The 72,089-nt window shown below is 38.2% G+C and overlaps 1 non-coding gene across 1 annotated transcript; it reads right to left on the reverse strand.

Moving 5' to 3' along the window:
• Positions 1–30,818: 30,818 nt before the first annotated feature.
• LOC112428620 (U1 spliceosomal RNA) lies at positions 30,819–30,977 on the reverse strand. The gene has a single exon (XR_003020657.2). It is a non-coding gene; the product is annotated as a U1 spliceosomal RNA (small nuclear RNA).
• Positions 30,978–72,089: the final 41,112 nt, after the last annotated feature.

Raw genomic sequence — 72,089 nt, forward strand, 5'->3', positions numbered from 1 at the left:
AGCTGATTCCTCTGGGTTTCTTAATCAGCTACTGTGGCTGGCAAAGTCTTCTTAAGAAGCCCCGGAAAACCCAAATCTCAATAGAGAATCACATTTTCACTCTACACTTCCTTTATCCTTACAGGAATTAGCATGAGTTTAAAACAGAAATGCACACTCAAGACAAACAAAATGCACTGTGACTTGAGCATATGCAGAATGTCAGCAAGGGAGCCAGCATGGGAGGAGACATCCTCCCATTTTGTGAGACAGCTGTGGCTCACCTTTCCCTCTATGAAAAGCCAGACCCTGTGGCTTTTCTGCAGGATTACTAGAACCTCAATGAGCCCGTGATAGATCTGACTTTCAGAATACTTTAGCAGGCTCTGTGCCTCAGACACACCATGCTCATCTCCTGTCCCCGCTGACATGTTTATTTCAGATGGCAGCCAAGTTCATGGAGGGTCTGGCTAAGAATATCCGGGACTCTGCCTCCTTCACTCTTCTTTTCATGAGTTTTTTCAGAGATCCAGAAAGTTTGTTAGAACAGCTCCTTGTTTTCTGGCAAGCAAATTATGCCAAATCCTCTTAATAAAATGAGAGTTCACACTGTGGTCAGCAGCCTCCAAGGTGGCCCCAGAGAGCCTCACCTCTCAGAACTCACATTCTCGTGCACTCGCTTTCCTTTAGGTTTGAACTGGACTTACTGACTTGCCTCTAATTCGTAATACGTGACAGAAATTATAAGGTGTCATTGCTGAGATTATGTTACAAAGACTGTGGCTTTATCTAGGGGCATGCCCCCACTCTTTCCCTCTTACTCCCTTTGATAGAGGCCAATCCCCATGTGTGAGCTGCCCTTGCAGAAGTCCATGTGGTAAGGAACTAAGTGACGCCTTTGGTCAATAGCCATTGAAGGACTGAGGCCCTCCATCCAGCAGCACATGAGGACCCGAATGCTTCCACAAACCCCTGAGTCCAGCAGCACATGAGGAGCTGAATGCTTCTCACAATACCTTGAGTGAGCTTGGAAGCGGATCTGCCCCAAGTCCGGCTCTCGCATGACATCACAGTGCCCACCAGCACTGTGATTGCCACCTTGTGAGATACCCTGGGTCAGATGCCCTGAAACCAGCTGTGCCTAGATTTCTGACCCACAGAAACTGCAAGATGACAAATGTTTGTTATTTTAAGCCCCTGAGTGTTAGAACAATTTGTTACACAGCAATAGAAAATGAATACACTATTCTTAGCATATATTCCCAAGGTCTAACTTGACAAAGCAAAAGAACCTCCTTCAAATAAGTTCTTCCCCAACCCCAGAGAACAACTCTGAATACGAACGAGCATATCTCCGTCATCAGGTCTAGTGTGCCTGTTTTCTGAGGCAGGTATAATACAACAGTAAAGAGGCCAGACTTCTGGGTTTAAAGACTCACTCCACTAACTTCTTCACTTTAAGTGAGTTATGTAGCATTTCTGTGCTTCATATATATAATAGGAATGATAATCATACCCTTTACATTGAATTATGTCAGCATTATATTAGTTTATGTTTGTATTCTCAGCATGTAACACAGTTTCCATTATATAGTAAAGGTAAAATACATTTTCTCATGAGTGAATAGGTATGACTTAATCTTTTTATCCATCTAACTATACTGCAACCTATTTGAGGCCATGGATCACGCCTCATGTTGTTATTTATTTCATCACATCCCAACATGCTATGTACAGAAAGGTAGCTCAGGAAATATTTTTGACTACTTTGACACAGAATAATATTGATCCATTAAAAGTTAATTTGTTGCATATTCTTATTTGAATTCTTTTTGCTGTGGATACATACATAATTTATCCTTCCCAATTCTACCATCCACTTGAATTTTTGGTAATCTGTAGATTTTATAAAGTGTCTAATTTTCTACTCAATTTCCTTCAACCAACATGAATTAAATGTGTTTCTTCTTTTTTCTTGCAATGAAATCAATCAAGATCCAGATGTACTTAGTTTACAGCTAAGACTTTGAGTATTGACAGTGAACATGAAAACTCTTTAGATGAGAGAATTTATAAGAGCTGCAGTTCTGATACTTCTCTGTAAGAAACATCATTAGGGAAGCCAGTAATTCATCAGCAGAGAATCCCCAGGGAAGCAGAGCAAGGATGGCTTTGTGCACCACGATTTTCACTGCCAAATTTCAAACAGGGCTGTCCTAAACCTTGCCTGCTGCTTCATGTACTCACCACACTGATTGGTAATCACTGACCTACTTAGCTGTATGTTTCCTCATGCAGCTGGCACCCAGATGGGTAGCATCTTGTTACCTGAGAATTTGCTAAAAATGAAAATAACTGCGTTCTACCACAGACATAGTGAATCAACAACTCAGGCTTTGGCCAGAACTTTATGTTTCAACAAAATCTCCAGTTGATTCTGATGTAACCTAAAGTTTAAGAACCACATTGCTATTGAGCCTAAATTCTTTGAAGGCAGTGCTCATGGATTATTTAAACTGATATTTCTAATGTCCAGTGCTTGACCTAAAGTAAGAATTCCAAACATGTTTATGAAAGAGTGAAGAGGATCAAAGTTTTTGCTTTTGAACCTTTTGAGTTTCTGTATGACTCCTTCGGGTCATCTAGAAAGATGGGATTATGAGCTGTCAGGGTCCATATAACAACATAAAGTAAATGTCCAGGAAAGACCCGTGACTGAAAAAGTCATGCTACTCACCCTTCAAGTCCCACTCGAAGTCGTACCTGCTTTGCAGATCTTTCTAACCTAAGCCCCATGTCCTATGATCCTCCTGTCTGCGTCCATTCTTTATCATTTAAGTGACCATATCCTAACTGAATATTGACCATCATTACTCATTTTTATACCTTCGATAGCTAGCACACTTTTTAGAACAGTGTTAATGCAGAACAAATCTTTCCTCATTAATAAGGATTTGTGGCATGCGTATGTTAATGTTGAATTAAATCGGTGTTGAAATTATTAGCAAAGCTATTACTATCAGACTTAGTCCTGAAGACAAGTCAGGTCTTGGTAATTTTACACCTTACATTATTTTCAAACAGATCAGGGTACAGTCCAGGAGCCAGGTTTTCTTGGGCACTTCCTTCTTTTAATGTTGTTGTTTGTTCTCTCCCTGCTATCTCTTGACCAGGGAAATGTCTTCAATGTCATTTCTTTTGAGATCTTGCTCAAAATTGTCATTGGAGATGTTAGTTGTCAATGAATGCAAAAAGTTGATGTTTTAGCTTTTTTTTTTTTTTTTTTTGATATGTTGGCTTTAGAAAGTCAAAATTCTAAGACTAAAAGACCTTCAAGAGAGAAATTAATAAAAATCACCATTTCTTTCTTTCACTAATAAACACTTACTTAGCATCAACTGCTAGGCATTATCTTAGGTGTCTGGGATATCTTACTGAATAAACAATGACGTCTGCCCTGAAGGAGCTAAAATTCAGTTCTGCGTGTAGGGGGAGACACTGGAGGAGGCAGACAATGAACACAAATACAGAAATAAGTATGTAAAATGTCCTATTAGAAGGTGGTGTGTGCTATGGGGAAAACAGAGCAAAGGGAGTTGGGCAATGATGCTGAAATGATGGCTGGTAAGTGGATTTGCAGGTCAAAGCTGGGGATTGTTCCCAGAAGACTCTCAACATCCATTATTTTACCTTTTCCATGTTCACCTCTTTTATTATTCTATCAAGCCTCAAAGCTTCAAATGTAATTTACATGCAAATGACTCTACAATTTTATACTTCCAGTCTAGAGCTCCTCCACATACCACTGATGTACACATCCAACTGCCTTCTTGGCATCTTTATTTGGGTATCTAACAGGCATCTCCAACTTTATTTTCAAGAGTATCTTCTATTCCAACACCACCCCCTCACCCCCATAGACAAATTATGTTGTCCCACAGTTTTTCCATCTCCATTAATGGAAACTCCAACCTTTAAGTTGCTCAAGCCAAAATCCTTGGAGTCTTCCTTAACACCCCTCTCTTCTAATAATCTCTTATCAGACAGCAAATCCTGTCACCTCTACCTTCAGAAATCCACCCAGCATCTAATCCTCATCACTGCCCTGTGGTCTAGGCCCGCATCCATTCTTGGATTATCTTGGATAATGTTTGCATGATCACAATTGTCTCCTGAGATTAATTTACTTTTATTCACAGCACAGTCTGTTCATAACATAGCAACAAAAGTGAGCCAGTTACTTCCACATGAGGCCATGTCCTGCCCCTGATGCAGCCTCTCCATCGTGGGCTCCCCATCTCCCTACTCTCAAAAGCCAAATGCTTCACTCCAGCCCATGATGCCCTCCAGAATCTGGTTCCCATGGTCTCCAAGGAGATTCCATCCCTTTCTACTTTCCACCTCACTCGTCTTGGTACTGGTGGAAGGTATCCAAGTTACCAGTGGTGAATCCATATGGGCGTGCAGCAACCTCAATTCTTGCCTCCTCAGAAGAAAGAATTTAACTGAGGGGCACAAGGCAGAAAAAGAGATGGAGGCAAGTTTCAGAGCAGGAGTGGAAGTTTATTTAAAAAGGCTTTAGAACAGGAAAGAAAGAAAAGTGCATTTGGAAGGGACCCAAGCAGGCATCTGAATGTCAAGTGTAATGTTGAACCTTTGATTCTAGGACTTTATAGGCTGGTCCCTTTCTCATGATTCTCCCCTTAACGTGGGCTGCCTGCATGTGCAGTGCCCTCCTTACCCTTGGGAGATGAGCATGCACCGTGCGTTTGGGAAGTTGTGCGTGAATTCATCTTCGGCTTTCTTCCCTTTTCCAGTAGAGTGCCCCGGAAGGTCATACTCCGCCATTTTGTCTTTTAATGCGCCAGTCCGGGAAGTTGTCTCTCCCTGGCAACTGCACTCAATTAACACTTCAGTGCAACAGGTGTGCACTATCAAGATATGGCCTCTCCCTGGCGCCAGCTGCCAATTTAACACTTTTAGAGAGGCAACGTGATAATTGCCAAACCAACACCAGACATTCCTAGTGGGTGGGGGAAGAGCCCTATCCTGCCCCACTCATGCCTAACTACCTGTAACAGTCTTTCTCTCAACACTAGTTTCTTCTTCGTAGTCTTTCAACATTCCAGGCACAACCCACTTCCTACCTCAAGGTTTTTACACTTGCTGTCCCCTCTACCAGGTATATTTTCCCCATGATACCCAAATGTCTCATTTCCTTACCTATTCCTGGCCTTCCCTTTCATGTTGCCCTTATTAAACATGAGACCTCCTCTGAGCACCCTAAAGAACTGTAACTTTCACCTCCCAATACCGTCTGCCTTAATTTTCTCCATATCACTTATTGTCATCTGACATATGGCACATTTACTTACTAATTTATTGGTTATCACATCATTGCCAGAATGTAAGCTACATAAGGGCAGCCCTTTTGTCTAAATTATTTACTGCTGAGCCTCAGTGGCTACAAGAGCACATGAGTATTCCCTTCACCTCTGGTGCTCCAATCATTTGTCCTGGAACTCATACAGCATTAGGAAGTGAAAAGCATGTAGTTTCTATCATTTAATCTCCATGACTACCCTGTGAAGTAGGTACCCATGTTACCCCTGGGAAAACTGAGGCTTAGAAAAGTCCAGTGACTTGTCCAAGGTGACATATCTTCTACCCGTTAGACCTAAAATTTGGATTAATATTCCAAATCTTATGTTAAGGGACGTGGCCTTATAGTTACCATGGTTTCTAGTTTCTGTATTTGGTGCCTTGACGACCTTAGAGAAAGTGTCCTACCCAGGGCTAACTAATTCCTAGAAAGAGTGAACAGCTTACTTGGAAGCCTGCCTTTCATATGCAAACCAACAACCTCATGTGTTGGGGTCTTACACTCTAGGTCATTATCCCCTGTAAAATTATTTAAACTAGTCAATCCTAAACCAGCTGACCTTGCCTCACTTTTTCGTTCTAAAGGAAACCAGAATAAGTGCTCTTACCTGAATTTTCCCCTTGACCCATCTGCTTCCTGACCTACAGTGTGCTCCCCCAAGTGGCACTGACTGTCATGTTCTACTTCTTCCTCTTGGGAACAAACTGTATTTTCAGTGGCAGTAGTCTTCTGATCTGTTGGCCTCACCATACTTGAAGAATAATAAACCTACATTTTAAACCATGCCTGGGTGATAAAGGATCTGGAAATCTTGTCCTAATGGGAAGCTTAAAATAACTGAGAGGAAAGAGGCTATATCTCAAGTATATACTTAATCCTTTCCTGGAAATAGAGTATGTAAGGGAAGATCTTGGAAGCCCATTGATAGAGATATTAGAAATTCAGATAGTAAAAGGGGCTGAGAAGTGATATAGGCATGGAAAACAAGGGCATCCTTTACAAGGTCACAGGCATATGAGAGAAGGTGAAAGGAAATCACATTTATCAAGCGCCCAGTGTACGTTGCCATGTATTGTACTAAAAAGTTACCCATTATGTTAGTCAATTTCCATAAAAACCCTGAGAAGCAAGTATTATCATTGTCATTTTATAGAAACTGAAACTAAGACTTAAATAATTTAGGAAACTTGCTCAAGTTTATAAAGCTAGGCAGAGGCCACTAGGAATATATTTGATTTCAACATCAATGCTTTTCCTTTCACCCTACTGAGGTCCAAGGCCTACAGCTGAACAAGAGGTCAGCTGGTATTATTAACAACATTAATCTAAGTTTTGCTTTCTTCTGATTTTCTTTTTTTTTTTTTTAATAAAAAATGTGCTTCTATCCATTCTTTTATCTCTGAGTTTCCTGGGATTCTCTTATCTTCAAGAAATCCAAAACTTATCTCTTTGCCTCAGTCATTTCTATATAAACACCTTATCATTGCTTTTCTCTCTGTTAATAGACCTAAGCTTCCACACCACACTGTGGAATTGATAGCCATAGTTAGCTGGGAACTGTCTTAAAAGAAAGTTTCTTTTGACAAATTAGATTGCAGTGATTCATTAGGTCCTCCTGTGAAGCTGCTGCCACCACCCTCCTTCCTGACGTAGATAAAACTCAGTAGTTTAATGTAAAACTGCTTCCTGTGTTCAGCCTCCTTATCGGCAGTCTAGAAAAATAATTTCACTTTAAGACTTCTGCCTGCTCTGTTTAATAATGTAAATGTATTTAGCAGGGGGATGGGTCTTCCAAAGCCAGGTAAATTCATACAGACATAAACACAATAAGGTTTCAAGTACAAGAAAACAGGAAGGATTTGTATATTCAGGGCATGAGAACAATCTAATATTCTCTACATATGAGTCTTTTGATCAGTCTAGTTTCATTGTTTAGGAATAGCTGCATCTTCATGGAGGTATGACCCTAGGCAATGTATTCAGCCTCACTTTCCTCATCTATTAAGAGAGAATTATAACAATTACCTCATATAGCTCTTGTTAGGGATGAATAGAATACCGTAATGTACCCAGCACTATGCCTTCCTACAGTGGTCATCCATAACTGAAAACAGAGTGAACCATGAAACTGGTCTGTCCATCTTCAAGTCCTGACTCCAGCATTCATCATTGTGTGACTTTGGGCAAGTTCCTGATCTCTTTGTGCTTTTCATGCTTCAGTTTCCCTATAGATAAAATGAGGGGAGACATAGTGAAAACCTTATAAGACCATTATTATGATTAAAAGAGTGAATATATGTAAAGCATTTGGAGATCTACATGACCCACTATCTAATTTTTTTATATTTTAAATTGAGACATAATTGATATAACATAAAATTCATCATTTTAAAGTGTAAAATTCAGTGATCTTTAATGTCTTCACAATTATCATACAACTGCCACTACTATCTAATTCCAGAATATCTTCACTTTCTTAAAAGAACTCCTGTGCCTGTCACTCCAAATTTTTCTCTCTCTCCAGTCCCTGAGAACCAATTATCTACTTTTTGTTTCTTTAGATTTGCCTCTTCTGGATATTTCACATTAATGAAATTATACAGTATGTGGCCTTTTGTGTCTGTCACTTAGCATAAAGTTTCTAAGGTTCATCTATGTTGCAGCATGAGATACTTATTCATTTTAATGGCTGAATAATATTCCATTGTATACATATGCCACATTAATTATCCGTTTATATCAGTTGATTAAAATGCAGGCTGTTTCTACCTTTGAGCTATTCTTTTTTTCTCCATTAAATGGTGTTTGTATTACTGTAGAAAATCAACTGACCGTAGATACATGGGTTTATTTCTGAACTCTCTATTCTATTATATTAATCTATATATCTATTCTGCCACAAGTCCTACAACTTTGTTCTTATTTTTCAAATTTGTTTTGAATAATCAAAGTTTCTTAAATTTCCATAAGAACTTAAGGTTCAGCTTGTCCATTTCTGCAAACAAGGCAGTTAGAATTCTCATAAGGATTGCAATGAATCTGTGTGAGTCAATTTGGGGAGTATTGTCATATTAACGATATGAAGTATTTCAGTCCATGAACACAGGATGTCTTTCTATTTATTTAGGCTTTAAGTTTTTTACAATATTTTGTATTTATTAATATGTAACTCTGACCTTTTGGTTAAATGTGTTGCTTAATATTATATTCCTTTTGAGGTTATTTTAAGTAGAATCGTTTTCTTATTTTCATTTGTGAATTATTCACTGCTAGTGTAGAGAATTACAATTGCTATTTGCATATTGCTGTTGTGTCCTGAAATTTCTGTAAACTTCTTTATTAGCTCTAGTACTTTTGTGTGTGTGTGTGTGTGTGTGTGTGTGTGTGTGTCTGCTTATCATTTAGGGTTTTATTTTTAAATTTTAGATTTGGGGGTACATGCGCAGATTTGTTACACGGGGTTTATTATGTGGGACGGAGGTTTGAGCTTCTAATGCTTCTATAAGCCAAGTAGTGAACATAGTACCCAACAGGTAGTTTTCCAACCTGTTGCTCCCTCCCTACCACACCATGTAGAATCCCTAGTATTCATTTTTCCCATCTTTGTATCCATGTGTACCCAGTGTTCAGCTCCCATTTATAAGTGAGACCACGTGGCATCTGCTTTTCTGTTCCTGCATTAGTTCACTTAGGATAATTGCTTCCAGCTGCATTCATGTTGCTGTAAAGGACATGGTTTCATTCTTTATAATAGCTATGTAGTATTACATGATGTATATGTATCACATTTTCTTTATCCAATTCACCATCGAGGGGCACCGAGGTTGTTTCCATATCTTTGCTATTTTCGACAGTGTTGTGATAAACATACAAGTGCAGGCGTCTTTATGATTTATTTTCCTTTAGGCATATACTTAGTAATGTGATTTAAAATGATTTATTTTCCTTTAGGCATATACCTAGTAACATGATTGCTGGGTCAAATGGTAATTCCATTTTAGGTCTTTGGGAAATCTCCACACTGCTTTCCACAGACCTAATTTTTCACAAAATTAGAAAAATCGATTCTAAAATTCATTTGGAACAAAAAAGAGCACAAATAGCCAAAGCAATCCTAAACAAAAAGCACAAAGCTGGAGGCATCACATTGGCTGACTTCTAAGTTTATTATAAGGCTACAGTAATCAAAATAACATGATACTATTACCAAAAATAGACACATAGACCAGTGGAACAGAACAGAGAACCTAGAAATAAACCCACATACCTAAAACCATCTGATCCTCAACAAAATTAATAAAAATAAGCAATGGAGAAAGGAGTCCCTGTTCACTAAATGGTGCTGGGATAACTGAGAAATCCCCAAACTGCTTTCCACAGAACTAATTTGCATTTCCACCAACAGTGGTTAAGTGTTCCCTTTCCTTCACAATCTTGCCAGCATCTGGGTTTTTTTGACGTTTTAATAATGGCCATTCTGACTGGTATAAGTTGATATCTCATTGCGGTTTTAGTTTGCATTTCTCTGATAATTAATAATCTTTAGCATTTCTTATATGTTTGTTGTCTGCTTTTATGTGTTCTTTTGAGGAGTGTCTGTTTATGACTTTTGGCTACCTTTTAATGGGATTGTTTTTGTCTTGATTCATTTAAGTTCCTTATAGATTCTGGATATTAGTTCTTTTTCAGATGCATAGTTTGCAAATATTTTCTTCCATTCTTCAGGCTATCTGTTGATAGTTTGTTTTGTTGTGTAGAAGCTCTTCAGTTTAATTAGGTCCCTATTATCAACTTTTATTTTGGTTGAATTTGCTTTTGAGGACTTAGTCATAAATTATTTGCCTAAGCCAATGTCTACAAGAGGATTTCCTAGATCTACTTGTAGAATTTTTATAGTTTCAGGTCTTGCATTAAAATCTTTAATTCATCTTGAGTTAATTTTTGCATATGGTGAGAGGTAGAGGTCCAGTTTCATTCCTCTGCCTGTGGCTCACCAGTTATCCCAGCACCATTTATTACGTAGGGAATACTTTCCCTATTGCTTATTTTTGTAGATTTTGTTGAAGAACAGATCAGGTGTGTGGGTTTATTTCTAAGTTCTCTATTCTGTTCCACTGGTCTATGTATCTATTTTTTGTACTTGTACCATGTTATTTTGATTATTATAGCCTTATATAATAAACTTAGAATTCAGCCAATGTGATGCCTCTAGCTTCATTCTTTCTGTTTAGGATTCCCTTGGGTGTTTGGGCTTTTCTTTGGTTCCAAATAAAATTTAGAATAGGTTTTTCTAATGCTGTGAAAAATGATAATAGTCATTTGATAAGAATAGATTGAATCTGTAGATTGCTTTGGGCAATATGGACATTTTAACTATATTGATTCTTCCATTTCATGAGCATGGAATGCTTTTCCATTTGTTTGTGTTGTCTACGATTTCTTTCATCAGTTTTGTAGTTCTTCATGTAGAGATCTTTCACTTCACCTCCCTGGTTGGATGAATTCCTAGATATTTTATTTTTTGTGGCTGTTGCAAATGAAATCGCATTCTTGGTTTGGTTCTCAGCTTGCATGTCATTGCTATGTAGAAATGTTACTAATTTTTGTACAGTGATTTTGTATCCTGAGATTATGCTGAAGTTGTTTATCAGGTCTAGCAGCCTTTTTGTGGAATCTTTAGGGTTTTTGAGGAATACAATCTTATTATTACTGAAGAAAGATAATTTGACTTCCTCTTTTCCTATTTGGATGCCTTTCATTTCTGATTTATCTGGCTAGGACTTACAGTATTATTTCAAATGGGAGTGGTGAGAGTAGACATCCTCATTTTGTTCCAGTCTTAGGGCATGTGGCTCCAATTTTTACCTGTTCAGTATGATGTTGACTGTGAGTAAAGATAATTGGACGTCCTCTTTTCCTATTTGGATGCCTTTCATTTCTGATTTCTCTGGCTAAGACTTCCAGTATTATGTTGAATGGGAATGGTGAGAGTAGACATCCTCATTTTGTTCCAGTTCTTAGGGGGTATGGTTCCAACTTTTACCTATTGGATATGATGTTGGCTGTGGGTTTGTCATACATGGCACCTATTATTTTGAGCATGTTCATTCAATACCTAGTTTGTTGATGGATTTTTGTCATGAAGGCATGTTGGATTTTATCAAATTATTTATCTTTATCTGTGGAGATGATCATATGGCTTCTGTTTTTAATTCTGTCTGTGCTAGGTCACATTTATTAATTTGTGTTTGTTGAACCATCCTTGCATCCCAGGAATAAAGCCTACTTGATTATAGTCTATTAAATTTTTGATGTACTGCAAGATTCGTTTTGCCCGTATTTTGTATTTGCCTATAATGTTTTCTTTCCTCATTGTGTCTCTGCCAGATTTTGGTATTAGGATGATACCGGTTTCATAGAATGAGTTAGGGAAGATTCCTTGTTCCTCTAATTTTTTTTGAATACTTTCAGGAAAACTGCTACCAGCTCGACTTTTGTAGCTCTTCTTTGTATTTCTAGTAAAATTTGGCTGTGAATCCGTCTGGTCTGGAGCTTTTCTTGTTTGGAAGGTTTTGTATTATTGATTCAATTTTATTACTCATTATTGGTCTGTTTGGAATTTGTTTCTTCCTGATTCAATCTTGTGAGATTGTTTCCAGGAATTTATCCATTTTCTATGGATTTTCTAGTTTGTGTGCATAAATTTTCATAATAGTCTCTAAGGATCATTTGTATTTCTGTGGGATTAACTGTGATGTCACCTTTGTCATTTCTGATTGTGTTCATTTGGATCTTCTCTCTACTTTTTTGGTTAATCAGGCTAGTGATCTTTCAATCTTCTTTACTCTTTCAAACAACCAACTTTTAGTTTCATTGACTCTTTGTACGACTTAGCGGGGTTAATTTTATTTAGTTCTGCTCTAATTTAGGTTGTTTCTTTTCTTCTGCTAGCTTTGGATTCAGTTTGTTCTTACATTTTTAGGTTTTTTTAGGTGCAAAATCGGGTTGTTAATTTGAGATCCCTCTATCTTCTTTTATAGTCTTGACTGTGTAGTTGCTTTATAGGATGAATAGGCTGTGTGCTTGCATGTGCTTTTGGGGTAGCAAGAATTGTTCTTTAGTTTCCATGTTTAGAACTCCCTTAAGCATATCTCTTAGGGCTGGTCTTTTGATGACAAATTCCCTTAGCAATTGTTTGTCTAGGAAACAGTTCACTTCTCCTTTGTTTATGTAGCTTAGTTCAGCAAGATATGAAATTATTGGCTGGCACTTCTTTTCTTTAAGAATGCTAAAATTATGCCATAATCTCTACTGGCTTGTAAAATATCTGCTGAGAAATATGGTAATAGGTAATTTGGCTTTTCCCTACTACCTTTAAGAATTTTCCTTTTTAAAAAAATAATTTCAATTTTTATTGTGGATTAAAGGGTTCATGTTCAGGTTTGATACCTGAGTATATTGAATGACATACAGGTTTGGGGGTCCCAGTGATCTCATCACTCTGGCAGTAACCAACAGATTGTTCTTCACCCCATTCCCCACTCCCTTCTTCCCTCCCCTGTTTAGTGGTCCCCAGTGTCTATTGTTCCCATCTTCACATTCATGTGTATTCCACTTTTAGCTCCCCCTTTTAGTGAGAACACGCAGTGTGTGCTTTTCTGTTCTTGCATTATTTCACTTGGATAATGGCCTCCGGCTCCATTCATATTGCTGCAAAGAACATAATTTGGTCTTTTTTATGGCTACATAGTATTCAAGGGTATATATGTATCACATTTTTTAAATCCAAACCACTATTGATGGACACCTAGGTTGATTCTATGCCTCTGCTATAGTGAACAGGACTGCAGTAAACATATGGGCTCATGTGACTTTTTGATAGAATGATTCACCGGAATCACTGTGATTCACCAGTTATCCCTATTTGTTGAATAGGGAGTCCTTTCTTCAGTGCTTATTTTTGTTGATTTTGTTGAAGATCAGATGGTTGTAGGTATGTGGGTTTATTTCTAGGTTCTCTATGCTGTTCCATTGGTCTATGTGTATATTTTTTTTGTAATGGTACCATGCTATTTTGATTACTTTAGAAGCTTACTTTAGTAGCTTTAGTAGCTTACTTTACTTTTGGAAGCTTGTCTTAGTAGCATTAGAATGAACTTAGAAGTCAGCCAATGTGATGCCTCCAGCTTTCTTTAGTAGCTTTAAGGTTTACTTTAATAGCTTTAGAATAAACTTAGAAGTCAGCCAATGTTATGCCTCCAGCTTTCTTTTTTTGTTGTTGTTGTTGTTTAGGATTTCTTTGACTATTTGGGCTCTTCTTTGGTTCCAAATAAATTTTAAAATAGATTTTTTCTAATTCTGTGAAAAATGGCATTGGTATTTTGAGAGTGATAGCATTAAGTCTATAGATTGCTTTGGAAAGTATGGTTATTTTATAAAAAGTATATTGATTCTTCTAATCCATGAGCATGGAATATTTTTTCATTTGTTTGTGTTGTCTATGATTTCTTTCAGCAGTTTTGTAGTTCTTCATGTAGAGATCTTTCATCTCTTTGTCATATGAATTGTAGATATTTCATTTTCTTGAGATTGTGTTCTTGATTTTGTTCTCAGCTAGAACACTACTGGTGTATAGAAATGTTACCAATTGTTGTACATCAATTTTATATCCTGAAACTTTACTGAATTTGTTTTTCAGTTCCAGGAGTCTTTGGGTGGAGTCATTAGGGTTTTCTACGGATAGAATTATACCATCAGCAAAGAGCAATAGTTGGACTTCAATATTTTTGCATTGACCTTGGATAGTATAATGACTATGTGTCTTGGGGATGGTCTTTTTATATAATATATCACAGGAGTTCTCTGAGTTTCTTTTATCTGCATGGTGACCTGTCCAATAAAATTGAGCAAATTTTTCTAAATTAGATCCCCCCAAATTTTTTCAAGTTACTTACTTTCTTTTCTCTTCTCCCAGGAATGCCATTAAGTCATACATGTGGTTACTTTACATAATCCCATATTTCTTGAAGTTATTGTTCATTTTTTAAAAATATTTTTTTCTTTATTTTTGCTGACTGATTCAAGTGACTTGTTTTAAGCTCTGAAATTCTTTCCTCTGCTTAATCTAGTTCGTTTTTAAGGCTTTTCACTGTATTTTGAAATTCTGCAGCAAATTTTTCAATTCCAAAAGTTCTGTTTGTTTCTTTCTTAATATAGCTATGTCATCTTTCAAATCTTGGATCATTTTTCTGACTTCTTTGTGTTGGATTTTAACTTTCTCTTGGATCTCATTGAGTTTCTTTCCCATCCATATTTGAATAGTGTATCTGTCATTTCAGACATTTCATTCTGATTAGGAGCCATTGCTTGGGAGCTAGTGAGATCCTTTGGAGTTGATGAAATGCTCTGGCTTTTTGTATTGTCAGAGTTCTTATGCTTCTGGTTTCTTCTCATCTGAGAAAGCCAATACTTTTTTTTTTTTTTTTTTTTTTTTTTCTATCTTTTGGATGGTACCTCTTGATATTTTATTGGTTTTTCCCTCCAGGAGTAATAACTGTGTTGTATGTTGTGTATGGTCAGTTGGATTTGTCTCTGGCTGCTTTCAGGGTATTAAGGGTCTGTACAAGTTTTTCGGTTGCAGGTAGGTTTGTGCAGTGGCTTTCTCAGACACCACTTTTTGTAGCAATGTAATTTTGTTTGGTGGTGTGAGTCAGGCTGAAGTCCAGTAGGTGGCACTTAAGAATAGGAACCAGCACATAGGGGCAGGAGTGGAAGCAACAGAGAAGCATGAAAAGTGCCTTTTCCCAGTGCATGAACATTCATCTTCAGTGAGGTGGAGGCACTAGAGAAGGCCAAGAAATGATCTCTTTTAGTCCATCTTCCCTGGTCCAAAATGGGAAGAGCCACAGCTGAGTCCACAAAGGTGCACCAAAGAGGGAGGCAGGATGGAGAGATGACTGCCCCCCACCTCCATTACTGGGCTTTGATGGTGACACCTTCAGAAGCTGGCACCATGTTCACATTTTCTTTGACTCAAGAGAACTTTGGCAGGCGGCACTCCCCATTCAGGGGTGGATTGTGCCAAGGGTTAGATCTCCAGGGAAGTGAGCTCCACCTCCTTTCCACTCTTTGGAGCTGGCAGAGCACTCTCCCCAAGATGAGCAAGAGAGCAGGCTGGGGTACCCAGCAATGACATTTGGAGACTGGTCTAGGTCACAAAGTTGTCCCTAGCTGCAAGTCTTGCTGCCTTCAGCTTCCACGATTATCTTCCCCCTCCAGTTCAGTGATGGGAGAGCGCCTAACTGCAGCACCTATTGCTTAGGTACTCTCCACACGCAGTGCTCAATTCTGGCTGTGGAACCATTCCCTCATTCAAGAGCAAGCACTCTAGTTTCTGTCTTGAGACTAAAATACCTGCTGTAGCTGCTGCTGCCAGGTCACCAAATGCTGTCTATATACTCTAAAAATGGTGTCAGTTGTGGGCTTGTGACTGGGGAGGGTGAGGTCCCATTCTAGTGAGTAGGCAAGAAGCTTTGGGGAGTGTGGTCCACTGAAATCTTGGTCTCACAGCAGCCTGGAGCAGGGCATTGAGTATTGTCCTAGGTATGCATAGGAGAACCTGGCTTCCCTGTCCCTCTTTGGCTGGGTGGCAGCTAGAATGCATCAGCCCAAAATCAAGACAAGGGTGGAATTTTGAACTGGGAGCAGAAAGGGTAGATCATGACCTAAGCAAGCAATGTGAACAAAAAGCTGTGGAGAATGTGGTCTGATCATGTTTCAGTCTCAGAGCAGCCTGCTGCAGAGCACTGGGTATGACAATATATATGCATGGGATAGCCTGGATTTTCTGTCAGTCCTTGGTCAGAGACTGGCTGTAACCTTGTCAGCCTGAGCTCAGGTCAAAGGCAGGGCTCAGCCCACCACTAAGCACTCAAAATGGTGCCTTGGGTTGGAATCAGAGAGGATGGGACACCATCCAGACAAGCAGCATGAGCAAGACTCTGGGGAAGTGTGATCTACTTATATCTCAGTCTCAACAGTAGCTTGTAGCAGGGCAGCAAGCACCCACCCAGGGGTGTATGGGTGCACCTATTCACCCCTCTCCCTCCTTGGAGCAGCACAGTGGTTGCAACCATGGTCTATGGGTCCACAGCATCTTGGTTCTGAAAATGGCTCCTGCCTGAGGCTGCTCCAGACTCAGATAACTGTGGGATACTGTTTAGGAACCCTCTCTGGAGCAACATCTCTGCCAATTCTAGGCAGCTCCATATATCAGGCATGAGGACCTAGTGGGTGGATGGTTTCTCCCATGCCAAGTTTGTTAAAGTTCATTTCAGAGGTCTGGGTATTTCTCTGTTACTGTTTCCCCACATGAAGGAGTTTCTCCCAACTCTCAGTAAGTTCCTAGCTGGACAATCTGCCTCAAACTCTCTTCTTACTTATTTCTGGTGCTTTCCATCTCTTCTCTGATGAATCCAAACATTCTCTCCTAGAAGATATGTTTGAAATTTGAGTATCTACTTCCATTCTGGCTCTTCCCCATGGTGAAAGCACATAGTACCTGCATTTTGTGGGTCATCTTGATCCTTCTTTGCTTTAGCCTTTTCTATGTATAAGATCATGACATATCTAATAGTTTCATTTCTTCCTTTCCAGTATGTATGTATTTGGCTTCTTTTCCTTGTCTAGTTGCCATGTGATATGGCTTGGATCTATGTCTTCACCAAATGTCATGTTGAATTGTAATCCCTAATGTTGGAAGTGGGGCCTGATGGGAGGGAGGTGGTTGGATAATTGAAGTGGATTTCTCATGAATGGTTTAGCACCATCTGCTTGGTGCTGTTCTTGTGATAGTGAGTGAGTTCTCAAGAGATATGGTTGTTTAAAAGTATGCAGCACCTCCACCGTCACTCTCTCTCGCTCCTGCTTCCACCATGTAAGACCTCTCACTCCCCATTTGCATTCCTTCATGACTGGAAGATTCCTGAAGCCTTCCCAGAAGCAGAAGCTGCTATTTTTCCTGTACGGCCTGCAGAACTATGAGCCAATCAAGCCTCTTTTTAAAGATATATTAGCCAGTCTCAGGTATAGCACTGTGAGAACAGACTAATACACTAGGGTTAGAACTTGCAGCACAACAATAAATAGAATGATACCCTTGTATTATTCCTGATCTTATGGGGAAAATGTTCAGACTTTCACCACTATGTATGACGTTAACTGGATTTTCCATAGATACCTTTGTCAGGTTGAGGAAGTTTCCTTCTATCTCTATTACAATCAGAAAACATTCTTTGTATAATTTTAATCATTTTGAATGTATTAGGATGTCTGTTGTGGCCTAAAATATGATCTGTTCTACAGAATATTCATTTGTACTTGTGAAATGTGTATTAGGCTGCTGTTGGATGAAGTATTCCATAGCTAGCTGTTAGGTCTACTTGGTTTATAGTGTTGTTCAATTTTCTATTTTCTTACTGATCTTTTTAATTGTTCTATGCAGTAGTGAAATTGCAGTATTTCAGTCTTTATTATTTAATCGTCTATTTTCCCCTTAATTCTGTCAAGCTTTTCTACCTCTATTGTGAAGCTCTATTATTAGATGTATATGTATTTATAATGTTTCTATTTTGATGGATCAACCTTTTTATCAATACATAATGTCCTTCTTTGTCACTAGTAACAACTTCTGCTTTAAAGTCTTGTTTGCTTCATATTATTGTAGCCACTCTAGATTTCTCTGGTTACTGTTTGCACGGTATATATTTTTTTCATCCTTCAAGTTCAACTTATTTGTGTCTTTAAAACTAAAGTGAGTTTCTTCAAGACAGTATATAGTTGATTATGGCTTTTTTATTCTTAATTTTTGTATTTTAATTGGTTAAAAGTTAACCCTAAAGTTAACTGCTAATATCCTACTGTTGACCAGAAGCCTTACCAATAACATACACAGTCAACTAACACATATTTTGTATGAAATGTGTACTATATACAGTATCATTACAATAAAGTAAGCTAGAGAAAACATCTTCATCTTCTTCATATTGCATAACCTGAGAAGGAAAAGGAGGAGTTTGTCTTGCTGTCTCAGGGGTGGCAGAGGCAGAAGAAAATCCATGTATAAGTGGACATGCACAATTTAAAGCCATGTTGTTCAAGGGTCAACTAAACCTATTTCTACCATTTTGCTATTTTTTTCCGCATGTCCTGTCTTTTTTGTTCCTCACTTCTTGTATTACTGCCTTCTTGTATGTTAAACAGATATTTTCTAGTGTATCACTTTAATTCCTTTGTCATTTCATTTACTATATTTTTTGAATGTTCTTAGTGGTTGCTCTGGTATTAAATTTAACTTAATTTATAATTAAGTTGAATAATTAAATAAGATCCAGGTACAAGTAACTCAGAGGTCACCAACCAATTTCAACTTGAGGAGTTTACCAGGACATGTCGTCATCAAATTATCAAAAGAAATTCCAACTGGTTTTCAGTAGCTTTTTCAACAGAAGTACTGCAGGCCAGAAGAAAACGGTCAATGTAATGAAGAAACAGTCAATGTAATGAAGGAAAAAAGCTGCCTACCAGAAATACTTTACATGGCAAACCTGACCTTCAGAATTGGGAAAGAAATAAAAACTTTCTTAGACAAGCAAATGTTAAGGTAGTTCATCACCACTAGGCCTTCTTTATAGAAACTACTAAAGGGAGTTCTTGAAGTTGAAATTAAAGGCTGTTAATTAATAAAGTAAAAATAAATTGAAAGTTAAAAACTCAGTGGAATAAGTAATGTATAGTCATACTCAGAATTCTCTATTACTATAAGAATGGTATATAAAGCAATTATATTTCTACTATGAAAGTTAGAAGGCAAAACTATCAAAAATAACTCTAGCTACAATAAATTTTTAAGGAATACAAATTACAAAAAAAAAAAAAAAAGCAAGTTTTGGCATCAAAATAAAAATGTAAAGGAGAGGAAGTGAAAGTGTAGTTTTCGTATGCAGTTGAAGTTGCTATCACCTTAAAGTAACCTGTCATAAGAAGCAGATGTCTTATGTAAGTCTCATGGTAGCCACACACACAAAGAAAAACCTATAGTAGTAGCACAAAGCGTAAAAAGAAAGATCAAAACATATCACAACAGAAAACCATCGAACCTCAGAGGAAGACAGAAAGAGAAGAAGAAATTAACAAATGACCTACAAAACAATCAGAAAACAAATTACAAAGCAGCAGAAGCAAGTACTTACCTATTAATAATTACCTTGAATGTGAATGGATTAATCTTTCCAATCAAAATACCTAGAGTAGATGAATATATTTTAAAAATAGGAGCCAACCATGTGCTCCCTACAGAAGACTCACTTTACTAGTAAGGATACACACAGACTGAAAGTGAGGGTGTATAAAAAGATATTCCATGCAAATGAAAACTGAAGGAGAGCAGCAGTAGCTGTATTTATATTAGACAAAATAGTCTCCCATTTAAGAAAAGCCCAAGACCTGAAGTCTTCACTGCTGAATTGTAACAAACATCTTAATATTAATACTAATTCTTCTCAAACCCTTCCAAAATATGAAGTAGAAGGAATACTTTCAAACCCTTTTTAGAAAGCTAGCATTATCCTGATGCCAAAAGCTGGACAAGAACACTTGTCCTTGAAGTAGAAAGTATAAAATTACAGACCAACATTCTTGATGAACATAAATGCAAAATATTCTCAAATAAAATTAGCAAACTGAATTCAACAATCCATTAAAAGAAACATTCACCATGATCAAGTAGTGCTTATCCCTGGGATGCAAGGATGGTTTAACATATGCAAATCAATACAAGTAACACACCACATCAACAAAATGAAGGATAAAATCATATGATCATCTCAATAAATGCAGTAAAAAAGATTTTGCAAATTTCAACATTCATTCATAATAAAAACCTTAACAGATTAGGTATAAAGAAAATGTAACTCAGTACAATAAAGACCATCTATTACAAAGTCACAGCTGATATCATTCTAAACAGTGGGAAATTAAAACCTTTTTCTCTAAGATCAAGAACAAGACAAAAATGTCCATTATTCACCACTTCTTTTCAACATGGTACTGGAAGTCTTATCAAGAGCAATTAGGCATAAGAAAAAAAACAAAAGTCATCCTAATAGGAAAGGAGGAAATAAATTTGTCTCCATATGCTGACAGCGATCATATATATACACATATGTGTGTGTATATGTGTGTGTGTGTGTATATATATATATATATCTTAAAGCCTTCACTAAAAAACCGTTAGAACTGATAAACTGAATTCAATAAAGTTGCAGGATACATCAGCACACAAAAATCAATAACATTTCTACATACTAAAATTAAGAAAACAATTCCATTTACAATAGCAACAAAAATGCTAAATACTTATGTGTAAATTTAACCAAGGTGGTAAAAGATGTGTATACTGAAAAATATGAATCATTGATGAAAGTGAAGGAAATATTTTTAATGGAAAGATATCCCATGTTCAAAAGTTGGAAGAACTGATATTATTAAAATGTCCATATGACCCAAACTAATGAACAGATTCAATGCAATATCTATCAAAATTCCAATGTCATTTTTCACATATCTAGAAAAAAGCACTCCTTCAATTAATACGGAACCATGAAATACCATGAATAGCAAAACAATCTTGAACAAAAAGAACAAAGCAGGAGGCATCACACTCCCTGATTTCAAAGCATATCACGAAGTGATTGTAATTATAACAGGATGGTACTGACATAAAAACAGACACATTGACAATGGAATGTGGTTTTATGGTTAGTTGATTTTTGACAAGGTACCAAGAACACACACTGGAAAAGGGGCAGTCTCTTTCAGTAAATGGTTTTTGGGAAAATTAGTTACCCACATGCAAAAGAAGGAAATCAGACCTTGTTTTCACAACATACACAAAAATCAACTGAAAATGAATTAAAAATTTAAATATAAGATCTCAATGTGGAAAACTATTCAAAGAAAACACAGAAGAAAAGCTCCATGAAATCTGTCTGGGCAACAATTTTTTTTTTTTTTAATATGACCCAGAAAGCACAGGCAACTAATGCAAAAATAGCCAAATAGGATGGTATCAAACTAAAAACCTTTGCACAGCAAAGGAAAGAATTAACAAACTGAAGAGACAACCTACAGAATGGGAGAAAATATTTGTAAGTGATACATCTGATAAGGCGTTAATATTAGAAACATGTAAGAACTCAGCTAATTAACTCAATAACAATAAGACAACTCAGTTAAAAAAGGCAAAGAGCCTAAACAGACATTTCTCAAAAGTCATACATACAAATGGCCAATGGGTACTTGAAAACTGTTCAGCGTCACTAGTCATTACAGAAATAGAAATTAAAACCACAATGAGTTATCACATTATACCTGCTAGAATGACTTTTGTCGGAAAGATGAAAGATAGCGAGTCTTGGTAAGGGCGTAGAGAAAAGAGAATTCTTGTACCTTGTTGGTGGGAATGTAAATTGGTACTACAGAATATGATATGGAGGTTTCTCGAAAAACTGAAAATAGACTTACCATATGATCCAGTAATTCTACTTCTGGGTGTATATCGAAAGAAAATGAAATCAATATGTGGAATGTATATCTGCACTCCCATGTTCATAGCAGCATTTTTCACAATAGCCAAGATATGGAATAATCCTAAGAGTCCACTAACAGAAAAATGGATCTTTAAAATGTGGCATATACACACAGTTTGATACTATTCAGCATTTTAAAGGTGGGAAATTCTGTCATCTGTGACAACAAACTGTTGCTTCCATTTGTTAATTGTTTCCTTTGCTGTGCAAAGGTTTTTAGTTTGATGTCATCCTATTTGGTTATTTTTGCATTTGTTGCCTGTGTTTTCTGGGTCGTATTAAAAAAATCTGGAGGACATAATAATAAATGAACAAAGCCAAGCACAGAATACAAATACTGCATAATCTCACTTATATGTGGAATGTAAAAAAAGTGGAACTCATAAAAATAGAAAGTAGAAAGATGCTTACGAAGGCTGGGTGAGTGGAGGAAGGGAGAAGATGGGGAGGTGCTGATCAAAGGGTAAAAAGTTTCATATAGACAAGAGAAATAGGTTTTGAGATCTATTGCACAGCAGGGTAACTATAGTCAGTAATAATGTGTATTTAAAAATAAGAGAGTAAATGTCAAATGACTCACAGTAAAACATGATAGGTAAGTGAAGTGACAGATATGTTGAACAACTTGATGTAGTACTTCTACATTGTATACCTGTATTCAAACATTTTATTGTAACCCAAAATGTACCCAATTGTGATATGCCCATCAAAAAATAATATTAATAATAATAAAGTGAATCTCTTTAGTATTATAACATGACAACTCTGGTATTCAGATCACCTCTCCTCCCCAGAGTGTACTGTTGCTGCATATAGTGCTTGTTATTTGTTTAGTGATATGGTTTGGCTCTTTGTCCTCGTGCAGATCTCATCTTGTAGCTCCCATAATTCCCATGTGTTGTAGGAGGAATCTGGTGGGAGACAATTTAATCATGGGGACAAGTCTGTCCTGTACTGTTTTCATGAGTGAATAAGTCTCAACGACATCTAATAGAAACAAGAGTTTGCCTGCACAAGCTCTCTCTTTGCCCACTGCCATTCATGTAAGATGTGACTTGCTCCTCCTTGCCTTCCACCATGATTGTGAAGCCTCCCCAGCCACGTGGAACCGTGAATCCCACTAAACCTCTTTCATTTGTAGCTTGCTTAGTCTTGGGTATGTCTTTATCGGCAGTGTGAAAACGGACTAATACATTTAGTTGCTTTTTATAATTAATTCTCTACATTAAGAGAGAATTTTTTTTATGTATTGCCACTGAAGTCACAGTCCCATTAGTTTAGAGGTCAGGGATTGGTCAGAGATTTTTTTTTAATGCCTAGAACACACACACAAGTCTCCTAGGCTTTACTGGGAGCCTTTGTGTACATCTTGGGGCACATGCCTTCAACACTCGACAAGGCCATTACAACTATGACTGAGCCTTCACTTCCTGCTCATGCAGAGACTGAAGGTTAACAAAAAGTGAGAACTCAGGGCCTTCTCAAGACTATCCTGAGAATGTTTACGGTTCTAGGTAGGCACATGGCTTTTTACATTCCAAGAAATATGTCAGAGCTTTCCAAAGCTCTTATATACATTTCCTTTCCTAGTCATTCTTCTCAAGCTTTCAGTTAGTCAATTGTTTGACCCAACTTTTATCTATACCTCAGGCAGCAGTGACTAAAACATTTGGATATAAATTTTTACAGAAAACACCTCCACTTAGGTAGTGATTTTGGCACTGGGGATTTCCAAATCAGATGAACTAAAAACCAGCCTGTCAATTTAGTCTTCCAGGAACTAAAGTTCAGGTGTGTGTAAGCCTTTGGCTGATTTCCAGACTTCCAAAAAGGTTGATTCTGATAATTTTCACCATTTTTTCTATTGCTATTATGAAGGGGTAGAATTTCAGAGTCCCTTAGTCAGCCACTGTCACTATGACTCCACTATATGAATTTTACATAATTATTGTTCTTACCATTATTTTCCTTTTCCCCTATAACATATAAATCTCAGGAGAGATTTAAGATGAGATGCATTATCTTATTCATAACCATCCTATTGTAAACTTGTGGTAGTCTTCAAACTGACCCACACTCATCCCTTCATTTCTCAGATCTGTGACATAAATCTCATGTCATCCAATTTTCCAACAAAATGTTAAAAACAGTTTCAATTGGGACTCTGTTTTTTCCTATGAGTTAGTAGATGAAATTTCTTCCAAACTTGAAGAAAATCTAGTGACTCTTTGGCCATTGGCTTCTTCTTCAAATGCTTTGTTCAGGGCAGTTCGATGGTATAGTTCATCCAGATGAAAGTAAATAACATAGTCACCCACTTAGCACACTGACACTGTTTTTAACAAATATTTTTATTAAAGTGCCATGTACATATAGAAAAATACATTAACCCATGGGTGTTTATGCAAAGTAAACATACCTCTGTATAGCTAGCACTCAGATCAAGAAAAAAAAAAAGATTATAAATATCACAGAAGAGCATTTGGCGACCCAGTAACCACTCCTAATCTCCATGCAAAGGTTGCCCCTTGACTGACTTCTAAAAATACATATTAGTTTTTTTATTTTGGGACTTACGTCAGTGGTTTCATACAGTACTTGCTCTTTTCTGTCGGGCGTATTTTCTGCAAAACAACATTTGGGAGATGCATCCATGCTTTGAAGTTGTAGTTTGTTCTAATTGTTGTACAGCACTCCTTTGTTTGGAAATGCCAGAATTTGTTTCTCCACTCTGCTGATAATAAGCATTTGGTATTTTCACAGTTTGTTTCTGTTATGAATTAACTTTCTGTATGCATTTTTTTTTTTTTTTTTTTTTTTTTTTTGAGACAGAGTCTCGCTTTGTACCCCAGGCTGGAGTGCAGTGGCACAATCTCGGCTCACTGCAAGCTCTGCCTCCTGGGGTCACACCATTCTCCTGCCTCAGCCTCCCAAGTACCTGGGACTACAGGTGCCCGCCACCACGCCCAGCTAATTTTTTTGTATTTTTAGTAGAGATGGGGTTTCACCGTGTTAGCCAAGATGGTCTCGATCTCCTGACCTCATGATCTGTCCGCCTCAGCCTCCCAAAGTGCTGGGCTTACAGGTGTGAGCCACTGCACCTGGCCTCTGCACTCATTCTTATACACATGTTTTGATAAACATACGCACCACTTCATCTTAGACAAATATTCAGAAGTGGTGTTGCTTAGTCATAGGGAATATACATGAGTAGCCAGTTTTACAAAATGGTTTCACTAGGTTACTCTGCCATCAGCAATAGCTAAACATTTTTGTTGTATCATCAGTCTTTTTCTTTTAGGTATTTATTGAGTTAATTTGCACTTTCCTAATGACCAGTGAAGCTGAGCATCCTATTGTATATATATGAGTCATTTGGATGTCTTCTTTTGTCAAGTGCCTTTTCAAGACTTTTGTCCAGTTTTAAAATTGTTTTCTATTCTTTTCTTATTGATTTATAGGTTTTTATATATTCTGAAAGGACTTCTTTGTCCATTATATGTGTTGAAAAATATTTTTTTCGACTGTACTGCTTGCTTCTTTAATCTTTAAATAGTATCTTTTGAAGAAAACAGGTTTTTTACCTTAACATAGTGGATTTTTAAAAATGTTTCCCTATTGTCAGAAAATTAGCATCCTATTTAAGAAATATTTTCTTACCTTACTGTCATAAACGTAATGTATTTTAGAAGTTTTATATTTTAACTTTTAAATGTAGAGCTACAATAAAACGGTTGCTTTCCTGTAAAGTGTGAGGTGGAAATGAATGTTCATTCTTTAAATACATAATCAACTTATCCTGCATTATTTTTTGAAGTCTATCATTCTCCACTAGTCTCTAGCACCACTTTTATCATTAAAATTAGTTTGCTTATGTGTGTGGCTCTGTTTCTGGATTCTCTATACTGTTTAATTAATGTGCTTGTCTATCTCTTCATTAATATTATACTGCATTTTAGATTTAGAATAAAACTTGATAACTGATGGTAACTTTTTCTTCTTTAAGATTGTCTTATATATTTTTGGTCAGGTATATTCCTGTATGAATTTTAGAATTAGCTTATTAATTTCCACCAAAGCACCTTCAAGGATATTAATTAGGGTTCTTAATTCATAGATTAATTTAGGAAAAAATGACATATTTAACTATTTAGTCCTTTAGTTCATGAACATGGTATATCCCTACACTTAGCAGATATTTTTTTCTCTCTGTAATGTCTTGTAGTTTGCTAGCACATGGATCTTAAATATCTTTGGTTTGATTTATTCTTAGAAAATAAATATTGCTCAATGAATTGTAAATATCATTTTTTAAATAAAAATTCATTTTCTTTATACTGGTAATATGTAAAATATGTTATTGTTTCTTCTACATGGTCCTTATTCAATAAATGTTATAAATGTGCTCATAGCTTTTTATCATTCAACTCTAGATTCCTTTGGGTTTCTAACCTAAAATGATACAATATGTGAATATCTGATGTTTTACATGTTATATTCCAAATGTTATATTGCTTATTTAATTTTGTTTCTTTATTGCCCTGGCTAGGAACTCCAGTACAAAGTTGAAAATAGGTGGTGATAGTGAGCTTCCTACCTTTTCCAGTGTCACTATTAAATAAAATGGGTTGTTTTTTTTTTTTTTTTTTTTTTGGTGCCATCTAACAGATTGAAGAAGGTCTTTTTGCCTTTCTGGTTAGCTAAAATTTTTTTAACATTTAAAGTGTAAATTTTATCAAAAAATTTTCAATTTTTAAAATATTTGTGCAGTTTTGTCCTTAAGTGTATTAATTTGGTAAATTTTATTAATTTGTAAAGGCTATACAATACTTTTCCCTGTAATAAATCAACTTGGATATAATGTATTAGCATATTATATAACTAAATTCAGTTTGCTATTGTATTGCCTAGGGTTTTTGCATTTGTGTTTAGGAGAAAGATTGGCCCTTAAATTTTCTTTCTTATAAAGTCCCTGTCAAATTTTGATAAGAAACTTAGACAGATTCATAAAAGGTATTAGAAAGTATTTTTATTTGTTAGTTCTCTGGAAGACTTTATGTTTAATTATTATTTTTCTTTAAAAAATAAAAATTTTATATTTTGATTTCACTGGTGAAGTCAACCTGGGCTGGAAATTATGGATTACATTACTTAAATAAATTTTGGATTATTAAAGCTTTTTATATTTTTTAGTGCAAATTTTATAAATTGCGATTTCAATGAATTTGTCCATTTCAATTAACGTTTTAAATCTATTAGTATTCATTCCTTTTATTATATTTTCTAATTATGTATGCAGGATGTTGGCAATTTATGTTTTCTCAATTTTCTTTTTGATTAGTCCTTATAGTATTGTTCCAATTGTACCAATTGTATCTGTTCACTATGTCATTGTCTATTTTTGTGCATCTTCTCTATATGTTTTTAAATATTTTTATATTTAATATTTTCTTCCTTTGACTTTCTTTTATTTTAATTTTCTGTTACTTTTTCCTGATATTTTGAACTGTAGGTTAAATTATTACTTTTCAGACTGTGCTTCTCTAACAGTGCTATAAATTTCCCTTTAAGCACAGCTTTTGTTGCATCACACATTTTAGAATTCAATTTAATTTCCATTGTGATTTCTTCTTTTATTTATGACTTACTCAAATGTGTTTTTGCTTAATTTGCATAACTTTGAAAAAAATTTTAGATTTTGATTTATTATTTATTTCTACTTTAGCTCCACTATTGCAAATAACATAATCTGTGAGATTTCAACCCTTTAGAGCTTGTTTAAATTGCTTTATGCCTTGACATGTTCAATTATGGTTAATATTCTATAGGAATAAGAAAAAAATGTGCATTCTGCAGTTGTTCAAAGTATCTACAAATCCAAATTTGTCCACTTGTTCTACCAGGTAATGAGAAAGGTTAAGATTTCCTACTATGATTGTAGATATATCCATTTCTCTTTTTTACTTTGTGACTGCTTAATACTTTGAGACTCTGTTACTAGGTGCATGCAAATTTTGAATTTTTATATATTCCTGATTGACAGTTTCATCATCATGGAGTATCATCTTTTTCTCTAGTGATAATTCATTTTATAAAGTCAATTTTGTCTGAGAGTAATATAGCTACACTAACTTTCTTTTGGTTAGTGTTTGCAGCCTGTATCTCTTTTCATGCTTTTATTGTCAACCTTTCTGTATTTTTACATTTGAGTTTCTTTAAAGTAGAATAAATTTCATTTTCTTAAAATTCACTCTGATAATCTTTGTCTTTTAATTAGACTACTTAGTCTGTTTACATTTGATGGAATTTCTGGTATATCCATGTCTATTTTTACAATTATACTAATTTTTTCTATTTATCCCACTGTTCTATATTTGATTTTTTTGTTTCTTGCCTTTTTTGAACGAATTATTTTTGTTATTATGTGTTTGCTTTATTTCCTTTTCTGTTCTAAACTCAACGTATTTTTTCAGTTGTTAAACTACAGAGTTCATATGTATAACTGAAAATAAAAGGTAGTTAAAATTAGTATTTCTACTCCTTCTAGGAAAGTGCAAGACTTTAAACATTTAAAGTATTGTAATTTTATTTATTCTCTTCATGCACCTCCTTTAGTGCTATTAATTGCATAATTTTAATTATTTGTATAGACAAAACTCCATAAAAATCTGATTTTTATTTTATGCAGTCAAGATTCATTTAGATTAATCCACATATTTACCCTCACCATTGCTCTTCATCTTTTCTTTTGTTGCTTGTTTTCATATGCTATCTTTTTTTTTTTTTTTTTTTTTTTTGGTCTGAAGAATTTTATTTAGTGTGTTTCAGTAGATTTACCGATGCCAAGTTATCTCTAATGATGTTTGTTTTAAAATGTTTTGGTTTCACTTTCATTAGAAATAACTATTTTTCACTTGCATTAAATTCTACTTTATCAATTATTATTGTTGGTTATTAAGAAGCTATCATTACGGCCGGGCGCAGTGACTTACGCCTGTAATCCCAGCACTTTGGGAGGCTGAGGCGGGTGGATCACGAGTTCAGGAGACGGAGACCATCCTGGCTAACACGGCGAAACTTCGCCTCTACTAAAAATACAAAAAATTAGCCGGGCGTGGTGGCGGCGCCTGTAGTCCCAGCTACTCCGGAGGCTGAGGCAGGAGAATGGCGGGAACCCGGGAGGCGGAGCTTGCAGTGAGCCGAGATGGCGCCACAGCACTCCAGCCTGGGCGACAGAGGGAGACTCCGTCTCAAAAAAAAAAAAAAAAAAAAAAAAAGCGACCATTACATTGGTTTTTTATTTCATTTTATTTCTGAGAAGTGCCTCTCATTCTTATTGTTGCTTCCTTAAAGGTAAAGTGCCTTTTTTCTCCAGCTTAAGATTTTCTTTTTCTTCCTGAATTTCACTCAGTATTTTTCTCACTTGAGGTTTGCAGAAATTCTTGAATCTACAGGTTGGTATTTTTCTTTAGTTTTAGAAAGTGCTCGGCCATTTATACTTTCTTTTCTCCTCTCTTCTCCTTCTGAGACACAAGTTATACATGTTTCTTACCTATCTTGCACACTTCTCTCTCTCTTTCACCCTCCTATCTCTCTGTGCTTTATACTTTATACTGTATATGTTCTATTGAAATACTGTCTTCCTCTACAGATATGCCCACTCTTCTGTTTAAGCCGTCTGTTTACTTATTAACTGTAGTTAGCGTATTTCTTAAGTGAAGGTTTTTTCTTTTTGATCTTTCTATAGATTTCAACTCTGTAGAAATTTTCAGTCCTGTCTTCTACTATTTTGAATATGTTAAGTTACTCTGTCTTCTAGCGTCTCTTGGTAATCTTTCCTCATGGTATGCCTAGCAATTTTTTTCAGTCTATTTTTCTAAAGATAAGTACTCATTTCTAGTAGTTCCACAATACCATTCTCAATGTAAAACAAAACAATACTTCCTTAATGTAATGAAACATTGTTTAGTAAGTGCTGATAGACTGGCTGTTCTTTTGTATAAATAAATTATAAACGGAATATGAGTCTCCAGAGGAAGCTATCATTCCTTCAAGAGGATATATTTGATCTCTGGGAGGCAGTTAGTTAGGGAATATTCTCCTTATTCCAATTATAGATTGAAGTGATTTAGGACTGGGTCTCAGTATTTGTGAAAGTTGTTTGTCTATTTTTGTTGTTGTTGTTGTTGTTTACTTTTACTCTTAGCAGTACGTACTCCCGGCAAGATCTCAACCTAAAGCCTCTAATGTTTACCTGAGCTTCTCCATGTTAGCACTCCTGAGCTCCAGTTCTTGACTGCTCAGACCTGTGCTATGCTGAAGCTTCTGCACATACTCTGATTTTATTGGCTTTTGATGGCTGGGTGATGCCATTCAAGGCAAAGAGAACAATATGAGAAAAACGAAGGAGGCAATAAAAGCATGGAACATTGTGTATGGTCAGCATACCAGAGAATTAGCAACAGATAAGGAAATTAATTTAGGTAGATTAAATTTCCAAAGTGTCTTGAATGCCACAATAAAAATTGGGGATTTATTTTATTGGAGGAAAGCCAAAGCTCTTAGTGAAGTGGATTACTCTGGTTACTGTTTATAACTCTTCCTATGGGCTAGTGCCCTAGTACTTTTGGCCAAATTCTTTTCCCTTCCTTATAAAGGACTCAGTTAGTTCAGTTTGGGGTGAAGGCCATAGTGCTGTCAGGAAAATATCCTTTGGGATTTTGCCAAGATGGTAAGCAGATCCCCATGTTGGAAGGAGACTTTTTCCACATATATTCCTAAAGAGTTTCTGATTGATTCTTTCCTTTTTTTCTAGCGCGAACGCAGTCCCCAACTACAACAAATTATGCAGTCGAGTTTCCCACATTTGGGGAAATCGCAGGGGTCAGCACATCCGGAGTGCAATGGATAAACCTCGCCCTGGGACAACCACCTTCGTGATCATGGTATCTCCCCTGCCAGGTAAGTATGTGACTGATTCTTAAGGAGAAAAAAAGTAAACCAAAGAAAATCAGTATTTCATTTCTAAAGATTAAGATGGGAAGTCTGTGATCCCCTTCGTAATTCCACTCTTGCCTATGATAGATAGGTTTTCAAACACATCTACTTATAAAATGCAATCATTATTCAGTAATATGAAAATGAACAAAAGCTACACATTCTTAAATGCAGCAATTGTTATTTCCATGACTTAATTATTTTGCATTTACTGTTTCTTCAAGGTTAGAGATTTTCTTTTTATCCTACAGACATTAGCAAGTTGTTTTCTATTATATTGATTTGATTAGAATCCTCAAAAAGTCATTTTAGCCTACTGGAAAATCTTTAAATGTAGACAGATACAAATGAATTTTAATTGTTTCTGAGAATATGTATTTGAGTAAAAGAGATATTTTTAAATTCCTCCAATACATACTTGAATTGAGATTTTCATTCATTGACAGCAAAATACTTTGTTTCTCATCACATTAAAAACATATATCCTATTCATACTCTCCTTTAAAATGTTTTTTTAATGATTGGGTGGATTTCTCTATATCTTGGATGCTATAGAAGGCATTGAGACTCAAAACTGACCAGCTATTTTCCTTGGGCCAAAGTTAGGGGAATTGTGCCCTTTTATACTTCAATCCTGTAGCTTCTGGTGACAGGGATTATGAATTCTACCAACTTTTCTCTACCCTCAAACCTCCATGAGATTAACACAAAAAGTTTCTCTAAGTACTAATATTTTCCATCCCTACCTTTTTGACCATGACAGTGATTAAATTACTGTCTTGGAAGGATTAATCCAGGAGCCATGAACAGAGGAAATGGGCAGGTCTATTGTAATGAAATGTAGTAAAATGGGAAAATCTATTGTAAGCATTTTGACATAGGCCTTTCAGAGACTGAAGTTTATGGATTAGAGCAAATGGGATGAATCAAAGACTTTCTAAAACAGCAGGCAGAACTCGTAGATTTTTATCCCTCAAAAGTTGATACAGCATAATCAGACATAAACTGCAGATGTCTCAGTATTAGGCACACATAGCATGAGCCTGATGGCCCATCTCCTCATTTCCAGTAACTAGTGCGAGCCTAGCACAGAGCAGGATGCACAATAATTGCTTGATTAATTAATTTACAAATAATTTAAAGTGAATGACCACATTGTCACAATTCTTTTAATTGGGAATTTCTAGTTTCAGGTTTAAGTGAAAATATTTACACAAAATCTTAAAACTCAGTCCTTTAGAAAATCTATCAAAATGTTTTGCAATTTCTTTCAGAAATTAATGTAGACAGTATTGAATGTTGTGTAGCGATCATTGACAAAGTATGTCAGGACTTTTCTAGCTCCCTAAGACACTTGCTCAGAATACGGAAGTGCTCAATTCAACAAACCCTGTCTGTCTTTTGATAATGCCAATACCAGCTTTGCTAAGCCCTGTTCCATGAAGAATGAATTCAGAATGCAATAGTTGCTTGAGTCGAAAAATTCTTTCAGCAACTTTATCAGTAGAACAAATTTCTTAGGTCAGAATTTCCCAACAAACATTTGTTCATCATGATATTATCTGAGGCAATAAGGAAACCAAATGTGTTCTGGGAATCTCTGTGAATTTTTGAAATCCTTACTTAAAGAATCATAAAGTTTCTTTTCCCCTCTACCTACCTCCAGCGAGCATTTAACAGTCTATTGTGCAACGGAAATTAGAGCACTGAACCCCTAACTCTCCCATTGTTTACGCTGATAAAGGTATTGGACTGGACAGTGCTCCATAGAACACTCGGGGAAACTCTGATCTAAGGATGTCATGCACAATTATCTCTCCGAGTTTAACAAATGTTTATTGAATAAACACTTCGTATTCCTCAAAAGCTTGTGAGCTATGAGCTATGCAAAGACAGGCTAGCGTCATTCAATTATGTAATAGCGGTTAATAAATGACTAAAGGACATATTTACTGACTGACTGACTGACTGTGCTGATGGAAGACCAGGCCACTGTACCTTGGGGAAAGCATCCGCAAGCTGTGTAGGGAGCCGAAATGTTCAAGGCACCTGAGACAATTTTCTCTGCCCTAGTGAAACAGCCACTTCTGTAAGTCAGTCTTGCTTCCTTCTGTAAGCATTGAACTATGGTGTCAAGATCACTTTTATAGTGTGTAAATTATTCCCTGAGGCAGGTGGGAAATTCCACTTCAAGAAAAATTGCAAGAGAAAGATTTGTCTCCTGCTTCTCCCAGCTTGCTGCCAGACTGCCAAACACACACACACACACACACACACACACACATACACAGACTCACACACACATACAGACAGGCACACACACACAAGAGACTGTCCACTCTCACCTGCTCAGGGAAAGTGCCTGTCTCTGGAGAAATCATTGCAGCACAAGGAATCCAAAGGTGGGACTGAGGATGGATGAAGGACTCAGCAACGCTCAAAACTAGAGGTCCCTTCCCTCTCCCTGGCCCCTTCTATGGCTGTTCAAAAAAGTCCCAAAGCAGGAAGCCCATTAAAAACATCTACCTACAAACACAGACTGTGGAAGAGAAGGATGAAGAATAAATCTCACAAAGAAGAATCAAGTTTTCCACTCACTTTGTCGTTCCCTCTGAGATCCTCACTGTATATCCTTACAGACCCTGTTTTCTCTTTGTTCTACATGGGAAATCCTGCTTTCTAAAGTAGAATGTTTGAGAAAGTGACCACTAAATGAGAACATGATGAAGAGCTGAGAGACTGGAGGTGTTGAAGACAAGCTTATCTACTTAATTGCCAAGATCCTAGAAGGCTAATATTGTTTTTCCTTATTGAAATGCTGGAAATTCTTACTGAGTCTCCTAGTAACCTCCTTACATTTTGCTTTAGGTAAAAAAAGAGAAAGAAAAAAAGGAATATTATTTAATGAAACAATTCTTAAGATGTTTATACTTTTCCAAAACAACGTAAGGTACACAAAAATAAATATAGGGACAAAATTTTAATGATAGAGCCATAGAACTGCACTGTTGACACTAACCTTTCAGTGTCACTCTGAGACGGAGTCACTCGAAGACTCAGGATGGGAAAGGTCAGGGCAACCTCTAATAACATGCTTCGTTTGGAGTAGTTAAGAGGATATCCTCCATGAGCACTTGATAGTATTTCTCCCCAAGACCCTCCCCTCAGACCAGAGGACCAGATGGCTTAGGTCCACCCAGCACACCTTGTGTCAGCACACTGTAGGATATGATGCCCTACTCATCCTCCTTAATTGCATAATAGTAGTAACTAATGACCACGTTTGTTGTGTGAGGTGCTCAATGCTTTTCATGTACAATCTTGTTTAGTATCCATAATCACAAACACTCCAAGAAATAGATATTATTATGCCAAATCCATAAGTAAGAAGATTAAGGATTTACAGATCCTCATTAACGTTAGTGTTAAAGGATGTAACTGCAACTGCAGTGTTCTTTCTCTTTCCCACAGCTAGGTTATAAAGCAACTGTATCTGCTCTTTTTCATCCACGTCTACTCAATTTTTTTTTCCTAACCTCGAATTGACGCTTTTTCTAATGATAACAGAATCTTAGAATTACACATATAAAGACTATAAAATATTTAAACTGACATGCCCTCAAGTAACCATTATTCAAGCAGAAATTTCTTGTGAGAAATTCGAGGCCCAGAAATATTATGCTTTTTATCCAGAATCACCACCAGTCCTCATATCTTTAGACTGTCATCTGCAGGTCTTTTTTTACAGTACTTGGCCATAATTCCTTTTCACTGGGTAACCGCTAAAATATTTCTTTTAAATATTATCCCCTTGCTACTCACATCCTCCAATGGTAGCAAGAAGAAGGAATACCTTAGAGTTACAAGAGTAAATAAATACAGAGAACCCTGTGCTCCTTGCCTTCAGGAACATGGCATAATTCAGTCCGCATGCAGCCCTGAATTGAATCAATATTTCATTCCATTACTTTCATTGGGATTCTCATTGCCCTTCCTAGAATAATTTAATTTCTCTCGCTTCTCAAATTAAATGATACCTGAAAGTTTCAGCTGATGAACAGCTCCTGTTTTACTGTAGGAGGCCTTCCTTCAGGTACATGGGGCATTCATCTTTTACTATTAGTGAAGGCCATTAGCTTCAATAGAATGCCCTCTCTCTCTGACATCCACTACAGTAGTAATACTCTCAGGCCCGTAATGAAACTCATTTCTATGGCTCTGGATAAATAAAAGCAGATTGTCTGGAATTTTTTTGACCATGCATTTAAAGAAAGTACCTTGATGAAATGGAGGAAGGTATTTATTGGGGGTTCATATAGTTGCCTAATGTATGGTATTTTTTATTGTTGTTGCTTACATTTGTAGTGCAATATTATATTAAGAGTGGCATTGAGGTAATTCAAATACTACACATGAAAAAAATAGAAAAGTATACCTCATTAGAAATTTAGATGAAAGTAACCTCAATGTTCATGGTATTACTGGTTAACATTTATTGAATGCTAGATAGTATTCTCAGTATGTTTTCAGCATGACCTAAGCTAATTTTAATGAGGTGAATAACTCGTGTAGCATCACATGACTATTAAGAGGAAGAGCTGGATTTAAGCCTGGAGAGCACTGTGCTTGTGCTCTGAACCTCCACACCATACTTCCTGTGAAATCCAACTCAGGAGAACTCTGAGCCACACATTCTAACACAGTTCCCCAGCTAGGAAGATAAGCAAGGCCCAGCTGTGCTTGGAAAATCAATAGACAGTTTTTAAAAGTGCATGATGCATTCATGGTTTCCCTCAGACAATGGAAACACACATACCCACAAATACATTGAAACCACAGGAAACTGTAAGTAGCAATCTCCTCTTATTTCAGATTATCAATCAGTGAATGAGTCAAAACATTTATTGAGTATCTACATACTATACATCACTGGGCATCTCAAGGGATCATGCTTTTGCCTTATAACTTGAATCCATAAGTGTATCATATCACCTGTGGTGTATGGGGTCAAGATACAAGTGTGCAAAAAGTTACTGTTGCATGGTGAGTGCACATAGTAGGTTATTGATGTTGGAGGTTGCTACAGGTGCTAGTCACTCATCTGAAGCTGCTTATGAATTGAAAACAGTCAAAAGAGGCCAATCGCCTCTTTTTCAGTATAAGTTGTATTAAAGGGTTGATGGGGGACCCGTAATAACCCATGTATAAGGTTATCTGATAGAGTTGAACTGGAAAATGAGGTTTGGAACTGAAGCCAAGGTAAGGTTTTCAGTTACCTTGTCCCCAAGTCTAATCTCCCTTGGGTACTACCTACAGAAAAGGTTCTGTCCACAAAATGCAGTAAGTGTCCTCATTCATAGAGGGTCACCTCCCACACACCAGGAACCTGTGAAACGAAGAGCCAGGCGAAGCAGCTGGACCACTAGTGTTCTCTAGGAGACAGGGCCTGCTCCCCAACTCCTGCGTGGTTTTGCACAGTGAGCTGGACTTTCTGACCAAGCTGTGACACAGGCAGCAAAAGACAGGGGGGCTAGAGTACATTTCCTAGTTTGAGGTACTTTCTTCTATAGAATATGGGCTGTGAGGTCACTCTCCCTCCACCTTCTTGTGTCTGAAAAGGACATCACTCCTTCTCTCACAGGTGGGAAGAGAGGCTGGAAAAAGACCTCCAATCTAGAGAAACAGGTTTGGAAAGGAAGGTAGCAGCTCAGCCTGTATGGGCAATGCAGACATGTGGGGCTGCATCAGGTGAGGAAAAGCACAACAGACATGGGCTAACTTTCAAGAGGGGGCGGAAACAAGGTGAGTTCAAAGGAGAAAGGGATGGTTTGGGTGGAATCTTGGAAGATATGGTAAGGTAAGAAGACAATTATCGGCCAGGCAGAAGAGGCAGAAAAGGTCATTCTAGACACAGAGCGGGATGAGAAAAAGCTCATAGGTCCAGGGACACCTGCAAAGGCACCCGCACCCTGTCGTATAAGGTGGCAGTGGCCCTCTGAGCCCAGAAACCTCAAGATCTCCTGGGGAAGTCTCTCAGGGTCACAAGGTTGTGAATGTCTGAAACCTAGCAAGTAAATGGCCATCAGCACCCCTGCCTGGATTCAGTCAGGGTGGCTCTTTTTTGTTGGAATTAAAAATAAATACATTTTTATCTGAATAAAGTTTTCTGAAAGTTAAAAAATAAAATTTTTTTAAAAGGCAACAAGACACCACATTCATGAACTGAAGAACCAGAGCCCTGAAAATAGGTACTGATGTAACAGGCGTGCTCTGTGGTCGTGAATAGAGTATCTGCTCTTTGCAGGCAGGGGCTGTGTTCACATTTTTTGGACATGGCTTTGGCACTGTTTCCTACAGATCGTGCTTGCTAAGCGGTTCGTCTTCAGTATCACAGTGCCCTTCCTGGGATCACTCCGGGACAATTGTCTCTCTCCTCAACCCCTTTCAGACCTTCCTCCTTTTTACTGCTTACATAGACTCCTGCTTCTCCACGCTTTCTTTGCTTACATTTTCTTTACTTGTCTCAGTTATTTCACTCTTACAGAAACACACAAGCATAATGACACCTGTGTGCCAGTCCCGCTGATGCCCCATCCAGGTCTCTAAACAAATGTTTGTGCAGCTCAGAACAACATGAATATCCAGGAGCAACAGTGAGTCTACAGGCAGGCGGGTCTCATCCTCCAGAAACCAAGGGGAAGAAAAAAAAAACAGCTGGGAATGGAGCGAGAAAGCATATGAAATAAAACCATAATACTGTTGCAAGTAAGATAAAGGTCAATGAATTTCAAAATGTCAAATGACAAAAGGATAATTTCCCTTCCAGTTTGCGGTTAGTGTAGTTTAGTCACTGCCAAGTCTTAAACCTTTCTGACTTCGTGTGCATTTTCAGTCTCGTAGTAGCAGTTTATGAGCAATTTATTCAAGTGTATATTAATATCCTCATAAATGTCAATCAGCACCTTAAGTGATGTGAAAATTTTTGGTGGATAGATTATATCTTGGGTATAATACTTGTGCATTGATTCAAATATATAGACATTTGAAGCCCTATTGAGGGGTAGTGTGGAAGGTAGAGTTGCTGAGGGTTGTGGGTGACTGGTGGCTACTAAATTTTTTGATGTTTCATACTCACAGATTCTTTAGGGATAATAAAAATGTCTAAATCACAAATGATGGTGGTTCTCTGGATATTTAGCAAACTTTTATTGAGTTTCTATATATGGCAGGCATTGGGATATCTATATCATCTATAAATAGATAGATATAAATAGAGATAGAAATAAATTAGATATTTATTTATTAGAGATAGATAGATAGACAAATAGATAGATAGATACAGAGATAGAAAGCTGACTCTTTAGATACTCTTAGGAACAACACACTGCAAAAGCTAAAGACACTGTGGGCACTCAATAAAATTTGTATTGATGTTATATTGTTGTTACTGCTAATCATAAAACAAATGGCAGTGTTCATGTGCCAAGCACTTGGCATGCATGATTTTCATTTGGGGGTAGTTATCACTATCTTTATTTTAAAGAGAAAGAAATTGTACTGCAGAAAAGTTAGAGGACATTTCTGAAGCCACACAGCAATTTAAAGGTGAAGCCAAATTTTTAACCCAATACAATTGGACTGCAGAACTCAAGCTCTTTCCACTACATATTGATGCCCTACTGAATATCAATAAAATAATGCTCAATCATTACATTTTCAAGATGAACCAGACCCATACAGCAGTCTAATAAGCATGCAAACCAGTAACACCACAGTGCATATTCTTTCAAGCTTTTCCTAATTTTCACTTAAATGTCCAAGCAAAGAATCATTCTCAAGTTCCCTAAGGAATACAATCTATGCAATATACTTGATTGGTTTATTAAGTATCTCCTCTTCCCTTGTTGTCTCTCTCTTTTTCTTTCTCTCTCTCTTATTCAGTTCCTAGCATAGTACCAGATGTTCCAAAAGGTCCAAATAGCTGAGGATTCTTAAAGCATTTAAACCATTGAATGTAATCACTCCTTTTCTCTTTGAGCCCTGTGCAAGTTTATGTCTGGACTCAGCAGGGTATAGAGTTATGGAATGAGAAATGCAGAGCCCCTCCCCAGGCAACTGACATGAAAATAGCCAGCTTTAGCATGTCGCTTCCATGGCAGTGCTGACAGCAATGTCTAGGGGAGAACAGGAAACAGAGAGATTGGAATCTATAAGTGAGCTGGAGAAACTTCAGAAAAAGTAGACATTAAACAACCCTAAAAGGAAAGTAGGAAGAAGGATCATGTTAATCGTAAGTTGAAAGAACACTACCCACAGACACTAAGCGCGAAAGTGTGTGATGCGTTTGGAGCAAGTGGGCTCTACCATTTCACTAGAGTAAAAGGAATCTGAAGAGCATTGTGCATGTCTTCTCTGCTCCTGATGTTATAGCAAAATACCATAGAATGGATGATTTATTAAAAATAGACATTTACAGTAAGGTGAAGTAGTTCACACCTGTAATCTGAGCATTTTGGGAGGCGAAGGTAGAAGGATCACTTGAAGCCAGGAGTTTGAGACCAGCCTGGGCAATAAAGCAAGACATTGTCTCTACAACAACAAAAACAGAAATTTTTAAATAGCCAGTATGGTAGCGCAAACCTGTAGTCCCAGCTATTTCGGAGGCTGAAGCAGCAGGATCATTTGATCCCAGGAGTTCAAAATGCAATTAGCTTTGATTGCACCACTGCACTCCAGCCTAGGCAACAGACTGAGACCCAGTCTCAAAACAAAGCAAAACAATCAGAAATGTATCGCTCACAATTCTGGAGGCTGTGAAGTCTAAGATGTCCAAGATCAACGCACCAGCAAATTTGGTCTCTAGTGAAAGTTTATTCTCTGCCTCTAAGATGGCTCCTCTTGCTGCGTCGTCACAGGGAAGAAGGGGTAAAAAAGGTCCTCAGGCCCCATGTCCTCAAACCCTTTTATAATAGCACCTAATCCTATGCATGAGGGCAGAGCTCTCAGGGCCTGACTACCTCCCCAAACCCCTACATCAATATCAACACCTTGGAAATTACATTCCAACATAGGAATTTTGGAGGACATCGACATTCAGACCCATAGCAGTGACAATCAGGGTTAGAGAGCTCTGTGGGATCAGATAATAAAGGAAATGAATTTCACGCTACAGAATTTAAATTTATATTAAGTAAGAAATGCAGCCAGGGAAGGTGGTTTACACCTGTAATCCCAGTTCTTTGGGAGGCCAAGGCTGGCAAATCACTTGAGGTCAAGAGTTTGATACCAGCGTAGCCAACATGATGAAATTTAGTCTCTACTAAAAATGCAAAAATTAGCTGGGCATGGTGACAGGTGCCTGTAGTCCCAGCTACTTGGGAGGCTGAGGCAGGAGAATCATTTGAACCTGGGAGGTGGAATTTGCAATGAGCCACAATCACATGAATACACTCCAGCCTGGAAGACAGAGCGAGACCCTATCTCAGAAAAAAAAAAAAAAAAAAAAGCAGAAATGTAATGAAGGGGAAATGATATGGTTTGGCTGTGTCTCCACCCAAATCTCATCTTGAATTGTAACTCCCACAATTCCCACATGCCATGGGAGGGACCTGGTAGGAAGTGATTGAATTATGGGAGTGGATCTTTCCTGTGCTGTTCTCAAGATGGTGAATGAGTCTCAGGAGATCTGATGGTTTTAAAAACAGGAGTTTCCCTGAACAGACTCTTTCTTTGCCTGCCGCCATCCATGTAAGATGTGACCTGCTGCTCCTTGCCTTTCACCTTCCGCCATGATTGTGAGGCCTTGCCAGTCATGTGGAACTGTAAGTCCAATAAACCTCTTTCTTTTGTTAATTGCCTCCTCTCAGGTATGTCTTTATCAGCAACGTGAAAATACACAAATACAGGAAGGGTTTTGATAAGTAATGGAACCTGGTTAGACCTTCGTTTTAGGAAAATAATTGGTGAAAGAATAAATAGGGGAGGTAAAACAGTGAAAGAATTGAGACCAGATTTTAGCAATAGCATGTGGTTAGATGGTTTTGTTTGGAAGGGGAGTTAGGTGCTTTAGAATTCTGTTCCCTCTCTCTATTTGCAAAGAATATATATAGTAACATGCTTTTCTAAGATGGTGGAAGATGAAGTGGTTGGTCTATGTCATGTTCCGCTCCAGTACTAGAAAATCTCGCTTTATCCCTTTCCCCTTTACTCATTTTTCTGGGAAGTGTTTTCTGGGAAGACAGTCAATGGGCTTCAGTGAACAGAGGTCTTTGTTGTCCCCTAAAATGTTGAATGGGTGCCTCTCAGAGACAAGGTGAAAGTCTTCAGAATGATTTGAGTATCTTCAGCTATGGCCCCCTAAACAATAAAAAGATTCTCAGGAACCGAAGACAAACAAAGTGACTTCAAATACAGAACTCACATTGTATCATCCCATACCATTAGAGCATATTTATATAGTGCTTTCACATGTATAGTATACTTATATGCTTTATAATATTATTACAGTTTGAATCTATGGTATTATGAATTACATATACTATTATATATAATTCCATGTAAGCTCACATAGCCTCATGTACAAATGTTTGCAAAAGTGAATGAATAGATTTAATAATATGAAAACAATTTCAGAGAAAAATCTTCAAATAATAATATTTTAAATAATCAAGATTTAGGAAATTCAGCCCTTTCTTTCCCTGGAAAGGCAGTTTAGCAATTCAACTACTCATATAAATCTTCTAACAATTTGAATGTGGAAAACTCTGTAGCAAATTTAGAATTATAATGAGCTTCAACTTCAGCTTCAGAGGAGAAGGAAAATTTTCTCGCTTAGACTGAATTTCCCTCAGGAAAAAAAAGAAAACACAATAATATTTCAACTTAGATTAATGAGATTAATAACAACAGAAAAATCATCAAAACAATTATAATACAGCCAATTAGCCAATTGGGGACAGAGGAGTATAAAACGTGCAGTTTTTATGTGTCACTGGCCCTACAGGACACAGAATAGGGTGAAGTATGAACAATGACAGATATACCAACATTGGGCACCTACTGTGGATCAGAACAGAATTAAACAGAATTAAATTATTTCATATATTATCCTATTGAATGCTCACAGAAGCTCTATGAGATAGCGTGGAGTGTATCTTCTAAGTTTACTGGGAACTGTCTCTGAATTGTCCAACAATGTGCTGGATGAAACAGTAAGTGCTGCCCCCACCCGAAGACAGGTTGTATTTTCCTGCAAGTGCTCCCTAGGTCTCCAAGTACTGAGCAGGTGGCATTTCTTATCATGGCCCTAAACAACTGGCATCTAATCTGTTATTACATTATAGTTACATACAACACCAGGTGAAGTCACAGAGCATCATGAATCACTGCCAGCTTTGTGTCTCCACTGTTAAGGTCATTCTCATGCTCACTCAGTTAAACAAAGAGCAACAGAGGGCAGGATCTCTTCCCTGGAATAAGTCATAGTGGCTCCATCTAGCCCCAACTGCATGCATCTCTGCAGAAAGCCAATAGATCTGGGTAAGCAAGTGCCTTTCTTGTTGACCCTTTACTTGTAAGTTTCCCCAGGAACTTGTTCCTTGTACCCATACTATGTGTTACTATGAGCTTAGAGAAATGTAAGTAATCTATTAGAAATCAGTAGGAGGTATATGAGCTAGGATACAAACCTTGGTCTATCTAATAAGAAAGTGATTCTTGTTAGTAAGATTAACCTGTCGAAAGTCACAGCCTTACTAAGTTGTGAGGCTAGAACTTCGACCAGGTCTGCCAATTTACAAGTCACTGTTTGTTATCACAGCCACTCTTCCTTAAAGGGTGAACTTAAAAACCATCTGCACCAGATTGACCAGAGGTGCTTATTACTATCACAATTTCAGAGTCCTACGTCACATTTATGGAATCATAGTCTCTGATAGTGACGACCTCAAATCTGCAATTCCTAATAGGAACCTCAGGTGATCCTGATGAAGTTGAAAGTTTAAGATGCATTGCTTTATAGAAATTGTCCTGAAATTGCCACGAGAACCTATATGTACATAAAGTACCCAGGGTGGTGTAAGGCAAGGGCCAGACCACACATCTTCTCTATGCATTGAGGAAGTCAGTCTCTCAGGAATGAGACATTCATGAAGCCTAACTTCTTGGAATAAGTAGTAGGAAACAAGAAAAGAGGAAGGTTTTGTGATATCACAGGGGCTTTGAGGATCCTATCAAAAGATCCACCTGAATCTCCCATTTAAGTGACTTCTGATACCTGAACTCTGAGAACATGATTGCTTAGTCAAGAGAAGTCCAAGGAAGCATACATACCCTCTCACAAACTTGACAAAAATACCTATACTTGCTTCAACCATGGTCTATTCTTAGCAACACCAAAGTAAGTAAGGAGGAGTACAAGTACAGGCTTTAAGGGCAAGAGCTATAGTTTTCTTCCTTCCCTAGAAAGTAAACAAAATGTAACTTGCTTCTAACATTCAGGGAGAACCAGTGATGAACTCACAAAAATGTGGACCAGATGTGTGCCAAAGCAAGACAGGGTGGAGCCGCCACAGTTACTACGTGGGTAGAAGTTTTATGTAGTCTGAGAACCATGCTCTGCATTCACCTCATCTTTTATTCACCTCTTCCTTCCTCTCTTGTCTCACCAGAGAAAACTTGGGCTCCAATTCAAAAGGAAGCTTGGGCAGAAGCTTGTGATTGAAAAATATTTTACCTAATTCATCAGTGTTAAATGTGTCAAAAATCAAACCTTCCAAGCACTGCTATAAATCACTCTGCCTAAAACAATAGGAAATATGTTGCTCGAATGCAACAGCAATTGCTATGAATTCCAAACAGTCAAGCAAAAGATAAATGCAAGCCTTCGAGGGAGATATAATTTCATGGTACTTTTTGAAGACCTATAAATTTTCAAAAAAGTAAGTGGGACATATCTAACATGGTGGAAACCAAAGAAAAGATGATTAAAACTCGAAAGGATACAAATAAAAATGGATTTTATTCATTCTCTACAGTACTTGGTACATAGAAGATGTTCAAAACTTTTTGTGATGAATTTGTGAACAAATTCCAAGATTCTTGCAGTTATTACTGTGGTTTCTCAAAACAGCCTTCACCCTCAACATTATAAGAAATTACAGAATCACTGAAGGCCTGTAGAGTTGTCCCTTTTATCGCTGGACTGGCCAAAGACCCTCACATACACTAGCTGTACCCATTCAAGCTTTGGTGATCAGGCAATTTACTTCCATTTTACTTAGTTGAGTTTTGTGTTGATTTCATTTTTGTGTTTGTGGATACATGCTTAGAAAGAAGATAATGATACTTCCTCCCTGATGAATCACCAATTCAGACTGGCAAAGAGAATGGGAGTGGCTGCGTCTATTCCTGTGATCGGGGTAATAAAATTTCAGTAAACACATTAGTGTGTCTTTCCCTAAGATGGCTATCAATACCCAAGCAATATTTAGGCCAAGTACAAAGTGTGCTCTAAATAGGAAGCTTGAGGGTCCAGCATCAATAACAAATTTCATCTTCTGCTGTAATTATGTTATCAAAGTGAAAGAGAGTTTAATAAAAAATTGTCGTAAAAATGAATGGTTAGAACTGTGTATTTATGAAAAAGATATATATACACATGTATACATTACATATATACACATATATATAAAGATTTCTTTGTTTATTTGACAGTGAGAAAAGCATTGAATTTCTGTTTTGCAACCTTTGAAGTCTTTCAATAGCAAAGGGTCATTTCCTTAATACCATCTTTCCCAGTTTATCAGAAGATCTCATAAGTGTTTCCTTGACCAGGTCATTTTATGCCTCTATTTTTATTTCATCTTGCAGTTTATTAACTCCTCAAAGGGAAGATTTCTTGACTATGTTCTTTGTGGCTCCTTTTTTTTCATTTAATCCCTTTTTCAAAATGGTCATTGGTATTTACATACCAGAAAGCAATGAATATTTGTTAGTATGTACATGCATACACACACAGTTTCTAAACAATGCTAATATCATCACCTCTGGTGATAAAATTAAGAAACGAATTAATAACTAGGCCCCCTTTTTTCGGATAATTTGTTTACATCTGTGAGATGAAAATTCTGTCTCAATCTTCTATATAACTTTGGTCCAGAAATTCCGTCCTCTTTCATCCTTGCTTCCTAACATGCAAAGTGTTTTTCTTTCTATTGTTTTTAACAATAAGTACTGAAGCTCTCCTAACTGTCCCCTCAAAACTGTGAACTGTTAGTTGGTTAATATTTCAAAACTTTTACATGAAATGCATATATTTATAAGTCCATATCTAAAACATTCATGTTTATATGTGTGTATATATACATAGAGGTATACACACACATATACATATGTATACAGAAAGAGAGAGACAGAGAGACAGAAAGAGAGAATATCTTAAAATCCGTTTTCCACACAACAGAGAGAAAGATCATCTAAATAAGAAAATCAGCCCTAGCACTGCTGCAAAGTGGCCTCCTGCTGGATCCAGATATTTTACCACAGCTCTCACGGTTGCCATTGCCCCTCCTGATCAGTATTATGTGGTCATCAGGAGTTCCTTTCTGGTCCTCATGCATAAAAAAAGCAACCTTATCTATTCCAGGTCCCTCACTTGAATGCTTTCCCCCCAGATTGCTACTTGGCTGGCATATTCTCAAACCTGAGATCTCAATATAAATGCCATTTCCTCAGAACACCTCTCTGAAACTACAGTTCTCTCTTCTACCCCATCTAAAGTGGCCTCCCCAAGTTTCCATCGCATTACTTTAAATATTTCCTTGACATCACTATAGCTACCTTATGTATTGTTTATATTGTTTGCTCTCTTAAATAAGAGAGTAACAACATGTAGAGGTATTGTTAGTGTTGCCTCTAACATATCACCACCAATCCTGACATACAGTAGATGCTCAATAAATATTTGATAAGTGAATGAATCAAGGAAAAACTGAGTTCATAATTCACATATCATTGAATAACTTGCTTTTTTCTCATGAACAATGAACTATGAAAACAGTCCTATGTCAGCACATATACAGCTTTTCTTTCTAGTTGCCGAATTGTAGTCCAAAATGTGGCTACATATCAGTAAATTAAGTACATTTCTATTGATGGATGTTCAGGGTTTTTTTAATCTCTTGTTATCAGGCGCAGTCCTGAACTATACAGATTCGCATTTGTATTTGAATATTTTTGCACAACTTGTTCTGCAGGATAGATTTCTACGTGTGAAACTGCAATAAAAAGGTTTTTAAATATATGTAGATAAATTCAAGTGGCCCTCAATGAACACTGTCAAAAACTACAAAGGGTCTGAGATTTTTACCCAGTTGATAAGTCAGCCTGACACAGGTTCATGGATGCTGGCAGAAGACATGAGACTCCTGTGTTAGAGGCAAAGGACTTTGCTGTTCATGTCACTGCAGGCAGTCTGATTTTTATATTTGCTATGGTCTAAATCACCCCCCAAAGGCTCCACCTCCCAATACCATCACACTGGGAATTAGGGCTTCAACATATTCATTTGGGATGGGAAACAAAACACACATTAACACTTATATATAACAGGCTTAGAATGTGCTTGTGGCATATGATTTGTTTTGAAAACGATTGATCATGTCTCAGATTGCTTTCTGTAAGCTGTTGCAGCTGGTCCCTTCAGGCCTTCTGATGTGTCATGGACGCTGTGGTTAGCAGACTGAGTAGCAGAGGAAGTGCAGGAAGACTCCAAGTAGCAACAATTACCTGTAAAAACCAAGTCTGGAACTCTGGGAGGATTCTCTTGCATTGCACCTTTGACCTTCTCCATGTGGTCAAGGAAACATTACACAGAGTTCTATTATGAGTACACCCTTGAGTCAACGAATGCAGGACAGCTGCTCTGAACTCATGTCCACAGGACCTCTGGGTAACCCATGTGTGACTTTGAATAACTTCCTTAACCTCTCTTGGTGTCTTTTTTTTCTCTTCTATCAGAAAAAAAAAAAAAAAGGTTTGAATAACCCTTAAAGATGCCTTCAAATACAGATCAGTGATGCAATAAATATGATCTATATTTTTACAGTTGAATTTTTTGTAGAAGCAGGATTACCCATCAGGGCAATAGAAAGAGGAAAAATACATTTTAAATCATTGATTAATCCAAGATAATCTTTCTTCAACTTACAGTTGCTTTAGATACCCCCTTCAAAGGGATTTGATTTTCACTAGTCTTATATCCTCAGCCATCACCCACATCTGCCAGCCAAATATGATCCTGTAAGAAAGAAAGGAGTAGAGAAACCCACCCAAAGCATCCCACAGAGATGGAGTAAGGCAGAACTGGGCTCACGTACCTCTTCAGCCACTGCAAACCAAGTTTTTAGTCTCTCTAAAATACTTTTTACTCATCTACATTATGGGGTTCATAGACTCTAATGGGGGCATCAGAATCTGTGAAATAATTGTGCTAATAATTATAGAATTATAGCTGTAATGAATGCTAGAAACCCTTTAAACATTGAGTCCTGACTTAGATAGAGAAGGTCAAGAAAGCTGGAAAGCGATTTCTGAAGGTGCTGAGATGGGAAGGTTGAAGAAGGCAGCATGCCAGGCTGCAGAAACATATGTTCAAGGGCTCGGGAAAGCCAGGAATGCTCAAGGGAACAAGAGAAAGTGCAGTGAGCCTGAGGAAACGAGGAAGAAGATAAGGCTAGAGAGTTGGGTGTGGTTCAAATCAGAAGCCCATACAAGTATCATCCAAACCACCTGAGAATAAATGGGGACAATTTTACTAATTATGCCAGGATAACAGGTATGGATCAGCACTGTCCATGGAAAATGAGAGAATTGAAAAGAGGGAAACCTATTAGGAAATTATTGCAGAAACTAGATGAAATAAAACATATTACAACTAAGAAATCTTGGGTATAGAAGGTGTAGTGGGTCTTGTAGAATGCAACAAGATTTTGGTGGTGAAGGAGTAGTAGATAAAAGTAGACTTCTCCTTCCTCTCTGGAGGGAGACCTGCCTTGCGTTCTAGCAGGGAATAGAGGAATCATGTGTATGATCCAGCCTAACTAGCACATGAGCACTTTCATTAAAGAAATATAACAGATTCTAAACATCAACATTGGCACACCAGTGAACACTTCAGATCAATGTTCCTGCATGTGTCAATTGTACTTCATGAAATATTTGTCCAAGAAATGTAATTAACAGGACCCCCTGCAGGTTTCAGATGTTCATAATATCCCTCTAATTTTCAAGAAATCACAGCTTCCTTTGGCGTAGGAATCAACAGTCATTCACAACCAGAGTTTATGCTAATTTCAGAGGCAAAGACAGCTTCAAGGTTAATCTATCCAATCTGTTTTGCTCATCTGTTTCCATCTAAATCTTTACTACAACTTAAGAGTTGAAAAGGAAAAGAGCAGAAGGCAGTGAGCAAAAGAAGGAGGAAAGAAGGAAGGGAGAGACAGAGGGAGGGAGGGAGGAACTATTATGTTAGGAGGGAACTAGGATTCATCCATGTATATTTATTTGTTTGCCCTCATGTTTCTATAAGAAAACATAAGGTAAGAACCAAACCAATGTGAACTCAAAGTGAACCCACTGGGCTTTGCTTCTAGGAAGAAATCCGAAATCTCCCATGGGATTGAGTAGCATAAAGCTGTATTGGCATCTTTTCTGGAGTCAGAACCCAACTTGTGAAAGGGAAATTTTAAATAGGCTTGAGAAAAATAAATAAGCATGTTAGTAAGACTGGGCACTTTTAGTAAGTGGAAATAAGAACTAGAAATGTACTTATTTTAGAACAATTTTTATGATGAAATATTGACCTTCTTGTTATCAAGGTCACAGTTTCTCTCTCTCGTTCTTTCTCTCTTTCTGACTCTCTCAGATAGGGTTAGCCCACAACCCAAGATGAGATAGGAAATGTCTGCTCTGACCCGTTCCATCTGCTCTCTTGCGGCTGCTTGACTGCCCTTGGCAGGGCCTACTCATGTCTGAGGCCTTTGGTGAAAACCTGGGTCCCACCATTGTCCCTTCCCTGAGATATTAGAGTGAACATTTCTTTAATAGCCTAATACCAGTGACCCACAAAGGGAAGTCCCGAGAAAATGTTTCTCAGGATTTACATTTTTTAATGAGGATAAAAAGGAAAGTGAAGGAATCAAATTTCAAATGTGGAATATCAGACACTGTGGACTGGAATGGAAAATTATACATATACATGCATATTTATATACATATAATATGTAATGAATAGAGAGCAAAGGTACAGGTGCCATCAGCTAATGTGATATAGGAAATACGAGTTCATTATCTACCGCTCTGGGACTGCCTGTACCGCGGCCAGGTAAATGGTGGCAGGAAAAACAGAAGTACTACTCTTCACTCTAAGGGAGCTTACGTTTCTTGAAAACAACATCTATTACATAAGTGGATAAGCGGGTGCTTTTTCTTTTTATAAAAGAAAAGAACAGAGTTCCAAAGAAGAAGGTGAGGGTGGAACTGGGAGCTTACTCAACTGAGTGGTGAGGAAAGGCATCCTGAGGACACAGTAAAGTGAGACCTAGGGTGGGGAGCTGCCATGCCAAATTTGAGGAAGTCCATTCCACTGTTCATATTTTGTTCATATTTCCTTCCAATCATTTATTGTGTACATGTATCACAGTTTAGAGCATCATTTTTTTTTTTTCTTTTTAGACTGAGTCTCGCACTGTCGCCCAGGCTGGAGTGCAGTGGCGCCATCTCGACTCACGGCAACCTCCGCCTCCTAGGTTCAAGCAATTCTCCTGCCTCAGTTTCCCAAGTAGCTGGGATTACAGGTGCCCACCACCAAGCCCAGCTAATTTTTTGTATTTTTAGTAGAGACGCATTTCACTGTGTTGGCCAGGTTGGTCTCAAACACCTAACCTTGTGATCCACCCACGTCAGCTTCCCACAGTGCTGGGATTACAGGCGTGAGCCACTGCGCCCAGTCTAGAGCATCTTTTATATTCTGTTATCTTCCTTCCACTCAGTGCTATATTAACAGCAATTTATCAAATTGTAACTTTCATAAATATTTCTAGTTGTTACTTAGTATTTTCTTAAATAACTCTCCTTAATTTACCAAACGCTTTAGGACATTTTCCATTATTGTGAATAACACCTTGGTGAATATCTTATCATATAAACAATTATATTTCAAATTATTACCTAGGATACAATCCTAGAGTTGGGATTATTGGATAGACTGTGACCACTAAATGTTTGGTACATACTGCCATTTACTGTGTATGAGTCATTATCTCGTAATACACTGACTAAAGTTGTTACAATATCTAACTTTTTTATTAAAAGAGTGAACATGAAAGCTTGCATTTTGATTTGCTTGGTTTGATGTCTTTCAATTGACTGACCTACCTTAGCAGCAGATGTTTCCCGAGGTGCTAGCCGAAAGAGTCGCTGGACAGCGGTTACGCATCATGGCCCATGCTCACCTGTGGGACAGATTCTTGCAATTCCAGCCCTCTCAAGCCCATGGCACTGGCTCCTAGGGCCAGGCAAAAGCTCTCATACAGGGTGGGATTCTGGATTGCCTGTGTCTCTCTTGCCCCTGCTGGGGAACTTCAGAAAGCCTGACCTCTACTTGCCTTTGAAAGACATTTCTAGGACTCTGACATGTTTTTAAGGAAGCAGGGATGGGAGACATTGTGAATGGTCACAGGTAGGGACTGCTGCTCCACCCCAGCTCTTACCCATTCATGAGTCCCAACTCTCTCCCCACTTAGCGAAAGCACCTTCCACATTTCGTCCTTACCTGAGAAGTGTAGTTAGTGTCATGACCAGCCCAAAGTTTATATAAGACTTGCCTGTGGCCTGCTTATAGTAGGTGTCAGGTCCTCCACCCCCAGACCTAGAGTCACAATGTGGATCTAGAATCCTGAAATCTGCATTTTTCAAAATACTTCCCTATACAGGTAGAGGCTAATGTGTGTACCTGCTTAAGATCCATTGATTGGGCCGGGCGCGGTGGCTCAAGCCTGTAATCCCAGCACTTTGGGAGGCCGAGACGGGCGGAACACGAGGTCAGGAGATCGAGACCATCCTGGCTAACACGGTGAAACCCCGCCTCTACTAAAAAATAAAAAAAAAACTAGCCGGGCAAGGTGGCGGGCGCCTGTAGTCCCAGCTACTCGGAAGGCTGAGAAAGGAGAATGGCGTAAACCCGGGAGGCGGAGCTTGCAGTGAGCTGAGATCCGGCCACTGCACTCCAGCCTGGGTGACAGAGCAAGACTCCGTCTCAAAAAAAAAAAAAAAAAAAAAAAAAAAGATCCATTGATTGAAGAGTACTCCATTACTCCTTAAAAGCTGGAAGATTTCCACTCCAAAGAGTGGACTTTGTGCCAGTCTCTAAGCATTCAGTCAATTGTTTGTCTTTGCAGCACTTAAAACCCTATATAAACAGACTCAAGCAGACCCAGCACACCATCATGATCCGAAAGCCCAGACTTGTAAAGGTACTCAGCTTAGGATCTCCGGACATCTCTGGAGATCCCCGTTTCCATAAACAAACAAAGGAAGGAAAGGTTTAACAATCACCCAAAGAAAGCCATTCCGTAGAGTCCAAAAATCTTTTTATCCTAATTATCTGAATAATTAATGCAAAGTCAAGCTAGGATATAATTTCATTGTTCTAAGTGGAAAACATGTTTTCAAAGTTCATCAGACTCTGGTGTAAAAGAACACAACCAAACCAAAGTAGCTCCAAAAATCATAATCAGAGATGTTAAAACGACTTACGTTCTGTCAGTAGAACAAAACATATTCTTTAAATCAGTAGCTTATGAAAAGAATCAGTAGTTAGCACGTAATGTATTTTCTTCTATAAAGCGATAGGGTATTTGTGATTGCGTGCCCCATTGTACAAAGTTCACAAAAACATTATCTGTGATCAATGCCGAGTATGGACAGAGAATTTTATATTGCCTTAAGGGAGGGAGTCTTGGTTGCCTTCTTAACAAGCCAAGGAACCATTTTTAAATCCTGCTGAAAAACACATCAAATGTTGGAGGGACGCTACTTAACTCAGCAAGAATATAAATGGAAAATCAACATTTGAGCGCAAAACAAAAAGGAGGCTAGTATTAACAACTAATATACAAGACGTTTAGAAACTATTTTGTTTCTAGCTTTTCAGTTAACACCAGTTGGTTGCTAAATGCAACTTATTGAGCTGTGTTACTTGCTCACTTTATTATGAACAGTGTGTTACTTGCTCAAAGGAGAACCTCCTGTGCGTGGCTGGTAATACAAAGCCTCCTCCCTCAATCTTCAGCTACAAGTGACTTCTAGTGGTCAGGCATTCAGGACAAACTCAAAGGCACATCTTAGCCCTCCCTGACTGACTCCCCACTTTCACTGGCATCCTTATTTCCACCCCGCACCCCCCCAAAAAACACTTGGCTCTCCCATGAGAAACATGCTGAATTTTATTTAGAAATCTGTGTATGTTCCTTTCCTTCCTTTTCACCTTTTTCTACAAAAAATGTTGAAACAAGTCAGGGTATATACCAAATCCATGGGGCCATCCATAGTCACTGCTATAAGCTGTCCTCCCCTCAAGTGAAACTGCCAACACTTACCATATGTCTCCTGATGTATTTACCCTGCATCATACACTATCGAGCTTCATTAAAAAGGGAGATGTTCAAGAATCTAGATCCTAAATCCACATATTAAGTATAAATTCCTTAGGCTTTGGATAGCACCTGTATAGTGCTGCTTCATCAAATTCTGTGTACATGGTAGGTGTTAATGTGTGAAGAAGTAAACAGTAATTTAATAATAATGAAGTAATAGCAACTATCATTGTATTGTGCATCTATGAACTGCCAGACACTTTTCTAAGCACTTTGTTTATGTCATTTCATTTAGTAACCACAATGCCGTTTATCATTTTTCCCCATTCTTCAGGTGAGAAGCATGTGTATGAATAAGAGATAGATGCTAGTACACACCCTCAGCTTGGTGAGGTGCTATGCTGTGAGAGGTTTCTGGAACCACACAGACTGAGAAAGTACAGGGGCACGTAGCCCCTTTTTCTCTCCACTGACCCAAAATGTTTTTGAGCCCCACAAAGGGGAAAATATGACAGTAGCCAAGTCCACATGTGGGGCTAGGTGGTAGGGCAAGAGGGCAGGAAAAGAAACAAGAAGGAAGTTAGATTCTTAAGTTGATAGTTAATATCTGGGATCATCTATAAATCCTTCTAGCTTTGTCATGTTCCTTGTCTGTGCTGGGGAAAAATGAAGGTCTTCACCAAATATTAAATCCAACCAAGTTTTCTTTCCTCCTTCCAGTAGAATCCTACTTCATCCATTCTTTTAGTTGTTTTTTTTTATATCAACTGAGTGCTTACTATGCAAAAGGTTTAATGTTAACCTACAAGGCATGATTTCACTCTTCCTTGAGAGAAAGTGAAATTTGATAAAGGAGACATATAGAAAAACTGGAGGAGGAGAAAGGAAAGGACAAGTCAATGCTGTTGGTAATGAGGAAAGCTTCCGGGGGGAGGACATACCTCAGTTGGTTGTTGAAGGATAGTAAGAGTTTGCCAGGTAAAGTTTACAAAGAAGGGTTTGCTGGAGAGAAACTGGCATGTCCAGAAGCTGCAGGTATGCTGGCCACCCATGGAATTCAGTGGAACACCTGTATCCAGGCATTTTCTACATTTCTACTCATAAGAGAGGTGCTGTCTCTGGCTTTGTTTGGATAAGTAGTATTAAAAGTGTTGTAGGGCAAACATTGGTATTTATGCTGTATTTAACTTTTCATTAATAATAAATTCAGGTGAAGTAGCATTGTTATTAATATTGATCAACATTCCAATTGAAAGCACAGATGTCAGGGATTTTTTAAAAATGGGTTCAGTTATATTTAATAGTGCTGTTGATGAGAGGAAACCTAATGAAAACCAACAGATGGTCTATTTAATATCGCTCTTGGCTTTGAAACATGTGCCAAATGTGATACACACAAGGACTTGACAGGGCTGCTACTGGAAGCCTTTAATTACAACTATTTGCACTCCTGGGCCTGTTGAAATTGCTAAAATAACACTGCAACTCTAACACTAGCCAAGTTAGAATTTAAATAATACCAGTTTTGTGATATTGTTTGTGGCATTGTATTTCTAAATGACCTCTGTAGACAGTTTTCCTGGCAGTTTTCTCTCTCTCTCTCTCTCTCTCTCTCTCTCTCGCTCTCGCTCTCGCTCTCTCTCCCTTCCTTCTCTCTCTCTCTCTGTCTCTCTCCCTCCTCATTGTTTTTTCTTTCAACTAAACCCATGGCCAGGATGAACTCAGACAGTCCCCTCCCATATCAGCATACTCAGTCTGGAACACTGAGCAGCATCTCCAAGGTCAAAAAGCATGGATCTCCTTACTATTATGGTTGACTCAATTACAGACAGCCCAGCTGACATAAACTGCCAAAGCAATGAGTAATTAATTAATAATAATAATGACAACATCAATGACCCCTTTATAAACCTTGCTAGTCACTTGGCAAATATTACCACCATTCCTTGTAACAACAGAAAACAGAGATAAAGACACTGAAGCTGAGAAGGGCTCGATATTAGGCTCAAGGTCACACAGCTTATAGGCAGTAACTGGGCAGGCTAATTAACCAGTAAGAGCAGGATAGAACAGTCAATTATGGCAGGATAGTATCTCACAAAAGAGAAAGAAGCAGAAGGAGAAGTGGGTGGGAAGGAGGAGGAAAGGAAGGAGAAGGGGAAGAGGAAGAGAAATAAGCAGAAAAAGAAGACCCGTAATATGGTTTGGCTGTGGCCCCACCCAAATCTCATCTTGAATTCCCACATGTTGTGGGAGGAACCTGGTGGGAGGTAATTGAATCATGTGGGCAAATTTTTCCTGTGCTGTTCTCGTGATAGTGAATAAGTCTCACGAGATCTGACAGTTTTAAAAACAGGAGTTTTCTTCTGTACAAGCTCTCACTTTTTGTCTGCTGCCACCATGTAAGACGTGACTTGCTCCTCCTTGCCTTCCACCATGATTGTGAGGCTTCCCCAGCTACATAAAACTGTATGTCTAATTAAACCACCTTCTTTTGTAAATTGCTCAGTCCTGGGTATGTCTTTATCAGCAGTGTGAAAATGCACTAGTACAGTAAATTGGTACCAAGAGTGGGGTGTTACTAAAAGGAAGTTCAAGATTAAGGCTCTGGCAGATTCTGTTTCCAGCAAGGGCCCTTCCCCTGGCTTGCAGATGGCCACTTTTTCACTGTTTGCTCAGGAGGTCATTCCATGGTGACTGAGCTAAGGGTGGAGAAGGAAGGGAGGTCAGATGTCTCTTACTAGGAAACTCACTAAACACTAATCCTATGGGATCAGGGACCCACCTTTATAACCTAATTTACACTTAATCACCTTCTTATAGGTCCTATCTCCAAATACAATCACATTGAAGTTTAGGGCCTCAGCAGACAAATTTTGTAAATACACAATTCGGTTCCGAGCAATTATCCTTTATTTGAATTCTCTCAGAACATAGACCAAGATATCAAAACTTGATAATGCTATCAGAAAACTACAGCCAGTTTCTTTCTAAAGATAGATATAAAAATTCCTAATAAATTATAATCAAAATAATACAGCACTATATTTTAGAATGTCACATTTTTAACTAAGTAAAGTATAGTCCATGGCTACTGGTTCAGCATTAAGTAAATTTCTCAATATAACTTATTATATAAACAAATTAAAGAGAAAAAAGCAAAAACTATGTGATTATATCAACATGTGCTAAAATTGTACTGAATAAAATTTAGAAGACATTCCTAATTAAAATTCATAGTGACATGGGAATAGAAGAAACAGTGTGAACATGAAAAAGTCTAATTAACAATATCTAAGTAAAAACGTAGCAACAAAGGTGAAATATGAAAGTCATCATGATTATAAAACAGGAACAGTAACTATTCCCATAGTCAAAAACCAAAAACATCTCCATTTCATGGCTTGCCTAAAAAATACAAAAGACTACTAAAAACGTGCTTGAAATAATAAAGCAATTTGGTAAAGTGGCTGAATCCAAGTTGACTAGATAGATTTTAATGCTAACAATTTCATGTTAGAAATAGGTATGCAAAAAGGAAAATCTCATTTTAAAAAGTAGTAAAAACTACAAAATAGCATAGATTAAATTTAACTTAAAATTAGTAGGCCTATATGAAAAGAGCTATAAAAAGTTATAAAAGGACATAAACTAACACATGAATAAATAGAAAGACATAACATGTTTCTGGATTGGAAGACTTTTAATATCACAGTATTTCCAATTTTATTTAAAACGATATGTCATCTTACTATAACAGTAATCAGGATCTCGGTTTTTTAAAGTGGAAATTTTTTCTAAACTTTATGTGAAAAAATAAAAGCATGGGAATTTCCTAGAAAAAAATTGGAAGCAAATAATGAAACGTAATTTGCTTTTCAAAGTTTTAAATGTACACAAAGGTATTATAAGAGCAGTATTGACACAGAAATAGACAGATGAGTGAACAAAACAAAGAGTGGTACAAAACAATATGCATGATTGGAAATTAACCTATGTAAATGTGATATCTAAATTATTAAGAAATTATTATTTTTAATAACGACATTAAAATAATTGTCTATCCATCAGCTAAAACAAACCTTTTTCTATAAACATACAGATAGTAAATATTATGAGAAAGAAAAGAGCCAAGGATGATATATAAACAATTGGGCATAGTTGTGTTCCAATACAACTTTTTTTAGAAAAATGAGCAGCAGACCAGAGTTAGCAAATGGGCCATAGTTTACCAACCCCTAACGAAAAGAAATTTAAGTGAGTATAGTTATGTCATAAAAATAAATTACAGATAGTTTTAAAACCTTATATTGTAAAAACAAAAACAAAAATATTAATGCTAACCATATTAAAAGGAGGAAAGTTTTATAAGCTCAGTGTAAAGAGGCTTTGTTTGTTTGTTTTAAATTTTAAGTTCAGGGGTACATGTGCAAATTTGTTTTACAGGTAAACTTGTGTCATGAGGGTTTGCTATATAGATTCTTTTGTCACCCAGGTATTAAACCTATTACCCGTTAGTTATTTTTCCTGATTCTCTCCCTCCTCCCACCCTCCACCCTCTTATAGTCCCCAGCGTGTTATTCCCCTCTATGGGTCCATGTGTTATCATTTTGCTCGTATTTATAAGTGAGAACATGCGGTATTTGGTTTTCTGTTCCTGTGTTATTTTGCTAAGGATAATGGCCTCCAGCTTCATCCATGTTCAAATAGAATCAAGAGGCCTTTTTCAATAGATCGTCAACTTAGGTAACAGAAAGGAAATGACTTACACATTTGTTACCTAACTATATAAAAGTAAAGCGTAAGAAACTGAATGAAATTGAAAGACAAACTACAGCCTAAGGGAAGTATTTGCTGGAACATATGACAAGCAAACAATAACTATATGTAACATGTAAAGAGTTCTTGCAAACTGATAAGTAAAATTAAACTGATCCAACTGATATATTTGTAAAGGATATTAGCAGGCAATGCTCAAAAGCAGAAACTCAAAATACTCATAAACTTAAGAATGCATGCTCTTCAGAAGTGAGGTCATGTCACTCCTCTGCTCAAAACCTGGCTGTTTTAGGTCATTGGGAACTAGTTCACTGGCTCTAACCCCAGGTTGGGGTGGCTCATAAACTACAGAAATGTATTCTTCGCAGCTCTGGAAGCTAACAAGTCCAAGATCAAAGTGCCAGCATGGTTGGGGTCTAATGAGGGGCCTCTCCCAGGTAGATTGCTGACTTCTCAAAGGCTAGAGCACTCTCTGGGGTCCCTTTCAGAGGGCACAAATCCCATTCATGCAGGCTCTGCTCCCATGACCTGATCACCTCCCAAAGGTCTTACCTCCCAATCCACTACAATGAGAGTTAAGATTTCAATCTGTGGGTTTTAGGGGGACACCTTCAGTCCAGAACACCAGCCATGGCTCTCATTTCACCCCGAGGGGAAAGCAAAGACCTCACCATACCCGCAGGCCCCATTATCTCTTGAACTTTTCCCCTGCAAATCTCCCTCTTGCTCCTTCCTTCCAGCCATAGTGCCTGCTGTGCTGCTTCTGAGAATCACAGGCATGCTCCTAATATGGGCTTTGCAGTGATGCCTCCTCTACCTTGAATGCTTCTCTTTGAGATTTCTATATTCCCTTACTTCTTTCAAACCTGCTCAAATGTCTTCTCAAGAGGCCAACCTCTGACCACCTCATGTAAAACTGAATATCCCCATCACCACACATGCACCACACAGACTACACACACCACACAGATATGCACAACATATACACACTACATATACACACTACACACACATACCACACACACACATACACTATACCACAGATACACACAACACATACAGGCACATATACAAGAATACACACACACACACACACTCCTAATCCTCCTTACTTTGCTCTATTTTTTCTTTTATTATGAAATATCATCATCTTCTAGGTTTGAGGTCTCTCACCTTGGCAGGTTGCTAACAACCAAATTAACCTCAGTGAACATGGACTTGGAAAGAGCTGTTCCCAGTCAGCCATCACAAGCCAATACAGGCCTGCTCTAGCACATAGTAGGTGCTCAGTAAATATCTGTTGAATGAACAAACGCTAAACTGCACTTGTAATTATAAAACTAAATTAAAACAAGATACAGCTTTCATAGATCAAAATGGCAAGCACGTTATAAATGAATAACTTTAAAACCAACAACTCAACAGTCTTCCTTTTAGGAACTGATTCTACAGAAATAAAAATTTCAGTGCCAAAGGGAGGCATGTATCTTAATACATTTATTCCAACAACATTGTTTGTAATAGCAAAAAAAATTGGAAATAATTTAAATACCCACATGAGTAGAAAAATTGTGAATGAATTATGGTATATCCATCTTACTAAATGTTTTGCAGCCATGAAAACAATGAGTTGTATCTTTAAATATCAACCTGGAAAGCTATCCATGATATGTTTTAAGTGAAAAATATAAGTTGCAGAAATTATAAGATCTAATTGTGTTAAAAATATTAAGAAAATCATTATAAATATTTATTTTACTTGCAATATCATAAAACATATTTAAAACACTTAATTTAGAATTAAATTTGGAATAAACTTATATAAAATGTCATACTGTTTTCCTTTTATACCTTAAAAAAGCCAGAAAGCCTTTTGTAATAGTCTCTGCAATACCCAGAATAGAATAGTTTCCTGCCTAGAGAATTTATCTGTAAAGTCTCTTCCTTGGCAAAAGGACCTTGTTGAATTACCATCAGATCCTGCTTTCAGCATCCTCTCTCTCATTGTATTATTCTTAGGCTCCTTTTTCTCCTACTCCTGTTCACTATATAGCTCATGCCTTCTAGGCTTAGGCATCACAATACCAAAAAGCTTGCAACAAAATGACTCTTGGCTTGCGACAAACCAAGTGCCAATGTCTCATCATTACCTAAAAATACAACCCAGAACTACATTTCCAAAAGGAATCTGAAAGAGAACTTTTTAAAAGAGAAAGTAATTAATAAAAACGTAGCTACTATCTTGAGCCCCAAATCTGTGGGTAAGCAATGATGCAAAGGTCAAAACTTAATGAGTTTGGTGAGTTTGGGAATTTGGTGGGTGAAGATTGAGGGGTACAAGATAAACGGAGAACTCAGACGCAGTAGGTCATATTAAGGAGAACAGATGATACTCCAAGGGCAACAGAAAGCCATAAACGGGTTTTGTGTAATGGAATAACATCCTATGCCTTGTGTTTTTAAAAGACCACTTTCGCTGTTATGTGGAGAATCAGATTCAAGGAAGCAAAACAGAATTAAAGATCTATTTTGGAGTCATCCATTGAGAGACAATGCTGATTTGACATGGATGAAAGAAGTAAACAGATGCCAGATATTCCATAGAGCACTTACAGTAGTATTCAGTGATGATGGACTGGATGTGGTAAACAGAAAAAGATAGAAATCAAAGATAATCCCACATCATTCCCAATGTCCTCAGGTATTCTGGTATTCAGAGGTCTGGCTGAGAAAGGGAAGTCAGCGACAGGGATTGAGAAGGAGAAGGAGAAGGTAGTCCTATCTTCAATAAGCAAAGAATGGAGAAAGTCTGGCATGGTACAAAGAAAACTCGGAGAGCATAGAGCCACAAAAAGCAAGAAAATAGAGTGTTGCGCGGGAGTAGTTAACTGTGTCCAATGTCGCTGAGAAGCCATGCAATATAAGGGCCAAGAATGACACTGGATTTGCTAAAAGAAGTTAAGGGCACTCCTGGCCCAGCAGTCAGAGTAAAGTAGTCAGGTTTTTGGCAGAGTGACACAGAGAAGAGAGGATGTAAATGAGAAAGAGAGTGATGGGCATCACCATTCCTTGGGGAAGATGTGTTGAAAAGAAAGCCAGAGACGTGAAGCAAAAGATCGAGGGGTATATTAGATCACTGAAGGGTTCATTCACAACTAGATCACCCCAGAGCTTATTTTTACATTAGTAGAAATGATCCACAGAGAAGAAGTGAAAGATGCAGAAGAGAGAAGAAACTGCAGGAGCAAAGCCTTCAAGTGCAGAAGAAAAAGCCCGAGCCAGATACCAGGTGGAGTTGCTACCCATGGCCCCGGTCACTCATGCCAACAGGAGAGACATGGCTGTGTACACAGGCAGCCATGGTGGGAAATTGAGCAGAAGTAAGACGGAGCTTCCCAATGGGGACTTTTCTTTTCCCATTGAAACAGGATGCAACGTCTCCAGTGAAGAGTAGGAATTGGCCAGCAAAGGAAAGTGTTGAGGAACCATTTCAGAAAATGGAGGAACACATTTTTGTAACAGGGTAGTACACCTGTTGAGATGAAACACTTGGACAGCTGAGATCACTCATGAAGTCTGACTGGCTAGAACCCTTGTGTGTTCCCTGCAGACACATTCAGCAGTCCAGGCACTGGTTGGAGGAGGTATTGTTCACTCTATTTTACAGGCAATAGATCCAAGGCTCACAGATGCTCCGTAGCTTGCTGAGCCCACCCAGTTCACAAATGATGAAGCCAGGATGAAATGCAAACACGTCTGACTTCAAAGTTCCTTCAATAAAATAATAATAAATAATAATGATAATAATAGTAACTTCTTTCTGCTTTCCACCAAAGTACTTGCAAATATACAGATGGTAAAGGAGGGTGTTTTAAAGGATAATTCCAAGGTCATAACAAATGTGCTTCAGCAGAAATGAGGGGGCAAAGGTATAAAAAGCAATCCATTGATACTTTTGGAAAGCAATAATCCCATTACATATTGATGACTCTTAAATCTTTGTTGAAGGTTTATTTTTAGTGGACTTCTTAATTGCTTAGTAACAATGAGATAAGATGGTAATCTATAAAAATAACCTGAAAGAATGGCATGGCATAAGCTTGGCAATATTTGTTCCAAATATATTCCTAACCATCAACCAATTAATAAAACCAGCCATGATCATAGCCTTGAGTAACAAAAACACCCAGCATCTAGCAGCAAAACAGTGTCAAAGAAAACAAATGTCCTGTGGGAAATGTCTTTAAAAGTTCATCACCTTTTTTTTTTTTTCTTTGCATCAACCTGAGCAAATTGTATATGGCAATCAACATCCAAAAAGTCTAAATGTGGCTCTTGAAAAAGTAATGCAAGAAAACAAGATGTTTTTTCCTACTTGAACAACAGGAAGGAGAAGAGAAATAGTGAATTGAATTGGACAATTGATGCCAAACAAATCTAATTGCTTTGTGGATAACACTGCAGAATAAGTAGATGGGGCGAAGACAATGATGAATGTGCACACTTGTATGAGATTGTGTGTATGTGTGTGTGTGTGCATGCGCACATATATTACACAAAACTTCATATAATCAGATACTTATAAATGTTTAGAATATGTGAGTTACAGTTATGAAAGCTCATAAAAGATTTAATGAAGTCAATTTTATAGGCACAGAATCAGATTAATTTAAACATATTTAAAAGACTACTAACATGAGATATTATAACTCAGGGGAAAACCACAGGGGTATATTTAATTTGGTCAGTCAGATGTGAGGCTTTATCTAATAACCCAGAAATTTGGAAATAGATTTTATACTGTTAACTTGTAACATGAAATATGGGTTTTCTTAGGAGTAGAAATGTAACACCCAAAGGAATCAAGTAAGTTAAGAAATGCAAACAAGCAATATCCAATAAAGACTAATTGATAGATGTGTAAATGCACTAACTCATAAAGGTTCTGAGTCAACCATCTCGATGAGTTCAGAGCATTTGTTATCAAAATCATCTCAGATATAATGTGATTATATCATTTAAGCTTATAGCAATAATAATAAAATAGCCACTATTTGTCACATTTCTACACTGTGACTGATGCCATCAGGCTCTTAATAATATCTTCTCATATAATGAAAACAATTGTATTATCTTCATTTAACAGATTAGGAAACAGAAGCCCTGACAACTTGAGCTGAAGCTGCTTGCTGGAGCCAGAGATCTAGCAAACAATGAGATGAGACTGAACACTCCCCAAACTCTTGACTGTTTCCGCCATTCCTCTCTGGCACCCCTGAGTCCACAGCAAAAGGCCATGCCAAAGGGCAGATGGCAAGGAAGCAGATCCCATCATCCCTGGTCATCCTGATGCTGCCAGGCTGGACTGCTGTCCCCTCCTTGCCAGTCCCAGCGTCACTGACACAAAGCCACCATGTTCTCTGTCCTCCTTTATCAGGAATTGGGACTGGTTAGGAGAAGAGTGAGAGTCCTTAAAACAGAGCCTCATCCAGCTTTGCACCTCCACCTCCCCTGCCCTGCACTCCAGGCCCACACTCGCTCCCACTCAGCTTCCTAGAACCCTGTAGGCTTCACTTTACCTAGGTTATATCTGTGTATGTATGTGTGTGTACTTGTGTGTGGATGTGGATGTGTGTACTAGAGTATATGTGTTTGTGTGTGTCTATGTGTGTACGTGTGTGTGTGTTTGTGTGTGTGTAAGTGCACACCAGGGGATGAAGTAGAAGCATAAGAGACAGTGCTGATTGGTGCAAAAGGCCTTTTACATTTAGAAGGGCCGGATTTGAACCTTAGCTCCATTATTTATTACTACCTCTCGGACTACTTCTGGCTCCTTTACACTCCAGCAGTTCTCAGTGGGGAAAATTTTGGCCCAAGAAAACATTTGGCAATGTCTGGAGATTATCTGGGCTTTCACGAATGGGAGGGTTGCTACTCATCTCCAGGGATAAAGACCAGCATGCTGCTAAACATTCTGCTATCCACAGAACAGCCCTGCACAACAAAGAAGGGTCCTGCCCATTGTCACTCGTGCTGGGGTGGGGATGCCCTGCTTCACCCTGAGAAATGAAGCCACCTGCAAGAGTCTTTTCTCTCATTCAGCTCTCTGGCAACCATCTCTTCTAGTCACAGAGCTTCAGCTGCCTCCTACCAGATTAAGTTTCATGCAGCATACATAGCTTTAGCCACATCATAATCATTCTGAAAAATCTGTGAAATCCAAGCACTTCAGCCTGGTATTCAAGGGCTCCGTGGCTTTTCTGCAGTGGATGTTTCCGATCTTATTTCCTATTAATCTTCTTTCTATGCACTATGGCAAGAATATTGAACAACTCACTGTTCCCCTCATCCTATACCTGTTTTCCAATCTTGGGGGTTTTGCTCCTGCTGACCTCCCACCAAGAATCTTCTTCCTTTTTGCTACTCACCAAAATCCCCACATTATTCAAGGTTCCACTCTACACACCCTGACCTGATTCCCTCTCTTAGCAGGAGGAATCCCTCACCAGTACTCCCCCCTCACTCCATCTGGTCCTTGGCCACGTCACTGGCTGGGCTCACCTGTGTATTAGAGTTGTCCTGTGCATGCCCCACTAGACGTACAGCCCTTGATTGAAAGATGTCATTTTCTTACATGATAAGCAGTGATAATTTATCATCAAAAAAAGGAATGAAGTTAATTAATGTAAGATGGTTTTTAGAATGAAACAGAAGGGGTATTAATATATTTCCACATTCGTGGCACAAAGAAAATGTTGAATAAATATTCATTAAACATATGTGTAAATTCATTGATCAATTAAATGAATGTATCGATTGCTAAGAACACCCACTACAACTCATTTGATGATTTGGTTAAGGCACACCAGATGTCAACTTCACTAAAATAATTCCATATTAATTTTTTGAATTTGAATGTACAAAATGTGGGTTGACTGTCTGTTGGGAAAGGTTGCACGCTGTGGGACACCTGCTTTATCATGGGTACAAGACCAGCTCTTGGAAAACATCCATGGCGCTTTTTCTATGCTGTTATTCTTTTTTTTAACTTTATAGGTAAACCTGGATTATATAATCCTTGTAGGACCTAAAAGAGATGGCTCTATTGTAAAAGAGATGAATGACCATTTGCCAAGCTTCACTCAGGATATGACTTGAATTTAGAGATAGATCCAGTAAGGCCACGATTTGTAACTGCTGAAAGTGAATATTAGGACTCTAAAAATACAGCACTGCCTACTCATCTCACCAGTCTGTTATTCCCTGTTCTGAGCTCTCAGCAGTGAGGCCCCTTCCGAAAATGGTAATGAAATTCCCATTGGTAATGAAACCCAACCTAAAAGGTCACTTCAACCAAGCAACAACCAGTGGGCTAGATCTGGTTGGACCCTTGACCCTTTTCTACCTTCTCTGGCATGCGTCATGTGTTTCAGGCATGCACACTTCCAACCTGTCCTCTGCTGTTCAAATTTCAACATGGGCCAGGCATGGCGGCTCATGCCTATAATCCCAGCACTTTGGGAGCCTGAGGTGGGCAGATCACCTAAGGTCAGGAGTTTGAGACCAGTCTGGCAAACATGGCGAAACCCTGCTTCTACTAAAACAACAAAAATTAGGGGGATGTGGTGGCCCATGCCTGTAATCCCAGCTGCTTGGGAGGCTGAGGCAGGAGAATCGCTTGAACCTGTGAGGCAGAGGTTGCAGTGAGCAGAGATCATGCCACTGCACTCCAGACTGGGCAACAGAGTGAGACTCTGTCTGAAAAAAAAAAAAAATTCAACATGCACTTCTCACAGTGATTCAGGCTTCAACATTATCCCATCCATCACATTAACTGCTAAAACTCAAAATCTTACCAGGCTGTAATTTCATTTAAACTTGGGAGACACATTTATGCTGAGATACGAATGATAGCCTTGGAACCCATCCCAGGTATTGCTTTGCTAAAGGAAAGCTACTTCATTCACAAAAATGTGCTTTCGTCTTAATTTCAATAAAGAAATTCAAGTAGCTCTAAAGGAGACATTTTGGGAGAGGGAGCTCTCAGCTTATCTTCAAATCCTCATGCTAAAACCAACCACACTAATTTTATGAACCTTAGAATGACTTAATCAGTGTGTTAATGAACACTCACATGTATTCTCCCCATTCCTGCTAAAACGAATGTCTCAAAATCCAAATCCGTGTCATCTCCCTACTTAAAATCCATCACTAGCTTACTAGTGCCTGTGTGATAGAAGCTCCTCATTGTAAAGCTGAAGGTTCATCTCAATGGGGTTCCCACTTCTGACCTCCCTTAACCTGTTCTGATGTCTAGCTTCAATACACCAAGAAAATTCTTACCTTCAGGACTTTGCACAAGCTTGGAACTCTGCCTGCCCTGTGTCCCATTCAGACCCTTCTGAACCAGCAACTCTCATTTGTCCTCAAGGCTCAGTCTAAGGGTAACTCTCCCTGTGCTGGACCAAGAGTCACTACTTGTCTTTGTCCAATCAGGCTACAATAAGAAAACACCATAGACTGGGTGATTTATAAACAACAGAAATTTACTTCTTACAGTTGTGGGGGCTGGGAAGACCAAGATCAAGGTGATGGCAGTTTCAGTGTCTGATGACACTTCCTCACAGACAGCACCTCTATCTTCACATGGCGGAAGGGGCACGGGAGCTCTCTGGTGTTTGTTTTATAAGACCACTAGCTCCATATGAGGGCTCCGCAGCCATGATCTAAGGTCCCGCCTCCTAACATCATCTCCTTAGGGTGAGGATTTCAATATATAAACATTCAGGCCATAGCCACACCCATGCCCTTCCTTTTTTTTTTTTTTTTTTTTTTTTTTTGAGACAGAGTCTTGCTTTGTCAACCAGGCTGGAGTACAGTGGCACAATCTCAACTCACTGCAGCCTCTGCCTCCTGGGTTCAAGCGATTATTCTGCCTCAGCCTCCAGAGCAGCTGGGATTACAGGTGTGTGCCACCATGCCCAGCTAATTTTTATCATTTTAGTAGAGATGGAGTTTCACCATGTTGGCCAGGCTGGTCTCAAACTCCTGACCTCAAGTGATCCGCCCGCCTCGGCCTCCCAAAGTGCTGGGATTACAGGCGTGAGCCACCATGCCTGGCCTGCCCTTCCTTTTTTAAAGCTCCTTTACCACCTGGACTGCAAGTTCTTTGAGTTCCAGGTGAGTATCATCATGTTTCTCCAGGTGTTAGTTGCATGTGTATAAACACTTGAGTATATCAGCCCATCTCTCAATTAATAAACAGAAGTTTTCTAAAATGAATGAACCAGATGAAAGTGGGATTAGACCTCATATTTCAAATAAGAAAAAAACTGAGGATGGGGAGAGCAAACAACATATCATATATCTAAAAAGATCCTGAAGTAAGCCAGAACTACATATGGGTCAAGCCCGCTGTTTGTTGAATAAATGAAACATGTTTTCTACATAGTATAGCCTGGTGGTTAATGCCCAAGAATTTGGAAATGCCAGGAGTCACATCTCAATTCTGAATTTGCACAGGTTGCTTAAAAAAATCAAGTACCTACTTTAAGTATTTTAAAGAATCCTAGATCTGATGCTGAGGGTGAGTTTGGAATGCAGGGTATGTAAGATGTAGAGAAGAGGAAAGGATTTGAAGAAGAAGAGGCAGAAAAGCAAATTCCGGAGAAAAACATTGCTATAGAATGAGCATGCCATGATTATAGGCAGCTAAAATTGTTGGATGTTCTTGTAAAATCATTAAATTCTAATTAATATTGAATTAGGTTTGCCACAGTGTGATGCACCCCAGTGCGTTTCTTCTCAGATCAGAAATGCCCAGTGCCCTCCTGCTGGTCTTACAGATGCTTGTCAAGTATGCTCAGGTTCTTGTTTGGGATGTGAATTTGTAAAGCTTCCAACCCAGAGACAACAAGTGTTGAAAACTCATTCCTGAATGCCGCCTCAGAGATAAACAAAGTTGTTAGGTTCCTTGATGGTCTGACATTCAGGGATGAGCTAATGATTTCCATTCTCTTTGGGAAAAGAAATGCTGCCGTGAAGAGCTGTGTTGACGGCTGGTCACAGGTTGACTGTTTTTCTGCTTGTGAATGCTCCAGAAAGCATCTTTAAGTCAAATAATAATCACTTTTCGAGCTAAAGTTTGCCAAGCGCTTTTTGCATAAATTATCTTATTTGATCCTTACAACAACTCTGAAAGTTTAAGTCCTAAAATATGTTCTCTGCAAGCTGGAGAACCAGGAAAGCCCATGGTATAATCTGGTCCAAGTCCAAAAGCCTGAGAGCCAGGGAGCCAGTGATGTAACTCCCATTCTGAGGCCAAAAGCCTGGGAAGAGTGAAGGGGAGGGCCCGATGGCATAAGTCCCAGAGCCTGAGGGCCCAAGAACAAGGAGCTTCAAGGTCCGAGGGCAGAAAATGGATGTCCCAGCTCAAAAAGAGAGAGGGAATTTGGACTTCCTCTACCTTTTTGTTCTATCTGGGCCTCAGTGAATTAAATGATGCCTACCTTTGCTGGTAAGGGTAGATATTCTGCTGTTGTTGTTATTTTGGTGTTTTTTTTGTTTTTTGTTTTTTGTTTTTTTTGAGACGGAGTCTCGCTCTGTCGCCCAGGCTGGAATGTGGTGGCGCCATCTCGGCTCACTGCAAGCTCCACCTCCCGGGTTCACGCCATTCTCTTGCCTCAGCCTCCCGAGTAACTGGGACTACAGGCTCCTGCCACCACGTCTGGCTACTTTTTTGTATTTTTAGTAGAGATGGGGTTTCACCGTGTTAGCCAGGATGGTCTCGATCTCCTGACCTCGTGATCCGCCCGCCTTGGCCTCCCAAAGTGCTGGGATTACAAGCGTGAGCTACCGCGCCCAGCCGAAGGGTAGATATTCTTTACTAAATTTACTGATTCAAATGCTAATCTCTTCCAGAAACAGTCTCAGAGACACATATGCAGAAATAATGTTTAACCAGCTATCTAGGCACACCCCAGCCCTGTCAAGTTGACACATAAAATTAACCTTCACACCATTTTCCTCATTCTACACCATCTTCCACCTTCTCATCCTTTCCCAACTCATCATGGTATTGCTAAGTCTGGTTGTCTCCTCTCCACCTCTCTTAAATTCCAAACTTTTCTAGTCTACCTCCAAGAGCATCTTATAGCACAAAACACCTCCAGCATCACACTCATTCTTCAGAACTTATTCATCTCATATTCTCCTTATTCACTACTCTACTGAAACCGTTTCCCAAACATGTATCAAGAAGAAATGTGCAAATCCTGGGTCACCTGGGTTTTTCATAGCCCCTACCAGGGCTTACTGTCCTCTCCTGGGTCAGTCCAACTTGCAACCCATCCTAAACTCCACTGCCAGATCAGGCTTTCTCTTGTGCATCTCTTGGTGCATTATTGTCAGTTTAAAAACCGTAATGCTTCCCTGGAGCCAACCAAATTAAGTACATATTTCCTAACTTGAATCTCATGATCCTCCAGACTACACCTTCAGACTTACTGCTTTTGTACCAGGGGAAAAAATTGTATTTGTTTTATGGGACGAACCTACCTCGTTTATTTTTTGCAAAGTATCATCAACATGGATTTTCAACTTCGTGTCAAGAATCTCTCATAATATGCTCAATAGGAAGTGTTATAAAGACGGTAGCTAAGATGCGTGGAGAGAGTCTCCAGGGCCTGTGCAGATGTGGGATATATTTAGACATGGAAGAACACGCTCGCAGTGGAAATCCTCACCTTGGTGCGTCTTTCTCATCTCTAAGTGGTACAAGTGTCTCTCAGCTGGAGATACCATCTTGCTACCCCTGCTTTTAGCAGGCCACCCCTCCTGTGGAGAAAGAAACTCAGAGAACAAAGTTCAACACCTGGATGCTGGGAAAAAAAAGAAGCTAATTATTTGAAGCATCTCTTCTGTACCTTTTCTTTCTCTTATTAATGCTGAGGATTAGTCATTGCTGGTTTGCTAATCTCTGGCTTCACAGTGAACACAAATATTAAGATCTAATTCCAGATCAACTAGGTCTACTAAACATTTCAACGTTTCAAGTATGTTGACACCTTATTCCACTTATTCAATAACAAAGGGAAGGAAAAAAGTATTTTTATGTAGCATAGTGATGCAGTTTTCAAAAATGCTACTTGTAAGTAAGAAGATACAAAAAGTTTTGAAGAAAATTCATGTCTGTTATTCTCCAATGAAATACTGCATATCCTCTACAAGGATGTTCAACATCAATGAAGGACAATTTAAATATCAAAAACTGGCCGGGCGCGGTGGCTCACGCCTATAACCCCAGCACTTTGGGAAGGCGAGGGAGGCAGATCACAGAGTCAAGAGTTCGAGACCAGCCTGGCCAATATGGCGAAACCACGTCTCTACTAAAAATACAAAAATTAGCCGGGCATGGTGGCAGCCCCCTGTGGTCCCAGCTACTCGGGATGCTGAGGAAAAAGAATCGCTTGAACCTCTGGAGGCAGAGGTTGTAGTGAGCCCAGGTCATGCCACTGCACTGCAGCTTGGGCAACAGAGCGAGATTCCCTCTCAAAAAAAAAAAAAAGTTATGCTTCATTATTCATGGTATTGATGGTATTGACCTGGCTATTCTATATTTTCACCTCATATGTGAAGAGAGGAATGTTAATACCCTATCTGAGTTAAAAGGACGTCAAGTTCCCTAGGTCACCCTCCATGTGGCAGGAGTAGGGATGGTAGTAGAAAAGTTTGGCTGTAAAAGGAGCACAACCTGTCTGTGAGAGAGGCAGTGTGTAGCCAGCAAGTCACACAAGTATTCACCCCACCCCAAATTCAATGTTCATGACTTTGTTGAGACAAAAATTAAGTAGTCTTAACTAGAAAAGAAGTTTTTAAAGGTCTACAGAACTACTGTTTAGATTACTAGTTTTTCATTGCATGGACATACTCTATTCCCTATGTCTGTCTTCTTTTGTCCTGTGTTCTACTTGTTCATATTTTCTACATGTAAAAAAAGGCTGACAAAACATGTGGTCATGTCCAAATCTGATATTTTGTAATATAAACACAAATACACCACACACACACACGTGCACACATAGGCACACACATACCATGGACATACACACATTCACATACACACCACACACATGCACATATGCCACACACATGCACCCAGACACATACACCCGCACATATTCCCCACACATGTATGCACAGCACACACAATACCCATGATCACATGCACATACGCATGCCACACACACATGCATGTGCATACACACCACACACATGTGCATGCAAACACACATGGCACGCATATACACACACACACACACACACACACATACATGCACAGTATACTTTGGAAGTCAGAAGATAAGAAAAATGTTGTTAACACCACTAATATTTCCAGTAGTTTTATATTGGATAGTATATTTCCGGTAATGTTTAACTGACTTCTCTATGTTTAACAAATTCCTGAGGGTGTGAGGATGGAAATAAATGCATTGCATGTCATGTTTTGCTTATGTACTAAGTGAATGGAAGCTGGAGAAAACAAAGAAAACATGAGAAAGAAAGACAGAAGGACGGCATGATTAGGGCCAGGGCCACAGACCTGCCTCTGTCACTGATTTGCTGGGCACATTCTATTTCCCAACCTCAGTTCCTTCGTTTGTAAAATGTGGAGGCTGGATTAAACCATAAAGTGAAGTCACTGTTATGGACTGAATTGTACCCCCCTCCACCACCAAATTCATATGTAGCCCTAATCTTCAATGTGCCTGTAATTGCAAATAGGGTCTTTAGAGAGAGTCAATTAAGGTAAAATGAGGTCACAGTGGTGGAGTCCTAATCCAGTAGGACTGTATCCTTTTTTTTTTGAGATGGAGTCTCACTCTGTCACCCAGGCTGGAGTGCAGTGGCACGATCTTGCCTCACTGCAACCTCTGCCTCCAGGATTCAAGCAATTCTCTGCCTCAGTCTCCCAAGTAGCTCGGATTGCAGGCACCCACCACCACATTCGGTTAATTTTTTTTTATTTTTAGTAGAAATGGGGTTTCACCATATTGACCAGGCTGGTCTTGAACTCCTGACTTTGTGATCCACCGGCCTGAGCCTCCCAAAGTGCTGGGATTACAAGCGTGAGCCACCGCGCCCATCCTGGTATCCTTAGAAGAGAAAGAGACACCAGAGGCACGTAAGCACAGAGGAAAGACAATATGAGGACACAGGACAAGGTGGTCATTTGCAAGCCAAGGAGAGAGGCCTCAGAAGAAACCAACCCTGCCAACGCCTTAATCTTGGACACCAGCCTGCAGAACTGTGAGAGAATAAATGTCTGTGTTTAAGCCACCAATCTGTAGTATTTGTTATGGCAGCCTTGGCAAACTAAAACAATTCTAACTCTAACAGTGTTGGATTCTAGTACTATGAACATGAAATGTTTTTATGTATAAAGATCAAAATATATTCATGTGAATTAAAAACAATATTGTACAAATGATAAGCAAATTAAAAAAAATTCTACAAAGTAATCATCAGCTCTCAGAAGTTTAATCAAATATCGGTAACAACTTCTAAAGGGCCTTAATAGTTTATATAGTGTTTTCACGTAAATTATTTTATCTCATCAACTAAAGAATTAGAAAATGTTGTAGGTCAGAGGAT

Source organism: Macaca nemestrina, chromosome 11 (assembly GCF_043159975.1).
Source record: "Macaca nemestrina isolate mMacNem1 chromosome 11, mMacNem.hap1, whole genome shotgun sequence".
NCBI classification, from domain to species: Eukaryota; Metazoa; Chordata; class Mammalia; order Primates; family Cercopithecidae; genus Macaca; species Macaca nemestrina.